We start from the raw sequence: 72,089 nt of genomic DNA on the forward strand, positions 1-72,089 counted from the left end.
TGCAGCGATTTATTCTACTCTTCGAGCCATTTGATGGAGCGTACTGCACATGATGGAGTTCGAGTCAATGTGCATTTATAAGCGGCGAAGTTTCCGTGCTTATGGAATATCTAGCGCTCATCAAGGTAGCATACGCCTGCGGGTGAAATTTCATTCTACGCTTGTGTGTTCCGGAAACGTCAGTTTAATATATCTCAATCGATGGGAGGGAGGAAAATCGACGAACGTGGGGAATCGAACGCTTGTTTTACAACTGCTAACTAGCCTACTCCGAAGACGTCAATAGGGGTTTGATTTTCCTAGCACGAGTAAACACGATCAAACAGACTGCTCCCGTGACGTGTTCGATCGATGACGAGTTTAACTATGGTTTAAAATATCACCTCCACAGATGACGGCCGGGCCGAACCTTGCTAAGAATTGCGCGCCTACGAGAAAAGCCCCTCCAGCAGATGTACCGAGATGCACAGGAAGAACTTGAGGATTTTAAACTTTAGTCAAACGGATGTCGTTATCTGCTCGACGACCTGAATCGGTCGGCTCGGACGGCAGAAGGTGGCCCGGTCCTGGGCGGTGGTCCAGTGGCAGTGATTCCAGTGACAATCGGCGAACGCACCCGACGGCCCTCCTCCGGTCGCTCCGGTGCGGCCCGTCCCGCCCAAACCCTCCGGAACGCTGCGGCTGCGGGAAGGATGGTACTGCAGGCCGTTCGCCGGATACGGTGGCAACGGTTGCTGGTGGTGTTGATGTTGGTGGTGGGATTGCTGCTGATGGTGCTGCTGCTGATGCTGCTGCGGTGGATGGTGGTATTGGTGGTGGTGTGGAGTCGATGGTCCTTGGCCCCGGCCCGACGACGGGTGGGCAACCGAATGGCGGGGTGTTTGGCCACGGCTCGAGGAAGATGTTGTGCCGCGGAAACTGTGATGTCGCCCGAACGTATCCCGATGAACCGTGATCGGCGTTGCCAGCGATGGGTTGTGTACTTCACACCTGCGAACGGGAAAGCCAACGACATCAAACAATCGAAAGTTAGCGTCAGTGTCAAGGGGGGAAATTTATTGGCACAAAGGTTCGTTGATTGGTTGAGAAGGGCGCTTTTTTCCACCTTCATTTATTAATACCCTAGGGTTCGATAATTGACGTTGATCTACGATCGGTAGGACGCGCTGTGGAAGTGAGTGGTTTGGTTCAGGTTACTCTCCACCTGGGAAAACTGGCCCACCATCGAAGGTAACAAAAGAGGGAGCGGGAGAAAACCGGGAAAGAACGATCGGGATAACGTCGATGTGTCAAAAAGTTTTACACTTTTCTCGCTTTACCGAACCGGATGCGGTCGGTCAGCTTCATTGGGGATTACTTTTCCCAACTTAAAAGCGAACGCTCTTGTTTCACGCTGCTTGGCGGATGATTGGTTTTCTTGTGGAAAGTTTTAATAAACTAGAATAATATACGATATCCGCTACGGTATCGGTTCGTGACAGGGAAGCTGATTAAGAAAATTGGCTTTTTATGCACGAGGAATGAAAACTGCTATACAATAAGATAGCATTTTGATGCTCTGAAGAATTTCCATGTTGACTAGAACCGTCCAACACTTGATCAGTCCATTGATGCCTTGCGCGGGGAAGATTTATTACAGGGCAATTATTTTTCCACCTGGTCTAGTAGGCCTGCTGTTTATCGTTAACCCTTAAATGTAAACGTTGTACTGTTGTAGTGAACCGAATCTTAATCTTTACAAACGATGTAAAATACTTACATATGATAGATTATTTGAGCTATTACAACTAATGCTCACAGCTACAGTTGAAAATTGTAAATTCAATGCAAAGATTGAACAGTGGTTTCTTACCAATTTTCTTTAAGAAAAACTGTGTTCCAACCAGATATTCTCATACAATGTTTCACCTTAACAGTTTTATTGTAAAATTTTAGCTTGGTGGAACAAAATGGTAAATTACTTCCATTCGTTCAATATATGAGACGATATTATTTTTATTCATTGCCAACATAAACTTCAGGTCTGTTGCAAAACTGTATTTTTAAATTTTCATTACATTCGTTGTTCAGTACATTTGTTGTTCTCAATATTTGATATTCATTTAGTTTTTTGGCTATGTACGTATCCGAAATTGTTTAAACGCGTTTTCATTTATTTTTTACCACTTTGTTTAGTGTGTCTTACCTTTAAAGGTTAAGAAAGCTTGGTAGGCTAGGCGTCCGATGGGGAGCCTACTAAGCCGAACTACCTTACGCGATCGACGTCTTATACACTGTTGTAAGACAAATCTGTCCGTGCCTGGCCATAAATCTTGCTAATCACGCCGAAGCTCCTTAAAACCTTCAACGATTGGAGCGGTTTTCCTTGTGCTGTACTCGCGTGCCCTACAGACCGTATCGGCGAAAATCTGGCCGAGGAATAATTTAAGTAAATTTATTGTCTTGTTCTGTTGGCGTGGCGCTAACCGAGGTGCGTTCTGTTATTTCCCATCGGTAACGCGTGACAGAACAAGTGCCAAAAGTTTGGCCCGAGCCTAACCAAGTTTGGGAGCTTCGGGCAATTCTCTCGAGCTGTGTTAAATGATTATTGACGGCACTTGCAAACAAAAAAACACACAGACCGGTAGGGTTGAACCGGGGTTTGTAAAAAATACTCCATGAGGGATCGAGAGGAGTTTGGGTATCCGAAACCGGAGGGAAGGCGAAAAAAGGTTGTCCTACTTTCTGTCCAACATAGGTCGACATGGGCCACCGTCATTGAATGGCGTTGGTTTTTGCGACAAACGCTTCGGCAAGAACCCTCCGAGGAACATACCCTTTCAACACCTAGCACACTTCGACAGACGCGCGCGCCTCTAGCGCCATCCTTTGATCCACCGGAATGTCTAGCGCAACCCCTTCGGGAGATCCGGCGCTAGCGGAAAGATATTTTCGCATAATTTCGTCTTCATTAGCCCGGTATTTGGCCCGTGTCAGGGTAAACACAGAGCGTTAGTGTTTGTGTGCCCTACGCTATACCCTGCTCCGAAAAGAGCCGGTTACCCGGAACCTTAGATACTGGCGTCCGGTGGCGTTTACTTGGTTGCTAGAAAATCCTACGGATCCTCCAAAGCCTAGCGGTTTAAACGGACTAACTTTCCTAGAAAAGGTTCGTCGTAATCCAGGTGCTTAGTACCAGTCACCAGATTATCCCTTGTTTCTTCGCCGGACAAATGGATATAATTAGAAGACTGATTTAGATCAGTCCCGGGGCTTGCGGACCCAGATCGCTTGCAGGTTCTTTTGTAGCAAGCTTATCATAATATCTGTTTGCCAGAAGTCTACGCGCGTTCTTGAGGGAAGTTCCTTGAATAGCTGATTAGGCGAGAAGAGGCGAAACAGTCGAACGTCGTTGCTTCTCCAATGTCAATTAGTGCGAGAATGTTTCCCGTTCGTCCCAAAACCCCCGGCATCTAGATCTTGGAATCGAAAATTTGTCACCCGAAGGCAAATGGAACTCCCTTCGGGTGGGCCTAATTGGAACCAATTAAAGTCGAAGGTACGTACCTGGAGTAACACCGGCTCGGTGGGGGATAGTCGGCTGCGTAGGATGCCTGATGGCAGGTATGGTGCATCGGATCGTCGCTGAACATGGGTGATTGGAACGCGAACGATAGGCTCTTGTGAAGCCGGCCGTGCGGTTGCCCGGCGCTTTGGCCACAGAACGCGCCATGGTAGCTGCTGAAGCCACCGCCAGCAACCGTCGCCGGATTATCGAGGGATTGACTGTTGCCCAGAATGTGACCGGTACCGGCTCCGGTATGTCCTGTCCCGCCTCCCACCGTGCCTGCGCCACCTGCGTTACCGGTTGTGCCAGGTCCGAGGCCGCTGGAGGATAGGTTAAGCCCACCGTTCATGAACTGACTCGTCGAGAGGCAGCGCTGTAGACTGGCGGGACCGGCTCCGGCGTAGCTTCCCGAGCCGTGGCAACCGTTGGCGAGGTTGCTCGTGTGCGTACTAGTGCCGTACCAGTGGGGATTGTTGTACCGCTGCGACGAGAAGCTTCGGTCGAGTATGTGCTGACAGTCGCTCGACGACGTCGGTGCCGTACATCGCGATGTGATGGAACTGGTTGTTTGGTGGAAAATCAAATGCCGGATAAGCGCTGGCAATGAGTGGTATCGCCGTATCAGTACCTACCCATTGGTTGAGTATTTCATGTTCCGTCCGTCCGGATAGCCGACGAAGAACAGGATGATGGCGGAGATGGCCGCACTGGCGGCGCAAATGTAGTACCCGGCACGGCCGTACCGGTGCGAGGAGTCGTTCAGGAAGGCGCACAGGGGCACCCCGAACAGCACCGGCAGCGACTCGGCTCCCTTGATGAAACCCCACGCCTTGGAGAAGTACTTGCCGCGGATCCGCTCGATCGCAAGCATCTTCAAGGTGTAACGGTAGCCGCCGAGGCCGAGCCCGTAGGCCCACGCCGAGAAGCATAGGCCCCGGTAGTCGGCGACGGCCGATAAAACTAACAACGATAGTGACACTAACGTAACACAGCCCTGCAGCGAAAGTAAACGAACGACGACGGTGTTTAATGTTGGTTTGGGTGGGAAGACTTTAAAGACTGCAGTTTATTATATGCGTGGTGAATAATGAACAGGTGGGTTTGTAAAGTTTAAAGGATATTAACTAGGGTAATAATTGATTTAAAAGTCAAAACTTACAAAACACAATTTGAAATGAGAATCAATTTTGTGACAAAAAGCATAAATGGTTGTCTTTTATTCGTAAATGTTAACATGAAAATCACCCAATTGTTTTCCTATGTTTTCTTCTTCGAACAAGCAAACAACGACATAACAAATTAAGTTAAATGGCGGTAATTCGACCATCAATTATATTATTTACGTTGCAATAAAGGGTGACAAAATTAATATGCACACGACAATATTTGAATAGCAACAGCTATCAATGAATATTAAATCGCACATGTAGCATCGGGAAAAACGTGTCAGAAAATTCACCGTACGTGGAATCGAATAATCTGAATAATTACGTAAAGCAAATGCAAACATATTATATTTATTTATACATACTTGCAAAAGATAGCGTGCCAATTAGGTATATTAAAGATTCCAACAACATATACACAGGTATAAATCCAAGAAAATTGTTGGTAACACAAAAGGTAGCCGCCCTCTCTTTCACAAAGTTATAAAATCGTACGTTTTGCCTTAAAAACACTCCAGTTTTCCTTTTCCCGGCGCAGAAACAGAAAATACCGAACACTCACCTGACAAACGTACTGACGGGAAATCTGCACCTTGCGGAAGGAAATCTCCAGCGTCTTGTTGATGGACGAACCACTAAACACTATTCCTAAAGCTATCGACAGTCCGAGGAAGGTCTGCAGCAGCACCAGGTCCTGCATGTCGTACCCTTCGCTGAATCCGTGCAGAGACTAAAGCCGGGGTGAAGGAGAAAAACCGGAAAAAAGCGATTAAATAACCATCCGGTAGTGTATCCGTAATCGGCGCGGGATATATTAAAAAGCAGCATAGGAAATGTAGAGAAATGTAGCAAACGGGAATTACTTCACGCTCTTGTGCTGTTCTATTTTTATCTCTTTTCTTGCAACAGGCTTACGGTACCACAACGCGGCATGTTGCTTCGACTAACAGCATCGATGTTGCTTTATGCCTGTGTGTGTCTGTGTGTTTCAATAAATAAAGGTATTAGCTGCAAGTTCTCTTTTTTGCCCATTAGTGGTTCCATCGTTTTCGCCTTACTATCCTATCGTTATCCTGACATTGGTGGTTTTGGTTCCCCAAGCTTCATCGTTGCATCGGAACGGACCGGAGGTTGGTTGGTTTTCACCGGAGTACGAGCGGTGTATCGTGTAATGCGGAATTAATGGATTGCGTTTAGATGTGTGCGTGTGTCGAAGCTGCACTAAACCGGAAATGAAATAGAATTTAATGGAAAACTCGATCCCTGCTTGCACGGCCGGACTGGGAATCGATAGCCCTAGGCCAAAGTGAATCGATTGCGGTGAAATTTAATACAGGAAATTGGAAAACGTATCATCCCGCCGGGCGCTGCTAAATCCACAAACAATTGAGGAAATAAACGATTTGACTGTTAGAAGCTAGATTTCCAGCTTGACTGAAATTGGCAGGCCTAGAGGGTGAACTGATGCGTGCGGCATTGGTCATGCAATTTGGAGTGCGGTTTTACAGACGAATGATTTCCAAGTTCAGTTCAGTTCGATCGGTGGTGATCATAACGACAATTCACCGAAACTATGGCCTGCCAGTTCAGTGGACGCTTGGACGGGTTGATTAATATGTAATGTCGTGTTCACGTTGGTTCTATCATGTGCTTTTATGGTAATTTGTGCGAAATTCACATCAAACACATTTATGCTGATCCATCGTAAATGAATTCGAGAGAAAAGGATGTGTTTTCCGCGATTTCACAGTTAATCGATCGCTTGTCGAGTTCGGCACGGTTCGTGGAATTAAACAAACGCCTCTTGAAAAGCGGCTAACTTGCCATGCACGGCGTTTTACGTAAGCTTTAGCAAATAAACAATCGCTCGAATGGATCGCGTGTGGGTAAAATCAATTTTAACCATTCTTTTCCATCCCACGCAAAGCCAATGATCCCCATCCTGGCCCTCTTTTGGGTTGATTGATATACGCCCACGGGCAGATTCTAGGCTCTGATGTACGGTTACAGAAAGAAGGAGAACGGTAAAGAGAAAAACTGCTGTTAAACCGAAGGATACCCATTTCCCTTTGTGGAAGGTGTCTTTCGTACCACCCCAAGAAGCTCAAAGAAAATGCAGTAACCATTGGGTTGTATTTTTCGCTCTTCCGATACACGTGCTGCGTACATTTGAGTTTTCCGGTTCATAGGTACGGTCGAAAATCGAACGAAGGGGAAACTTCCAAACAAGGCTCGGAAAATCCATCCACTGAAATGCAAACAACGACAGCGCGGAGGCGAAGCCAAACTTACCAGGAAAAATATTGGCGAGTACACGCCGAGTGCTGCAACCGAAGCCGATATTGACAGCATCCGCACCGAGGACGACTTTAGGGGCGTAAAGTCTAGGAACGGTGGCTTCGGTGTGCGGACGTGTGTTTTCTTTTCCTTCACCTGCAATTGGATCCATATCGGAGTAAGGGTGGGAAATCATTAGTTAGTATTTTTTTCATCACAAGGCAACCCAATGGCGGATGAAAAGGTTTGCCAAAGTTTCATTTTGGTTTTATGTGGAGTACTGCATCCTCGGTGCGCAGCGTCTATCACAATTGTACAATTTTAAATTAAATTTTGTCCCCATTTCAAGCTCCAGCAATTCTGGGCAATGGGAAACAGGGAAAAGAAAATCGATGATTCATGTTCGAATATGCCAACTCTCGAGTCTTGAAATGTGTTTCAAATATCTATAGCGAAGAAAAGTACTTTAGAAATTTTGTTCTGTTTGAGCAGTGAGATATTTTTGAATTCTTTCTTTTTTACGATTCTTATTTCGAGAGAAACTAACGGAGGGTGAAATATATTTCAAACAAAGTTATCCTTCACTGTTACTTATCGTTATAGGGAACGGGTCGGAAGGAACAGTTTAGTTATCGCAGAAAAAAAAAAGATAAAGCGGGCCAAACAACTTCGGAAAACCTCGTTAGTTTCCGATGTATTGGTTCTTCTATACTAAATTTTTTTCTTTCTTCTTCTAGGCCTTGGTTAAATGTTTTCTTTCTTATTTATCCAATGCCATTGAAAAGAACTCATTTAAGTACAGTCACTAGATGATTAAATTTCTTTCTGCTCTCTTTCCTTTTCCAATTTGAAAGTTTGAAATCGAATCACGTCGTTAATGTTTCCACTACTCTGTAATAGGAAAAACTTTGCCAACGAAAACATAGCTGCGGAATAGAATTGTTTACTGAAACTGTTTCGGGTAGATTTTGTTAGCTCGAAATTTGAAGATGTTAAGGTTTCCAACTGTGTGTAGTAAAATCTAAGAAAACGGAATAAAATATCTAGTCATTTGGTTGATAGAATTTTCAATTATCATAGATGAATATGCATGAGTTTTAACTGCTTACAATAAAATAAAATGGCAATCATTGAAAATGGAAACGATCGAAATAAAAACTTCATTTCACTTAGTGAAATTATTATTAAGCTTAATGAACAATTTCTTCAACCTTACCGGTATTAAGGCACCATCTATTTATTTGAAAAATTAGATTAGGTTGGGACAATTTGCTAACAGTCTATACATCTGAAAAGTACGCTTATGCTTAATTAACATCTCCAGGACCGAGAATTTATTTTCTGTTGAGAATGTGTGAGTTGCCCTCATTTAGACAACCGACGGAAACGGTACATGCTTATGTCCATGCTGCTAAGAAGCTTGAGAGCATTTTGCTCCCCATTGCTGAAAGTGGCCATCGAGAACTGAACGCTACCCCAGCGCCGAAGAGCTTACCTTTTTCCTTTGGTTTTTCAAGTGGAGTATCGCCCTGCGCTGGGGATGGTAGAGGGAGGCCGGCCGGTACAGCAGTCCCATGAAGAAGCTGAACGACACCAGCCCGGTGACGGCCTGCAAACCCAAACGCCAACCCATTTTCCTGGAAGAGGAACCGAACGGCAGAAAACGGAGAAGAAGTGAGTGCCTGTATATACACTCGGTGGCCAAAATGGATGAAACAATTCGAGACGAGGCGAAAAAGAGACCAAAGCCGAACCATTGTTGGTTGCAGCAAGATACGGAAACGGAAAAATTGAATAACGAATGAAACGGAAAATCGGCTCCGACCCGAAAGGGCTACGGAGGGCCTTTGCCTGAAGGCAACCAAGCTTGATTGATGAAATTATTCATCGAAAGTGTGTTGGTGGCATCGAAAAGCTAGAAATTCAAGCGCCATGAAAACAACGCTGGAATGTAGATATCCGGGAGGAGGATGGTGCAAAAACATGACTTGAGACTCGCCCATGGAAGGGAGAAATCTAATTTCTTGAGCGTTTTGTTCTGCAACCCTTTCACCAGGAGGAAGTCGGCAATGGATAGCTTTTTGGGTAACCTGAAAGGAAAATTTACTCGATGGAATGCCAACCGGAATGGAATAAATTGTGGGATGAGAATATTTGCGGTAAAGTGAGTTGTTTCCAGGGGTTTCACAAAAATTGGCTTCGGTTTGTGTTAGTTTAGTCAAACAAATTGTTGTTGCACCGAGTAAAGGAAGGATGTTTTAAAGCGGTTGTTATTCAACCTAAAGGAAGTGGATAATGGACTCCGTGGAAATTTATACGGTCTCAGGAAACGTTTTATCATAAAAAGGACATGTTTAAGGCTTCAACAGTTGTGCGACTTCGTTGTATTTCGTGTACTGTTCCTTCTCCAGTCAATGTTTTATCCGTCGCAAGACCCTTTTGGCATTCAAATGGTGCATATTTAATTTAGCACGATAACGTACACGGTTACATCATCGGGCAGGTGAAAAAACAAAACACAAGAATACGCAGCCCCCCCCCGGTGCGCCCGACTTACCCGACGCCTTCCTTGAGGATGACGGAAAACAGCGCCACGCCGACACCCTCGCCGGACATCGTGATCATTTCGACAAATTGTCTCCGCCGTTTGAAGTAATGGCCCAGCATAACGGCGGCCGACTCTCGTACCATCGCCGACCCGATGCCCACGATGACGCCTGAAAGGGACAGACAAGAGCGAACAATGAAGAGAAAAAATTAAACGATGACAATGATGCCGACGTCGATGCTTGACGAAGGACCACCCTCCCCCCGGCTTGGTCGGGGTGGGAAAAGGGGGGAAAAGGAATGCGACCTTCGGCAATGGTGGGGCCTTTCAAGTGAACTCCAAACTCTTGCCACGACGCCGATAATGCTGATGGTGCAGAAAAACCGGACCGGAAAATGTGGGTTACGGTGGGAGGAAATAGTTTCCATGCCTCCACGGTTCATGCCGTAGCCTTGAGAGAGCAACCGGCACATGGTATGGAATTACGAAGCCTTGTTGACGAGTGGCAACGGCGGAATGTAGAAGCTCTCCGGCGGTAAAAAAAAACCATGAGCCCATGGTCAACGAGATGGAACCACTGGAGACCGGAAAATATCTGGGTTAATCGTACAGTCGGCCATTCTTTTGGCATGGATGATTTTCGGTCTACTCCCACCAGGCCATCAGGTCGGTCGCCGGAAATGAACCGTGCGAGCGCAATGGTGGTACGGGAGGACTGGGGAGGGAAAGAAACATAATCCATCCAACGGTATCGCGACTCTTGCGGGACTACGGTCCAATTTTTCCATCTCGGTAGAAGCGACGCATTGTCCTCGCTTCGCTTTCAAGGGAAAACCATGGCGTAACGCGTAATAAAACAAATCGAATGCGGTGGGAAAAAAAATGTGAAAAACATACAAAAGACATGCACACCGATCGTATCGGGAAGTCCATAAAGCTTACGCAATCATGCCGGCGCCGTACGGAGGAACTACCCCAGTCTCTTACAGCTTCACCGGAAAGGTGGCAACAACACTGCCACGGTGACCATTACATTCTGTATAGACCAGGACAATGTCGTGCGTCCATGGGTTCACCCAAGGTGTGGTTTTGCTGCGTGTGCTTCGACTCCCGCCCCGAAACACAATAGGTGCCGGTGGCTTCCGGTGGTTCACGATAGGAATTTCTAAAACCTTTAAATGGGTTGGGCGAGCTACTACGAGCCTGTAGAGCGCGCCATCCAATGGACCGCAAAAGTGGACCACAGTAGGACATTGTAGGCTCCCGCTCGGTCGATGAAGTACGATCCAATACTGCCGTTCGGAAGGCCGATGCAGTCCGGGGCACTATCTTGGACGGTTAACGAGATGTGAGAGAGATGAATGAATACCGTTGTTGGTGCAGTTGTTAAGAGTCCTAGTGTTCGTCCGGTGGCTTAGTTATTTACGACCGTAATAGCGTGTCGCCTGATGTCTGGCAGATCCATGGCCTAATAAGAAACCTGCGGTGGCACCGAGGACGTATGGTTATGAAATCGGATTTGTCTCTAACACGCTCGCTACATTTGTTAAATCACGAGGAAGATAAGCATGACGAATGTGGCTTTGGAAAGTTCATAACTCTTGGGCACACCATTAGGGCAGTCGATGAACTTGAGCTTCTTTGAAATTTACTGATTGGGTGAAAACTATTTGTCGGAATTATAATTTACCCAGCTGCCTACATTCTGGCGTTTGGGAATGCAAGGGAGAAAAGGATTAACGAAAAATGAATCAGAAACTAATTCAATGAATTGCTAGAAAACTCAAATGAACTATTTTTGACAGATGAATAAAACAGTAGCAAACTTAAGCTCACTGAGTAGAGTTTACCTTCATCGTACGAAAACATTCCGAATAATTCTTACAGTATTAATTTTTCATTGGAAATAGTGTCAGGTGATAAAATAACCACGTCATTGCACACTTTTGAAACAAAAGAGTTGCACACGCTTGGGATCAAAGAAAGAAAGCGTTTGCCTATTTGTTGTGATTAATTTAAAATTAATCGTTTTCCAAGGATCAGAGAGCGCAACCGTTTCATATAAAATTCATCCACCTATACGCACATGTATCGAAGTCCCGGAACCACTAGGACAAACAACCAGTATATACTGCATGCATAATTAACGTATCATTTGGCATGCATATTCATCGCATTACCCGCTAACAAAGCCCACGACGGGTGGTGCAGGTTGACATAATCCAACTGTCCGCAAATTGGATCACAAAACGGGTCGACATCGGGTGCGCCCAGTGCCTACGCATCGGTATTGCGGTTTATGCTGCACCGAGCGCTGAATTATTCCGACGACTAAAGAATAACAACGCGACCGAATTTTGTTTCCATAAACAACAGGATACCAACGACCGGATGTGGCAGCCAAAAAACAGCGACACAATCTTCAAGAAAAACTTCTCAATGCCACGGGGCATCGTTGCTCGATAAGGATGATTTCTTATGTTTGCTCGTTGTTCGGTATTGTCTCTGTCTCTTTTTCTTTTTTGTTTCGTCCGAGGTTCTTGTTATCCCCGCCAGGCATCGTGTATGGCGTGAGCGTTTGAACATGGTTGGTTGCCCTTTTCGGGACACATTTCCTAGATGCTTGTTTTCAATAACACATATTTCGGGCAGGTTTACGATTACCACAGGATGATCCAAAAATGTGCTTCAACGAAAAATTAATCCTATTTTCGGCCGGTGTAAACTTTTATGGGAAAAGTTTGATAACATTGAGCGCTACATGTAGCGATGGATGTTTTCCTTGGTTTCTTTCGATTTTTTTTTAAACTAGACGTGGGAGGAAAAATGTATAAAGAATGGATGTGTTGGAACAACTTGTAATATCGAGGGGTCGACATGGTGAAAAAAGGCGCGAAAACCTGGACAGTAGCATCGGCCAATAAAAATGTAAATGAAACAGCTTACATCCACCGTCCACCCGCAAGCATCCCATTGTTTCTGGGGAGACATTGGGGGGCTTGTGCTTTCTTGTGCCCATTACTTACCGTAACTGAACGCTACCTGATGCAGCTGGGTGGCGAAGGATGTGAACAGGATGCCGAGGGCGAGCACCAACCCACCCAGCACTGCCGTCAGCCGGGTGGACTTCCGGCGGCAGAGCGCCACGACAATCGTTGCCGAAAAGAGGGACATGGCCCAGCTGGCCGGACCGAGCCAACCTGTGGAAGGGAATGGTGAGAGAAGCAGAAGACAAAAGCGACCGAGAGAAATAAGAAAAGAAAAGTGCGGAAGCTCGGTAAATAGGAGCCGGTAATAGAATTATGAATCATGCTTCTCGAATCTCGCGCCACTGCGTGAAGCGGGACGCACTGCGACAAAGTGCCGACGGGAATTTGGAATTCAAAGTTATGCATTGTGTTTTCTTTTCGGTTTCGGCTCGGGTTTCCGACCATTTAGAGGGTGGGCGTTGGTGGGCACGTGCTTTACAGACATTATGACGAAAGCCTCGCTAATGTGCAGTATCCACCGTATCCCGGGAGCAATTCCCACCCGGTGTGTGTGTGTGTGTACTCAGTGCGGATTTGTATTTATTTATTTATTTATTTATTATTCATCTCAATCGCGGGCCTCAACCACGAGCATTTACCTTTTTCCGCTCGCGAATGGAATGGATTCGTCTAATTCATGGGCTGAATTATGGATTCACTTAACACCCGGTGGCGGGGAGCGAGCGCGAAGGGGGCCAAAGCTTGCCGAGTGGCACGATACTTTTAGCGCCATTATTTATTTGCATAAATTTTGCAGCCAACTAACGAACGGTGAAAAGCCACGCACGTGGCGGGGTGGCAATAGCGAGGAACAGCAAATCCGAACAAGATGCCACCGAGCGATCCGTCCACGTGAGAAAACGGTTAACGGTTTATCTCGGAGCAATTTATGGCACAGTTTTGCTAGCCCTGCTGCGACGAGATGGGACGTGGTGTTTTTGTAACATTGCTTTGGATTGTCAAATTCTCGTGGAACGGTTTCTGCAAGCCTCGGAGAGTTTATGTGATGAATAATTTATTGCAATCACAGTACGTGCCAAAGGAGCGACTTGAGGCTCGAGTAATTGGAATTGTAAATCAATAACATTCATTGCACATGTTGCTTGCTGGATGGGGGTAACACCTACTTGTTATTTATTTATTATCGTCAGTGTGATGGTGTACTGAGGCTTTCACATTTTCAGAAATCTATAAATTGATTATTTTCCTTTTTACCGAATACTTGATAAAGAATACAATTTATCATTAATGTGCCTGCAACGTTTCCCCTCTATAGGTTTCCATTCATTTACTCCACCATCGCATTCACAAAGAACCTGCATGGTGGAGGTTTTCGCTCGGAAAATAGAAATATCACGAATGAAAGCAAGTTGTTTGTGGCAAACATAAAGGATGTTCCAAAACAAAAGGGCACTGTGTGATCAAAAGTAGCTGTTTATAATAAAAAAAAAGTGCCCGAATGGAGCGTGTAGGATGTTTGTGAAAAATATTCTTAAACACAGCGAGAAAGAGAGAGAAGGGAAGATAAGGGCACACAACTAAACAAGAGCGTATGTATTTGCAGCACCCCCTGCGTGGTGTTCTATTGTGAACGAAAAATAGAACGGTTCGAGGTGAATTGAGCGGCCCCTGGAAAAAAAAGGCACATTACTCACCACCACCATGGCATGGCAGCCCGGTTTTTCTTGTTATTTTGCGATGGGTGGAAAATTTCTACCAAACGAGCTGCCTTTCGACAGCTGCCCGGTACGGCAAAGCGGGCCAATTGTGCACCACAACAACGACAAGTTCTCTGTGTCGCTTGCATCGACGCAGTTTGACTGCGGTTCCTACCACCACCCGCTACGATCATGGCCGCCTTCCGTTTCGGTTCGGGCGGGATCAAAGCGGCCCGCTAGCCGGGGAAAGATCGGGTCGACGACAAACGAACACAACTCACAGCGGGGAGCGAAAGCGTCAAGCGTGTTGCATTACACCGAACGGGGTCAAATATGCACACGGGATCATGTAGCGCAGCCTGGAGTGCTGTTTATGTGTGCCGTGGGTAAGCTTTGACCTAGGTATTTATGCGTGCACCATCAGCGACCATCCATTTCCACCCGAGCCGTGCCAGCCAAAGGGAAAAAAGAATACTCCGACCCATACTGTCATCCTTTGAAGCGATCGAAAGGTTCAGCTGCTACCTTGGGATGCTACCTTGTTCTTTTTTTGCAGAGAATGTTGATTTATGAAGGAAGTTGCGATTTGGAACGAACGTTTCCGTCTTGCAGACCCGTAAACCATTGTTATTGTCATTTGGATTTTGTCAAATTGTTGCGATCCATCTTCCAAGGACCGACGACGACGAAGATGCTCTTTTATCTTCAGCCCAACGGTTGGCTTTCCTATCTATTTGCCACAGTTGGAAAGGTTCAAAAGATGAAATCAATGTCGTAAAAACATAAGCACATAGCTGTTAGCCATCGGGGGAGGGGCGCTGGAGGCACGGAAAACAAAAACCAGCAGACAATCCTGATAATACAAACAAATGAAATTGTGATTTATCAAAGCGATGTTTTAGGAGCGTAGCAAAGCTGAAACACAAAGAACATGATGCCCTGAAGGAAACGTAACGTAACGTACATCGATGTAGTCCTGGTCTTTGTTCTTCGTGACCTTTGTTGTTCAAATAAAACTCATTAAAAAAATTGACAAATTGGAAATAATACACCGAAAACCGCCATTTCTAGCCTTAATGAACCAAGACAAATTGTGCTGTGGTTTCACATTCGAGCTGCTTTGCCCTATCAAGAGCTAACAAAGCTCCAAACTCTCCTCACGTCAGCACTTAGGGCACATGGAATCTAAACTCCTACAACAGCAATGAGGTTTTCATCGGAAATGGATTCACTGTATGTGGGAGTTTTCCTTTTGGAAGGGCATCACGGGTTTGAAAGGCTCCAATTCTGCGATCAAGAGTCGCCAAATTGCAATCCAATCCAACTCGTTACTCGCTTAGCATGGTTTTTCTTGGAAATTCTGTACCGCTCACTGGCAGCAGTTAAACGACTTTGGGTGAATTGTTTTCGACGAAGTAGAAAATGGTTTGCGGTTGGACCGTTCATGTCTCAGTCGCTGGTGAAGCGTGTTAACGTTTCGATGGGTTCGTAAATAGAAGGAAACAAGCAAGCCCTCTTGAGTGTTTACCGTTGGCAGTGGGTGAAAAATGCCGCATGGCAGAAGGATTTGCTGGTGGATTCCGTAACCAAGCCAACCATATTTATGGTACTAGAGGGTAAAGTAAAGTAGAGTAGGCTATCAAAGGCAAACAAAAGCATTCCAGTGAACAAAACATAGATTAAGCAGCTAGAATGGAATAAAAAATTCTTTTACATAATAACGCCAAGAATATGTCAACATTTTTTTGTATTTTGAAAAAATAAATAAAAGATTAAACACTATTTCAACAAAATGTGAAAGCTGAACATGTTAAACTGTAATTCAACTTTTTGTTGTTTGCCAAAGTACCATGCGCCTCCATTACACGCGAAGTGATAATGTTGTCGTTGAAAAGCACCGGGCGCCTCCATCGTTACCGAGGGCGCTAGGAAAAACATTTTCACAATGAAAATCCCACAGTGGTCGTTTTCGGAGAAGGGTGAAACATGGGCAAGGGATTTTTGGGCGTTCTAGGCAGCACAAAACAGCTCGCAGGCTCGAAATAATTGTGTGGCGAAATGGATTTCCACATCGGCTTGCGAAAGGCGAAAACCAATTCCCTGCTCGCACATTTGGAACGGGTAGAGGAAACGGCTAGAGTGTTTTTTGTTTGGTTGTTCTTTTCTTCTAAATGTGTTTTGCGCTCACAATCGAATCAACGATTTCTGTATGAATGATGAGGTGCGTGCAGGAGCGTTTGTGTGACACACAAGCACACACCGACGTTTCCGACGGGTTTTGCCAAATGTTTCACTTCTCGAGAAGGGGGGTTCACTTTGGCTAGCCCTAAGCTGGGTGTAATCCAAGCACTTTTATCCTTCTCATACACCCACACGCACGTAAGATGCAAGCGTGTTCCAATCCCGGGAAAATGTTCAGTCTACTTTTTTTTGCTGCCATAAAATGTCACCCAAGGGAAATGAGGGAACGGTATTTCGTTTTAATTCGATACGCTCACCGTACACACACGAACACACAAACAGACACGTGCAACCGACATATGGTGGCCAGTAGCTCTAACAAGGACCAGTTAAAATTCCACCGGGCACGCTCGGGAAGTTGGGTGAGTTATGAGTGTTGTTGTTGGTTTGGCTGATTGCCAACGAACAAGGAATTCGTTAGCGGCACCCAAATGGAGCAACAGCACGGATCCAGCGTGCAAACTGAACAACAACCAAGTGATGAAAATAGCCTCGTTTTGCTGGCGATATTATTTCCGGTTTGGAAAATTATTTCAGGTTAAATTGATAGTAGCACTCGTTAGGAAAGGGGATAATACTCTCCATTAGGTATAAACGATTACTTATGACAGCTTGTTTATCAGGCTCGAAGACATAGTTTTTATTAAAAGTGCTTCTCTTCGCATTATTATTTGGCTAGGAAAGTACCTTATTGTGTTATTAATTGAGTGAGGTGCTGACTAGAATTTTATTTTAATTTTACTCTGTACATTTAATGCTACGAATTTCTTAACATCATGAAATTACTAAAAAATAATAACCTTATGATTTTTTCTTTGCAAATCAAAACGTAGTCAATCTGTCACAAAAATCCTTTTATTTTATTACCAATTAGGGATTTGCTCGTTTGCTTGTCGAGAGTAATATTCGAATTCAAATCCAACGAAAAAGCCACAATCCCGTCCACTTGCCACTTGATGGCTTTATTCTTGCGGAATAAATCAAACCGATTGAAGTTCTTTCGATGAGTTGACGTTCAAACGACATATCATCAATCAACCGAACGACAACTGTTTGTGAGTTGACGCAGATGTAGCTCTTCGCAAGCCCGCAAAACCTCAATCTCTGGAGCCTGTCTGCTAGCAAAACCTGAACGTTACAATTGTTGAGAACAGATTTTCATCGCCAGCATGGGAAACCTTGCCGACGGTTGCCTCTTCCATGGAAGCCTAGCATTTTGCTGGCTCACAAAAAGTCCATCAATTTCCTTCGTGGGCCACTGACTGATCCATGATTGATTGGTGGTAGGGTGACCATGACGATAGGTGGGCGATGTTGAACGATTTGAGCGATTACTAATTGGAAACGCCTATACACAACCGTAAAAGGCGTCAACTGTTTGACGTGTGGCTTTACACTGGCTTCCGATTCGATTAATTTCCCGCAACGTGTTTGAATATTTAATCGTGCGTCTGGTTGGTGTGCTTAGCAGCCTGTCAATGGTGTTACTGTGCGGTATTTGTCGCCATGGTGGTTGATTTGGGTGTAAAACTTCATTGGGCGTTTGACGTGTGATCTAAATCATCGGTTCACCGATGGAAGAATTGTGCCGTAGTTTTTGATGCACAAAATAAGTGCAAAAAGTTATAGATTTCCGGGAAAATGTTCATGAAAAACTTTAAATTTTCTTACACAACATTTTGCGTTGTTTTGCCATTAAAAGGTTTCCCATTTGAAATGAAACGATGCTGTTTTTTCCACCTTTGTTTGAGAAAAGTATATTTTCCCTTGTTTCCGGACGAAGTTTTGGCAGCTGCTACTGAACAACTCCTCCTCCCTAAGGGGCATAACGTCTGTATCCTTAGGTATACGTGCACAGTGCAGAGTGTAAATTGCTGGAAGGTAGCAAAAAGTGTTATTCAATCGAGGAAGCTTTTTCGGTTTGCAAGAGCAAGAGAATGCTACAGAATCAAAAGTTTATACATTCTGCCTGACTGGTTGAGTTTGTGCTAGTTTTATTTTCCTTTCAATCTCCTGTACTTTCTACGTCTTTTTGTAGATGCTGTCCAATACATCCTTAGCACATGCTTGTACGGTTTCCTTTATTTTTCTTCGATCAGAAACAGTCATCTTTGCTGACCAACAATCCAACAGCTTGCGAAGCATTCAACATCAGCACAATGCAATTAATGCCATTTCTGAGCGGCACTGTTTATCTGTAAGAGCTACTCGCAGGCGTCTTTCATTTGAAACTATCTTGTTTTATGATGGCATTCTTTATCATCGACATAAATCTGACCATGTGTGAATAGCTTATGCTTTGAATTAAAGCTGTTGCTTTTGAAAAACATGGTCTGAAAGAAAATGAGAAAAACGCAACGATATAGTTGCTGAGAACTTCATCCAACCTATACACGTCGATGTGGAAAGACATGTGCCACAATAAACATATGTTGAGCTATAAAACCTTATCATTTAACCTTCTCTCAGAAATATTGCTCATACGTTCCATACTTCATTTAAAGGGAAACACATAACAGGGAAGTAAACATGCGGCATAACAACTGAATTACAATAAATGAATCAACTTCTTGCTTCAGGAACGTGGAACCGCAGATTACAAGATTATGGAACACGGCCGGGTAAAACTTCTTCCGGGAAATCAACAATCTGCCCTCGTGAAAAGCACATTAATCTGCAAACAGAGTAATAAAGTTCGTTCTTCCTGATTCCCACTCGTCTATCGCTACTGCTGGATTGCAGGGAGCGACAAAGGAAATTAATGAAGTGCCCGAAACACAGACATACCCGAACAAGTGGCACAGATAAGCTTCACGGCGAAACACAGCGAACAGAAAAACATCACAAAAAAACCTCCTTCTAAGCTAGCGAAAACAAAGACCCTCAGACGTGTCTCAGCGGAGAAGGCTCCGTTTTCTAGGATTATTTTGGCGCAGCGGATGTAATTAGAACTTTTTCAACTAGGATCACACTGCGGAGGATTGTTCGTGCAGCAAGTGGTAGAGCTTTGAAAGTTTCGCCGAGCGCCAGCTTTAATCGCGCCGGACTTGAGTTGGTTTAAGACGCTCAAGAAACGATCCCCGGTAGAAACATTTGGCTGCAGCAATTTATCCCAAATCGATCTTCATTATCTATGAATGTTCTCCGAAAGCGATGCTTATTTTGCCGATACATCTGTCCATCACAGTCACTTCCAGGCTCCGATTCTACTTGACGGCACTTGGAGTCCATTACTAAAAGCAACATAAAGTATGTCACGTAGCGCTGCTTTTAGCATCGTAATGGATACATTTTGACCGAGGGCCTCATGATTAGCTTTCCACCCGACTGGAGCGAGTCGCTCGGGCCACGTGCCCATGTCCCCCATGTCGGCCCACTCTCCACAGTGTCTGGATGCTATAAATTAAGTTATAATATTTATTTATATCTATTTATCACCAAAACACCAGCATGGTACGACGTGGCGACGCGGCAGCACTATCGTCAACACTGATTTATGTCGGTGCTCGTACAAAGCACGTGAGTTTGCTGCTTCCGTACCGTCCATACTGGCAGGCCACCGTCCCTGGCTTGCCGTATGTTGGTGTGAACTGTGTGTGTGTGTTTGGTACGAGTTTCGGAAAAGTTTATTTATTTCGTTCTTTGCTTCATTTTCAACCATTCACAATGTTTAGGTGAATAGTTTGAACTCGAAACAGGGCTCGGGTGTGCAGATGGGCTGCGAGAGTAAAATGTGTGAGGTGATGCCCTTTTTTTTGTACACAGCGGGTAAACTTTTCTAATCTGTGTCATAAAAAAGTGAGTTTTGCAAAGCAGGTTATCATGTTCATGTTTCCTGTGTTTGAGCAACTTGTTTCTGCAATGTTTCCGGAAGAACAGAAGACGTAGAAACGAGTGCAAGACACAGACATAGAGTTGCCAAAAAACAATAACATAATAATCTATTTAGTATTCTGATTCTGTTTTGTGAGCCTTGGACGGGGTAGCTATTTTGAAGGTTGGGATAAAAGAAGTAATTTCCATAACAAACCTCCTGATCCTCCAGGAAAAACCCACGAGATGAATTTTTGTTTATAATTCTTATAAAAAAAAACATATTCAACAATACCAAAGTGTACATTGTAGTCATCTAAATGGAAAATGGTTGTACGAAACATTTTCTTGCCGCTTTCAACCCGTCAGCAACAAACTTGACCATGGACGGTACGGTCAACCCTCGCCGGAACCGGAAAACGTGAAAGTAAATATTTCATTCCCGCTGCGCTTTGAGTAGCTTGACAAAAAAAAATGTTTGAGCTTCGTTTGTGAACCCATCTCTGCGCGCACGTTGGGGTTCATTTGTATTTGCATGTGTTGTTTGTGCGTCTGTTTGTGTAGGAAAAATTTTCGAAACGTTTCTTCCCCATATGTTTACCCATATCGCGGGCCGCGAGCTGCCCAAATGAAGAGAAATAGACTAAAAAAAACAGAGAAAGGAAGGAAAATATGTGTGCGCTCTAACCTGCTTCGGTATTCACCTCGTGACCCAGATGGCGTATCGCGTACAGCAGCAGCAGGCCGTAGGACAGCTGGAAGCCGGTGGTGAGGACATGCGCCAGAAATGCGACACCACAGACGATCCAACCCCAGCCACCGTCCGGATAGAAGTGCTGTCCCGTCGCGAGTCGCGTCGGCCATAAGGTCCGCGGGAGAAAATGTGTGTCCATTTGGATGGGGTGAAACGTGGTGGTTGCGATGGTTGATTTGGTTTCCAGCGAAGAAGCGTCGTACCCGGGGTTGAGAAAATGGGAGGGTGAAGAAAGAACAAACGAAGAATGAAAAATAAAGAGCCAAATCAGTGACAGTCAACCCGGCCGTGGGACATTGCGAACATCTGCGCGTGTGTGTCTGTCACACACCATACGGTGATTTTCAGCAGACTGTCAACCTTCGTTTGTCGAGTTTGGATTTTCCCACTCCGAAGAAGCGTCCAGGGCATATCGCTTTTCAGCGAGTAGCTCATCCTTACCTGCCTGATTGCGGTCGTGTCGACGCCGGCCCGGCGCAGCGCGGGCACATTCCGATGCAGGGAGTGAAGTTCACGTTCCAGCAGTGCCGGGTAGGCCGAATCCTCCTCTTCCAGCAATCGATTTCGGTCGTATCCTGCGAAAATAAACGAGCACAACACGATTAAATAAACAAAGAACCGAAAAAAAGACAGAGCAGATGAATCTCCCATTCGCCCTCCCAAGCATCATCTATCCAGGCCCTTTCCTGTTTTCCATCGAGATATGAACGGAAAATGACACGTGGAAAGTTCCATCGAAAGCGCTGGCAAAATGGCCCGGAGTGTAACAGAAGGCGGGAATGTGCTGGGGCCGGGAAGGTGGGAGGGTTTCAAATTTCGATCAAAAATTCATTTACCATGTAGATACATTTCGATCGTTTTCGGCTGTTGGCGAAAAGATTAAAGCGCAAATCTGGCGGGATGTTGTGGAAGTGTGCGTGCCATCGGCGTGCCGCGAAACGTGCCCATTACTTTTCGCACGATCTTTCAATATCCCGTTCCGATGCGGCGGCATGAAAAACCCGAACCGGGCCAGATTGCTCGGGGGATTTTGATAAAGTTTTCATACGCGTTCGATTCGTTTCGGAATTTAAACGATGAAATGGAGTAAAATTTGTGTTTCAGGTATTGACGTTATGTAGCTGGCTTAAAGGTAAAGTATGATGCGTAATTATTAACTATTTAATGTCGGTTTTAACATTGTACTTTTTTCAGGTGTAGTTCCAGTTTTATTCGTTCCTCTTTCCATTACGTGGAGCATAATAAATTTTCTTCAGGCAAAACAAAACATACGATGTCGCCTATAGGGATCGACTTTGTGTATCATAACTCGCCATCGTAACACGCACGATTGACAAATTAATCAATCACGCCCTGTTGATGTGCAAATGAGCATCTCTGCGGTCACAAATAATAGTAAAATGAAACGGATTGGATGATTGCAAAATAAACCGATAATGAAATGAAATACCATCTCCCTGGCACGGCACGACTCAAGCCCAACTTTGCGGTTTCGCAAAAAACAAGCTGTCCTTGGTTAGTTAAATAATTTCACAAATTTTCCCCCGCTCATAAATCATAAACTTTAAAACGTGATGTGAGCGATAAAGTGGAACATAAATGAGCAGTTTATGAAACAATGTGGGAAACCGGCACATTCACCGTTTCAATTCCGGCAGAAGTTGTGAAGCGTAAACGTGGTAGTGAAATGCATAAATGATGAGTGAGAGTGAAGGGGGTTTAAACTACTTTCTACCACCATCATGCTGGTAGAAGTGAAGAAAAATGTGCACCGGAGCTAACTGTGCGCCGGTTTACCACATGCCAGGTTTACTCTTTGAAGCGAGTTCTGTGCTTGAGCGCCGTTGGTTCTCGTAAAAAAGTTATATGTTATTTTAGACATCTAAAGTCACAAAAGGTGGTTCCCAGCAAACGTGCAAAGTTCGTGGGAGGTGGATGTAATGAGTTTTTCTGGCGCACGGTTTTGCGGTCGTAATCAAAGGTAATTTTCATACCAAAAACGCTTGTTTTATGTACACATTTGAAGGGCGCATAAAACATACGAATACATAAAATATGTTTGAGTTTGTTTTGCGGGTTCTTTTTTTTACATTTCGTAGTGTACGGGGTTTGTAATGTTTTTTCACCTGCTAAAACTGTGTGTGGCGAGGGTAAATGGGAAGTGTTGGATAGTTTTTTGTCATGTTCCCACATGCTTAGGTACTTTGTTTACTATATTCGTTATTCATACTGTCCAAAACCTTGAACTTACTCTACGGTTAAACACATTTGATAATTATAATCCATCTAGAGAAATGGTTGCATCGCTGCTCAAACAATTGCACCATTCCGATTATCATGCTCAATGTGTGCCATCGTTTCGCCCTTCGGAACTAAGCTCCATTTCCGCTAAGACTAATTAATCATTTTCCGTTACAGTTCCTCGCAGCAATATCCTTGTGATTTGCATGAAAATACTCAACAATGCACCCGCTTCCTTTCGCACCGCGTTCCTGCTCGACTCGAAAAGCGTGACTTCGAAGCGAACGATGGCACATAATTGAGCGCTTTGTTATGAACTCAAACATCAACCGGTGCCGCCGACTAGCCGGACGGAGGAGACAGGAAGGGGGGATATTGTGGTCGGGTTTTATGGGTCGTTGGGTGGAACAGTTTTCCCCCAGCCACACCCACCTCAACGCTATCGCAGAGCGTACATCACGGGGAGACTTATTGCGCACAGACAATGCCATTTTGCCGGTGCATTCGTTTTCGCGAATGTGGTGTGAAATATGCCCACGGGGACACACTTTCACCACATTCCAGGGTACGTGCATGCTGTCGTCCGGGAGGAGCGCGATGGCGCCGAGCACTGAATCCAGCGACGTTGGTTGATGGAAGTGCGAACTCGAGTCGACGCTTCTCGGGGACGTTATCGTCGTCGCATAAATTTAATCCTTTCCGGTATTTACGACGGAGTTCACTCTGACACACCACACTTTGCGAATCGTGGGAAGCGATAGTGTCGGGATTAGAGTGAAATAGAAAATTTCACGAGAAAAAACCGGACGAAGCAATAGTTTCAGCAAAGGTTTGTGGCCACCGAAAGCTAATGAAATATTAGCATTGGGTTGTTCTCAGTTCAGCAAAAAGTTTTACCAAAAAGAAGCTTTTTCAACAGCGATACTGGAAACCTGGACTAGAATAAAAAGGAAAGTCGTTTGCGAGCACGAGTGTATAACTATCGTCGCCATCTAAACGGTAATTGTTTTAATGAACGTCCCACTACACCCTCGTTTAAACTAAACTACTATCATTATCGCAGACACTATTTTACTTTATGGTGTTAGTTTTGCTGAAATAGGGTTTAATTTAGGTTTGTTGCGTGTTCTTTTCGTCTGAGACCCCTAATGGAAGGTGAAAGTGATTGTTGTCCTACCATTCACATAAATCGCTTTGAGTGTCCTGATAAAACCATTCCGCTTCGCATACAGCTTACAACGTATGAGATAGTGTTCTATAATTTCATATTTCATATTTCATTTCATATTTCATTTATTTTACAATGTTTGCCACGCGGGCTATACAAGGATTCTTATGTCTATACTTAAACTAAAAACAACAAGACAAATCACGAGAGGAGGAGAGGGATAGATTACACCAGAGAGCTGTTAAGACGCGAACGAAAGGAGGGGATGGAGACGTTGTAGTCAAACAGGTGGCTAACACTATTGAAGGAAGACATGGCGCGGATAAAAGGATCATTCTGGGAGAAACGCGTACGGCGCGTGGGAATAAGGAGAGGAGGCCTTTCCCGAAGGTTATGAGAAGGGACATATAGAGGGATATGAGAGAGGAGTTCCGGAGCGTCAGTGGAGTGTAGGAGAAGTTGGGCGATGAAAATAGCCTGAGCGTTCCGGTGGCGAGTCTGAATCGTGGATAGCCCCAACAATTGACACCGCGACTCGTAAGGCGGGAGGGAGGAGGCATTGTAGCCGAGAAGACGCCTCACCGCCAGGCGCGTGAAGCGTCTTTGAACCCCCTCCAACCTTCCCAAGGCGGTGACACCTGTTGGGGTCCATACAACGGAAGCATACTCGAGGATCGGTCTGACCCTGCAACAGTACAGCGCTGTTAGGCTGCGCGGGTCCCGCACCTCCGATGCCATGCGAGAAATGAGCCCCAACATACGGTTGGCCTTGGATACCACCTTGTCGATCTGCAACAGAAGGACAAGGCGGCGTCAAGCCACACCCCCAGGTCCTCGACAACCGACACCCGCGACAAAGCAACGCTACTAATACAGTAGTCGTAGTGGGTCACCCCAGCGGAGCGACTGAAGGATATGACACAACACTTGGGTGTGCAGAGAGTCAATCCATTCGCGGAACACCAGTCGGAGAAGCGTTGGAGGGATTCTTGAAGGAGTAAGAAGTCGGAAGGAGAGGATATGGGGCGGAATAATTTGACATCGTCAGCATACAGTAAGTGCCCGTTGGGGGGCAGTACACTGACACAGTCATTAAGGAACAGAGAGAACAGGAGAGGGCTAAGGATGCTACCCTGCGGAACACCCGATACACCGAAGTACGGATCCGAGAGAACCCCCCTCACCCGCACAGAGTAAGATCGGCCGCTAAGGAACGATCTGATCCAGGAGTAAAGAGGCCCCCCCAACCCCAACCGCTCGAGTTTAGCCAGCAGCAAGTCATGCGGTAGGCTGTCAAATGCGGCCTTCAGATCGGTGTAAATGACGTCAACCTGACGCCCAGAGTCCAGATTGGGGTAAACCTCGGACAGTAAGGTCATCAAATTGGTCACAGTCGAGCGGTGAGGCATGAAACCGTGTTGATTCGGAGAAATATACGGGCGCACGCAGGGGAGGATGGAGGAGTGTAGGATGGATTCGAGGACTTTGGAAGTGGCACAGAGGAGGGAGATGCCTCGATAGTTGGCGGGGGAAGAGAGGCATCCTTTCTTGTGGATCGGGACAACCCAGGCCGATTTCCACAGCCCAGGAACCTCTCCTTCGAGGAGGGAGCGCGAAAAAAGACGCGCCAGGATAGGAGCTAGGGAAGCCCCGCATCCGCGTAGAACAGACGCAGGAATGCCATCAGGGCCAGGAGAGAAGGAAGGCTTTAACCTAGCTAGTGCACCACAAACATCACCCTCGCTGATCTCCACCAGGTCGCAAGTGAGGACGTCAAGGGGGGTATGAGCAAGGCCCGCGGTGCCAGGGGCAGCCGACTGAGCCGGGTCAACGAAAACGCTCGAGAAGTGCTTTGCGAAAAGTTGGCAGACGCCATGAGGAGTGGAAGCGGTCTCTCCATTGAGAGACATGGAATGGGGAATGCGGGAGGAACCGCGCCGGGCGTTCATCAATCGCCAAAAAGATCTTGGATTAGTAGACAGTCGAGACTGAATACGTAGAACGTGTGCCTGGTATCGAGCCCGATTGTAGCCTCTGTAGGCAGAGGCTGCGAGCTTATAGATATGCCTCCAGAAAGGAGAGCGATACCGACCATACATACGAATTGCGCGTTTCATGTCTGCCTTCAACACACGGAGATGCCTGTCTGACCAAACGGGGTTAGGAGGAGGGCGAGCAGGAGGACAACATGAGGGGAACATTGAACATAATACATTAGTGAACTTAAGACTAGCCGCGTTACACGAATCCTCCATATCTAGCACCGACCAGTCGTATTCGGCAATTAATCTAGTTAGCTTCACATAGTCCATTTTTTTTAAGTTTAACCTCTGCTGCCGCGACGTGTCTCTAACACCCTCCGGGGGCTGATCCCTCGAAACCATAATCGTCAGGGTGAGCTCGAGAGGAGGATGGTAATGATCAGCAGGCACAAGCGTTAGCGGCGCAATGGATACCTGTGAGCACGAATCAAGTGCGGCAGAATTTATGAAGACTAGATCAAGCTGCCGATTAAGCGAGTTGACGACCCCTGATATCTGACACATATCATTAAGCGCCATGCCATCGGCGAAGGAGATGGCGGCCAAAGGAACTCCCGTAGTGTGAGCTGGGACGAAGTAATAAGGCGACGCTGGGGGTTCAGGGCGCCACGACAATCCGGGAAGATTGAAGTCCCCGAAGAGCATTACTTCGTCTCCGGGTCCCATCCGCTCCGATATACAAGAAACACTCTCCAACACATCTTCCAGAAATGGCAACGATGAGCTACGATCCGGGGGCACGTAGCACACACCGATGTAGATCGAGGACTGTACACATTGCACACGAACCCACATGAGCTCCAACGACAGGAATGTGTGCGGCATACGGGACGACACCAGCTGGCTAGCGCAAGCGACGAGGACACCACCGCCACGGGAGTGGGTGCTGTTGAGAGCACTTCGATCGCAGCGGTAGACCACGAAGTTGTCCTCGAAACACAACGAAGAAGGCAACGAGTCGTCCAACCAAGTCTCCGTAGCGATGATGACGTCATACAGCGAGCCGGAGACTGCCAGACGAAAGTCGCTTGTTTTGGTGCGTAACCCTCTCACGTTCTGGTAAAATACCCGCAACGAGGAGCGAGCCAGCGGAGCGACCAAAGCAGAAGAGGTGAGCAGGACAGCGGCATCGGGCGAGCCCGTAGCAACAGGCGAGCGAGATCCGACGGACGGCAGGCCGGCGGATGAAGAGCGGATGGATGCAGGAGCGCAGGAAACAGCCAGCGAACTCGAAAGCAGGAACTGAGCAGGAGCGTGCGATACGGCGAGCGTGCAGATGTGAACAGGAGCAGGAACGATGGAAGTCGTAGTGATTACGACAGTTGGGGCAATGCCGGCAGACGAGTGGACGGCATCGAGTGGCGTGTGGACCCCAAGCTATGCGCCTGTGCTAAACGGAGATGCAGGACTATCAGCCAACCGGCCGTCTTTACGCATCTGCTTTCTGGGAGAGGCCGGTGTACGCGGCAGAACCGCCATCAAATCAGCCGGTGGTGTGGTAAGCGTCAAATCCTCATCCGGAGTGCAAACCGGGGTCCGTACGCTAGGCACGTGCCGCGTCCTATCATCAATAAACTCACGGAAAATCAACGCAGGCGGCCAAGTGCTCGGTGACAGGGCAACACTCTGCATAGATGCAGGCAGCCCAACTTTGAAAGACACAAAGTTGAGGGTGTTGCAGTCGGTGTCACGTTTCACCAGTTTGCGCACAATTACATCCTCTTCATTGAGGGAGAGGCGGCTGCAGGCCATGGCGGAGATTTCCTCTTCAGTAACAGACGGTACCAACCGGGTGATGAAGAGCCAGAACTTCGGTGAATTTATTGGGATGCATTTAGGATCCTGTGCATCAGATAGAGATTTGGGGTGAATATACATACGCCTCTCTACGTTATGGATAAAAGAAAACCATATGGATTAGGCTGCTAGTCTCACCTCCGCAACAGGTTTTGAGATTTCCATAACATCAAAACATTTCTAACTTTCCTTTGAACACAAGCCAATTACTATATGGCGTTTGATGTCGAATCCTACAATTGAAAGTTCTTTCGAATTAAACCATAAAAACCGGATGCAAACGAGCGACCGGTTTTATAACCTTTCGCTAATATGACTTTTTCAATATCCTGCGGGTTCCGTCGAAAATGTTGTTTCTAAGACAAGCCGATTTAGCATTCTATTATGCTTTGCAAAACATTTCTTACGAGATTGGAATGGAGTGAGGTTGAGCAAAGGAATAGCTTAAAATAAAAATGGTATATTCTAAAAAATTGAACAGTAATGCGATATCTTCGCTTCGCTGTAGTCGTTGCCTTCTTAAGAAATGGATGCTATAACAAGTACAACGATCTAGCGTACGCCCAGGCAAGGCAACCATTTTACTTACCCGGATAGGTGCCGTTTCCGGTTCCGGCGGATGCTGCTGTCGTCGCCACGCCTCCAGCCGTGTGCAGATGTCCGGAGCTGGCAGCCATGTGGTGATTCCGCTCGAGCGTACCGCCATTCCGGTGCGTCCGGGTAAGCGTGCCTCCGCCGATCGAGCCCGACCCGAGCGTTCCCGTTCCGCTGGCGAGATGCGGATGGGACCGGTTCAGCGTCGAGTTGGCGGAAGCGAGCTGCGAGAAGCGACATCGCTGACATCCGTTCCGCACCGGCGGTGGCAGCGGCGGGGGAGCGGGCGGCGGTGACGCTGACAGTCCCGGTGAGTCCTGGTTCGGGTCGTCCAGCTCGTCATCGTCGTCGTGCAGCGGATCGTCGGAACCGTCGCCGAGGGGTTTACTGTCGCCGACGAGCCCCAACATGGCCTCATCCACCTGCGACTCCTGGTGCTGCTGGGAACGTGTCGGTGGTGGTGGTGGTGGTGGTTGTGTCGGAGGTGACGGTATCTGCACGCCAACGGCGACGGTCGATGGGGTGCGGGAGTGTTGCTGAGGTTCCTGGTGCTGCTGGACTATGCTGCCACTCGTGCCTCGGCAGCGCGGCAGTGAGGAGTAGGAGAACGAGGGATGGGGCACCGGTTGCTGTGCGGCAGTGCTGTCGGCTGCGAACGAAACACTGGGCGGATTTCGGATCGACGAGCGGCGCCGGTTCAATGTCGACGGAGCCGAGGAGTGGAGCGCCCGGGAGGTGGAGTAGAAGTATCCCAAAGCACTCGACGACAAACAGGTGCAGGTGAGGTTGATATTATTGTTGCAGTAGTAGCAGTTGCTCTTCTTCTGCGGGAACTGGCCAGCGACGGTTGGTAGTAGTGTTGGTGGTTGTGATGGTTGTAGTTTCAGTTGGGACTGTTCTGGTGGGTAGTTCTGATGTGCCTGTTGTTGTTGTTGTTGCTGCTGTCTGTAGCTATAGTGTCATGGAAGTGTCATCGACTGCTGAGGGAACGAGCTGCCAGGACCTTGACGGCCGGCGTACGGATAGGACGAGGACAACAACGACGCCGACGATTGCTGCGGAAGGTTCGGGTAGCTGCGGTACATGCACTGTGTTCCACCCAAATGACCTAGAGGTGCCGTCGCACACGGGTAGTTCGGATACATCTTCAACCTCGTTTGACGTGGACCACAACGGCTTGCACGGTTGCTAGGTGACGAAAGCCTGCCCTACTGAGACTTCCCTACGAACGGTTGCTACGATCCGGACCGAGGCGCGCGCACACACGAGATTTGACAGCTGACCAGGAGGTTGGTTCGCGTTACCCTGAATATTTCGCAGGTGCCGCTCTCGAGATGCACGATCTCCAAAAGACGAGGCGTTAAACTGGACCGCTGTTGTATCACAGACAGACACCTCCCGCAGCTGTACACAACTTGCTGGTGGTACCCTTCGTCAACTCCATGTCCCGCTGCTGGTGATCGCACCTATGAGTCCGTCCGACATACGGTCGGTTGTCGTTCGTTCGATGTGGGAAAGTGACGCTACACACTACGCGCGTTGTACACTACACGGCGCACACTACACGGACCGACATCCGCGGACGAATACCATTTGCCGATTCGCTGACACCGGAGATAATAGTACCACTTTGCCACGCGATACCATTTGCATAATGTGATCAGCAGTACTGTACACCTCACTGTCGTGAGTTAATTTCGGACTGCACTGCGTCTGCACTGACACCAATAACGATCCGACGCGTGCCTTCCATCGTTGCACACTTGACGACTGACTGGACTACGACGGAACTTGACGATGGGAGATACTTTAGGACTGCAATAGTTTTGGCACTAAATTCCGAGAGAGAAACTTTGGTTCCCTAACATTTCCTACTAATTTCCAGCTTTAGCGTATGTCCTCAGTAAGAGGCACCACTTTTCCTTTCTTTTGCACGCGCTGTAAAAACGAAAGAGAGAGAGAGGCAAAATAGTGTCATCTGAAAATCAGCTGTGTGACGATTTAGGTTGAAGATCATCCCACTGAGCTGCGGTTCTACGCGACAAGATGGCGGCGCAAATAAGATACACACGGTGGCGTTCGACTCCAGATGCAGCAACGTTTGCGCAACGCCCCGAACCGAAGAAGCAATCTAGTAATTTATGGGAGAATAAATTTCGCTTAATGCGACAGCGACAACGGGAGAACATGGGATTTTGATAATTTAATACACGACGCAGTTCAACTCCGCGGGGCGAAGGGCCGAACGGACGGTTTTTTTTTTGGGGCGAAATAATATCATCCAGAAGACTGAAGAAGCAACGTGGTAAGAAATATCTCCCCATTGGCCAGCGAACATTCGATGAAACAAAAACCGAAACCAAACTCGCAGGAGGTTCGCTGACGCCGCAGGGTGTCACGAGTTTCGTCCTCGTCCGAATGGTGTCTCTTGCGCTCGAGTGCGAACTGCGTGTGTGTCTCCCGCGATTCCTTCCCCTTTTTATGTTCGATCGCGAAATTCGATCGTATTCGCAAGTGTCGCCCTGCTTTGCTTGCGCACCCGTTAATTTTTAGCGCGTCCCGCGATGGATATGTCTTTATCAGGGCTTGCACTAATTTAACGGTGACGTACGAGATACGTTTCCATTTATCAACCCGGGACTCCGGGGGCCACGGCCGATCGATCGTTCCGCAAAAGGCGAACAGGCAATTACGGCGCTACGCCCGGGCGTGTCGTGCGAGAAGTAATAATCATTAAGGACATAACTTTTGGAACGTTATAATCGTTTTTTGAATCGTGGTAAGCCTCCTGGACCGTTTGGCGTTGCCGTATTTCCCGCCGGGAGGGGGTATACGGCAACAAACGGCTTAACAAAGGCGCGCGAATGCAGGCTTAACGATTTGTTTTAATGGCCAGTTCAATTTGTAATTTATCTCCCGTGTGCAATATGCCGTCAAAAACAGTGCTTCGGATCGAAAATCGGAAACAGCACCAGAAAAGATTAAAAGAGAACCATGTAAGATAGCATTACTTTTTCGATCGTTAAACATCAATGGACTGATAAAGCCATGTTTAAAGGATCAACTTGTTTTTCGATCCTCCAACCACCGACCATTTCGGAAATGGATCAAGTGGAGAATGGAAGGGCAATCGATTGCCAGTTCGGATTCAATTTTCATCCCGACAGCGTCGGTTCGGGACGATAAAGTTTCGGTCAAAGTAAAGTTAGCCCTGTTTCCGGATGACCGGAAGGTAACGTCACCCGCACATGGGTCGATAAAATCTTTAACACTCTGCTTGGACAGCTCGACAACGAGGATGGGGCACGGGAAAGTAGCTCAAGCGAGCAATTTGCTGAGGTTAATGTGACGCTCTCGAACGGATTTCACACCCAAATTCTGTTGAATACCCTTCGAGAATTTAATAATCCACTTCCAGTGCGCAATTCTGGAATGGAGCAAACCCACGCAGTGGAGGTGATGGCACAAAGTTTTAGTGAAATTCCTGAATGGGTAAGTTTTCCGGTGGAGCAGTTCACTGTATCCTGTAACTTTGTCCCGCTGCCGTGGGAAAGTGCCTCCAAAATATTTCGCAATATTATTGGACCCATTATCTTTCCACTACAGTTGATCGCAATGGTTACACAGTAGCCCGCGGGGTCATTGGGCCACTAATGTAACGTACTCTGTTCGCCAACTTGTCCTTTGCACTCTGAGGATCAACCGGCCTTATCTGTCCTTTGCCGTTTGTAATGTTGTATCACTCCATTAGGCAAACGTTATTAATGCAGAGCACTATCGACAGGTTTGGGATTTTTGCTCCAGCCTAGGGGGAAGCCATTTTCCTCCAACATTATTTTCACCCAGTGCCACCGACGCTGTTCTGGTGCGGGGTGAAAGGGAAAATTTCAAGTTAGAACATTGAATTCCCGCCTGTCAAGAATTGAAATTTAATATCCAATTTACACCAGGCGGCTGTGAAGCTTTCCTTTTTTCGAGATTCCAAAGATGGTGGAATACTTTCTGCGAAGGGAAAGGCAACGAAAAGATTCCAGCTTCAACTTTTGGTCGCAACGAGTCGGAACATCGGAACAGGCTTTTCCCCCAAACTGACATCTATTGGGGGTGACCTGAAAGGAGAACACTCTGTGATTATCTTTCTCGATGGTTTTCGTTGGAAAGGTTATTAATTTTCTAATTATAATTTTTACTTCACACCAGAGCTCTTCGATGTTCCATTCCGAAGCGTTGGCGTTTGGCAGAAAAATATCCCATGGGACGGGGATGGAATTTTCCCGCAACTTATCGGCTCATTCAACGGTTGCGGTTTGCTGGCTCAGAACGTGAAATTCAGTCCGCGCCACACACATACATACACATTTCCGCGTGGTTCGATATCCTGATTGGCCCGGAAAGGGGTCTTTAAGCCAACATTTCCCGAACATCCCGTGCCCGCGCTCGCATCAGACGACGGGAAACTTAATGCGCCTTAATGGTCCAATTATCTTTATGATTTACGGAGACGATGTGTTTCCGGCGTAATTGCGTTACGATGGAAAACAATACGACCGGCCGATCGGCAGCGAACGGGAGATCCGTGTCAAGTGCGGACACGGGGAGCAGGTGACGGTCGGTTAATCGTCCCTGTCACACGATGTTTGGGCAAGTTTTGTTGTCGAAAATATTTCGATTATAATCGCTTCAGCAAAGCAACGGCGCGACGTTGTAGTTTTTCACCAGCAAGAGTAAAAGAGAAAACTCCGAGGGGAAACGATAAGGCTGTCCAAAGTTGAGGAAGGATATGACAAGCACATTACAGTTTTTTGTTCCCATCTCAAAATCCACTCCTTTATGTACCCTTCTGTATTCATGCATTTTCCAGCAGGGACAAAAACTAACTTCACTAACGAGCTTAACTCAAAAGGTGCACTGTAGGGTAGGGAATTCAGCACGGACACAGTTACGAACAAAGCTCCACGTTAGCCACTGAGCGGACGAAAAAGATGAGAAACTTTTTCCCTGAGCCCCTGGTTAACACTAATTTTTACCAACTGCCACTGTTAGTCGTAGTGTCTGTGTTTTTATTTTACTTTTACTCTCTTCTAAGGTGGCTTTTGTTTTTGGTCGTGTAAAATTCCTTTTATCCCCCCTGCTTGCGATGTTCCTTTTTGTCCTACATTCTACTATGTTTATAATCAGACACCCAAAGGATGAAAGCATCCAGCTGCCCAGAGTAAAGGAGGCTATATTAGCGTCGTAATTTTTCATTAATTTACATTTTTGCAACATAGTTTCTAGTGAAGTCTAACAGTTCTCTGCCGAACGAAGAATGCTTGCATCAAAGTCTGTAAGCTAGAAGTTGAAGCTTGTTGTTAGCAGAACTTTAAACCAAGCAGGGATAGTTTTGTAATTTCATCTACGTGAACACTTACGGGCAATTCATTTAATTATGTGCCAGCGCACCTAAATCACCTGGCTCGTCTCGTAACACGCCGAGAGGAATTTAGTGTCACAAATTTTACAACCGACATAAACCTAAACCGTTGCAGCTGAACATGTAAAGCTGCGAGCTTACTTTGAGACGTTTCGTAATTTTCCTTACATGAACCACTCGACAAACGAAGGTGAATCCCTCCGAAACAGCGTTTTTCGCACGAGTCTGACACTAAGCTCGGCTGAGATTCCAAGTAGTTGGCAAATCTTCCGGCAAAAGGTGAAATAAATTAGGACGTGCTTGACGACGACGATGGCGACGACGACGACAACGACGACGAGGTCTAGCAGTTTCATTTTCACTTCGCTTGCTAGTGCGACACGAGCACACGAGGGCACTGGTTTCGCTCGCCGTGATGGAATGTTATTCGAAACGTTCCCCTTTCCCACACCGGCACACCGACGGTGGGTGGAAAATTGAAATGAATCAAGAGCCCTTCTTTACCGGCTCGGTTGAGGTGGATTAATTGAAAAGTCTTACTTCCAACCGGCGCGTGTGTGTGCCTGCTATTCTGAGGGTCTTTCACACGTTCGCTTGCCTCGGCAGAACCTCACTTCAGGAAAAACGAAATCACTTGGCCCACCTGAAAATCTATAAAGGGGTTTTCCTTTGTCCCGCCAGGTTGCGGTTCCCGATGTGCTGCAAATTCGGTAGGGTACGATTAAATTCTGCTCCATTCGCTCCGCTCGACAAACGCTTCAGCCTGAAGAGCTTTTCGCGTGTGGGCAAAGACTTAAGTTTGATTTATTAATGACATAACTTTCTGCGCTGTTAAGGGGGACGGGTTTGGAAGGACACCCATTTTGACTGGGTGTAGGGCGTGCTGAGTGTTTCACTTTTCGTTTATGGAATGTCACGCTTTTAAGTGTGTCGAGGTGGAAAACATCCCAGAGTAGTAGTGAAAGTATCTTATCTTTGGTTTGGACAAGTCGAAAAAAACCCTATAACTAACTATAAGTACATGCTGAGAGAAATCATGTAGAAATCTAAGAACAAAGCACCACGCAAGCGTGGAAACCACCAAGCCCTTCAGGTGACAGCATCGAACTGCAACTTCGTTCCATTTAGGCGGAAAAAATGAAAAAAACCTCTCCTCCAATTGCGCTTGGGTATGCAACTTTTGTGCTGATCCTGTAAAAAACGAATGCCTGGCGTCGTCGATCGTAAAAAGGCACTCACATGCAATAATGGGACTGGAGAGATGCTCTGCCATCCCCGGGGGAGAAAAGCCGACGGCGGCGGCGGCAGGTTACAAGTCATAAAGGCAACACACACCGTCGAGACATTGACATATATTATAATTTTTCACCACATTAAATCACAGTTGTCGTCGTATTATACTGTCCCATCCCATCGGAAGGACACGCCAAGGACTGCTCATTGGCTCGTGCTGCCTTCCACGAAGCATAAAACCTTGCGCTTACATGGTTTTCCCTTCGAATGTGCTGAATTTCCCTTTCGACAGGGGGGACCAATGTAAAAAAGGAGTGAAAAAAGATACTCTTATTCAACCATTAGTGCCATCAAAACCCTGAAGGAGGTCATAAAAATATTCTTTTGCCGCAAGCTGCTTGCGAAACCGAAACAAAATCCTCCACAAATTGTGCACTGTAACGAAAAAAAAGAACGAACCTGGCCTGGAAGAGACAACGGAAAGCGAAAAACTGATCCACTTCAACCACCGGAAAAACTGGTGACGAATGGTTTGCGTTCGTCGTCGGGACCGGGTTTGGTGCACCGTTTTGTAAATGGAAATACAAAATTGCCTCGTCGGACTGCCGACCTTCCACCGCCCGGAGACGGAGAAAAGGATCGTGAAGGGCTTTTCTTTTGTTTAGTGATTAAATTTATATCCAACCCCACCACGTCAGTCGTTTGCTGCGTCGGGAAAACGGCATTTCAAGCCTTCGTCAGATGTGCATGGTTGGAAACGGGATACGTTTGCCTCGGTACCCGATTTTATTTCCATTTTGCAGCACGCTCGGAAACGTCCCGACTGTCACTCATCTTAAGCCGCTGCATGAAGTGTCTCTTGCGCCGGATAAGATTGGAATAATACAGAAAAACTTACATCCTAGTGGCTCGCCCAAGGGGAATGGTAAAGCTCAAAGATAAGAAAATTCCATGACAGCGAACCTAGGTGGAAAAAATACGAATACGACGACAGTTTGTTGGAGCAAGTTTTCGACAGGCTTACGCCATTTTCAACGCTAATTTGATTTGCTAATCGCTTTCTACGGGTTAATGTCTTTAGAAGAATCTGGTTCCTGGTTTGTCAAAGATTGATCCTTCTGCTTGGGAGCCATCGTCGCCCGTGGAAAAGCATCCATCTTTTCAAACTACTGCACGCCCGGGAAGATGATTGTCATTTCTCATCTCTCCCAACGGCAACGGCCACTTAAACGATTATTGTTACGCAACTAGTTTCTATAAACCCAATTAACACTAATCGCTTCGGGAGAATCGATTCAGGCAAGCTTAAGATTGCTCGGTGGAAAACGGAAAGTTTGCAACGGCTTCCATGATGGTGAGGCGCAAAGAAGATAGCGATGAAAATGATAATCTTTGTCAGCCGTTATGCCATGGCGTTAGTTTAGAAGCCTTCGGGGGAAAACTGGAGGGAAAGTTTAATTACTGTTTTATAAGCGATCATTTATTCTTTTTTATTCATCGACTGAATAGTTTGTTATTACTTTTTTAGATTTTAATATAACCATTATGGATGGAATAGAATATAGTAACAGTAAAAATTGGAAACTAAAAAACTCAACTTTAAAACAAATCATGTTAATAAACACTGTAATTTCACACCACAAAAAAGTGTTTGGAACATACAACAAACAGCAGCCCCTTCAACATAAAAAAGGAAAAATCCTTGACCTACCAAAACAACCTACTTTACGGTATTAATTTGTGGGCTTTTGTAGGCTTTTCCTTTTTTCCCACCGTAATCTCAATCTTACGGAAAACTTTTTCATGTACCATTAAAACTTGAACAACTTCCACCTGCACACAACCCGGGTCGTCGGTTTGGTTTCAATTTGTGGATGGTGAAGAGTCCTGCTTGCTAAAAACCAACCTAAAAAGTACAACGTGTTACTTTAACCTTCGCCATCGAAGCTCTACCTGGCTCAAGGACTTGGTTGGGTGTGGATAAATTGAATTTTTAACATAATCTCCATTCTTATTACTTCCGGGACTCGTCCCAAGTTCGGCACTTTGACTTTGGACCTAGTGGATTTTTTTGGCTCCCTAAGGAGAGAAGCTACTGAAAAAAGAGGTTATACTGAGGTGAGGTTTATGCAAAGGTAAGTTTCTAGTACTCATTTCAACACCATCGTTACAGAAAAAGGTAAAGATGGTTGAGTATTGATTGGTTTGTTTGTTTTTATCACAATACAAGGAGATACAAAAAACCTAAGTTAAAAAAAACCCACGGATGGGCGTAACCCACGAATGCACTTAAAACTTCGTCAATTATCATGCATTTTCAAGTATCTCGCAAAGAATTGGTTAGGACTTGCAACAATTTATCAACAAATAATTCTGTGCGGCGAGAGAAAACTAAAAATCCATTACTTCCAATGTTGGCGATGTAATCGAACAAAGGAACGGTGCTGTATTCAACAACGTTGGTAAACCTTTTGGCCGTTATCGATTTTGCTTACTCTTGTTTTATACCGCTTTTGTAGCTTCTTTTATCAATCACCATCTTTTCGTGATGTAAAATGAAATTGGAGGAGATTGGTGCGGACGAGCTCAGGAAGTTGCTTCTGGTTTTGGTCGACCACCTGCCGGCAAGCGACGGCGTATTTAATTAGACGATGAATTTTTTATTTCCCTTCCCTAAAGTTTGCTGAAAGTATTCCGCTAATGAAGTTATTATCGAACGGTCGCGAACACGCCCTGGTTAATAATGCGATGTCCGCGGTTCGTGCACAATAAAAATTGTGGTGAGGGAAGAGAGGAAGTATGGAAGCACGGTGGGATGATCGGGGATGCAGGAAACAAATAAATGTTGGGATTCGTGAGATTTTCACGTAAACCGCATCCCACAAAGGCCCTATTTGGGATTCCAATCAAGCGAACCGTTTATCTTAATGCGAGTCGGTGGCTTTCATGGAAAGGAAAAGGACGGGATGATTACGCGAAGGTTCTGATCCTTTATTGCGCTCGATAAGATTGAATTAAAAGAAATTTTTATACGGTTATCGTCTTGGATAACGTTATTGATTATTACCGTAACGTAAAGACAATGCGCGTTTAACCTCGAATTTTAAAAAGGTGTTAAACGCTTTAATTTAGGGCTCAATTTTGTTATTTAAAAAGTTTTACATAAGAAATATGTCTACAATTACGCACATTACACAAATAATTGTAACATTGTAATTTTTATTCCAACGATTTCCTAGTCTTATTTATTCATAATGAGTTTCACAATAGTTGAACAACTTGCCAATCAACTGCAACCATAGGGCGAAAGCTATTAAGACCATGAACCGATAGTAGTTAAAACTGAAACGTTCGTATATTTTCGCCACGTTTCCGGTAATTTTATTTCAGCTTAACAAGTACGAGATGGATGGCCGTTGATTGAAATGCCGGCAACATATTTATCGGCCCCCAAAATCAAGCATGCCCTCCCCCTGTGACTTAATGATGTTGCGAGAGGATAACAATGTTTCGACGCGGAATTTAAAGCTGTCCGAAATTCGATCAACCAATCACCAGGCAAGAAGCTACAAGCCGGCGGCCCAGAGGAGGAGCCCGATAATTTGCAAAGTGCTCGTAAAACGATCCATCGCCACTGGGATCATGGCACGCAGAGCATGCAGGGCAACAAAATTGCATCTCATCCGACACGCAGTGCAGAAGTGTAGAAAAGCAGAAAACTGCAACACTTAACAAGCGTTTAATTAAACTAATTCGGAATGATTTCATTTTAGATGTCCAGTTTTGGAGCGAACGTCCAATGGTCGGGACGTTCGAACGATCGATCGAATCGATAAAACGTTGCTTGAAAATCGACTCCAATTGATGGGCCGTTCGCTCAGCAGGAGCTCGAAGGAGAATCATTTCGGCAATGCATCACGATCTCGATTGCTACAATTGAATGAGTTTGCAGCTATGCGTGTAGGAATGCAAAATGGAGCAATGCGGAATGCAATTGCTCCGATGCAGAAAAGCACAGGAGCAAAGAAGCATAAAAGAGGGATGAACCGAACGATAAAATTCTTTTCATTAAGCATAACTCTTGCAACATAATGATATGCAAATAAAATGCACTTTTATGTAGCACAGAATGATCGCTGTGTTTGAAATGAATAAACTGATTTATCATTTTGTGAAGTACGTTGTTGAATGCGAATTCGCACGTTATAAGCTTCCGTTACAATGGAAATGTATATAAATTTATAAAAACGAAGAACCACAGTCCAGTGTTGGACCATCGAACACGAGGGGCCAGTTGAGCAAACAAAGAATGCAATTTTAATGCATTTTTCAATGGCATTTCCCATTCCTGAATCGTTTTTGTTCGCGCCGGCTCCTGGGAGTTGTTTAAGAATTCAGCACGCAAAACTACGCCACTGTGGAGTGTAGCAAAGGCTACCGGCAAATTGGCGATCGGAAATGATCCTGCCAAATGGCTACGCCGAAGAGAGACGGTGGAAAGATGCAAGGTAACGAAAAAAAGAGGAGAAAAACTTGAACAGCTCCACGGGGAGTCACAAAAATACGTGGAATGCAACTTATCCCCACACAATAAAGGTGCAAATTGCTGCCCGGAAACTTTTCCAACAAATACGATCATTTCACTAACATTCCTCTCGCAGCGTAGCGCTTCGCTGTGGCCGGACGGTGCCGCGGAAATGGACCACAAAAGTGACAAGGGAATTCTGAGAAGCACTCGCATGCACACAAAAAAAAACGCCCGTCTATTGAAACAACTTCCTGACCGCGCAGCGGGAGCGCAAACGTTGGCAAGGTCACGCTTATTGCGTTTTCCGGTTCATTGCCGGAAGCAGCAAGTGGTCACGACTGGTATCAGTGTGAAAATTGCACTTGTTTTTTTGGCATCAGTTGCACACTGGGTGAAACTAGTTTTCACTCGTGGCTGAAAGGTACAAACTTTATACCGGTTGAAATTAATTTTTAGTTCCAGTTTTGGAACAAATTTGAAATTCTTATTATTCTTGTATTTTATTAAAAACATGTCGATTATTTAAACATACTGTCGTTTTATATTTTTATCCTTTAAAACAGTATATTCTCTCTACGATTGAGCAGTTAAAGAAGACTAGTTTTACGATCCTCCGTCCAATTCAATCCGATTGGAAAAGCACAGCACTCCTTTTAATCTGGGACTACAATAAAGCTATGCAGTGGTCCCAAATGACTCACCCTATAACATAAACTGATTTCACTTTTATGTTTCCCCTTATCCAGAGAACGATACCGGGTGGAGACGAAAATGATCCAACAGGTCGGAGTCAAAGTCCGGATGCCCGGATGCCATCCGTTCATTCGTAGCCGGTTTCATTGCCATCCTGGGGAGGTGAAATTTCGTAAAAAAAAGCCTGAATGACAAAAGCAAAAAAAACCAACCAGAGGAAGGAAACTACACGCTCGAGCAACGCTATCGAGGAAATTATCCGTTTAATGATCCATTTCGAAACTGCAAAGCTGGCAATACGGACCAACGCTTCTAACTCGGGCGCCGAAGCAGTTTTTCGCATGCTACAATTGAACACCAGACTAGGCGAAGCCGACACGTCGACATCGACGGAAGGAAAGATTTTATCGACCGGACCGAAGTTTTATCCACGTGATAAGTGCACGACACTCGAAGCTGAAGGGAGGAAAAAACACGGTATCGGGGAGGGCACATCAATGAAGATACGAATGTTTCAATCGATGCGCCAGCATGTTGGTTTGCTAAGCCGATTTTAATAGTGGGAAGATTTCTTGCTAGGCTTTCGAGCATATTTGAAAAGGAAACATGATTCAGGATAAACATAAAGGATGCTTGAAGAAAAACACTTTGTATTGAGGGAAGAACGTTCACCTATGCGGTGGAAACAACGGTCCAACGTGTTTTTCCAGTAGAACAACGCTACTAAAAAGTTAATTAGCTTTGACTTCTCTTAGAAGGAGGGTGTAATAAAAATCAATGTTGGTAAGCCGTGCCACTTTCCAGCTGATTGAATAATTGACTGTGGAAAGCACACGTCAACATGCAAGAAATTAAAAACCCATCGCCCGAGTTCTGCTGATAGCAAACCGGAATTTTGCCCTCATTTCCTACAGGACATGCATCATACACCCCAAACGCAAGTATAAAGACCCTGCCAACAGTGCATAGAACCCTTTCGTTACGAGGAAAAGCTAACAACCGAACGACGGTTACATACGGGGCGTAACTGAACTGGGGTTCACAACATAAAATAGGTTGCCTTTCGTCAAAAAGGGTCGTGTTACATAAAATCGGGCGTAAAAAGTCGACGTAACAACGGTGAAGCACCGCGTGCATGCAGCAACTACCGTTCGAACTTTGAGCTGTGACCCAGGAAAAGGCCAGTATGCCTTTTCAGCACCGGAGGGGCCGTTGGTTGTCTGTTTGCAACGCGTTTTCCCCGATGAATTCGCATCATGTGGCAGCTTTTTGTACCTCCAGAGAGTACGCTTCGGTTCTGCTTCCGGAATAAAAACATCGTTTTTCACTTTTCTCCGCTTGGATTGAGTGAAGCGGTTGAGCCGTGCTGCGGTCGTTTGCCGGAAGTGGAAAACATTTTTCATCCACTCGCAATATATTTGGAGGCTACCGTAATTAATTAAGCAGTACGTTTTGTTTTTCAATCAAACTTTAAAAAACGAATTAATTATACACCATGAATGTTACCTAGTATTACCTAACCTATCTTTTTGATTTATGTACTAATAGTAGCCCAAATGAAAAATCTTTACTAAACTTTGTTTTCCCGAAAATCCCCCCCCGGGAAGGGCACACGATTTTGCCAAACTTAGGCCAAATCTGTGCCACAGACAAATTCATTAATTTATGGAGCATCTTCATCAGCGACCCAGTCCGTCAGCAGAAAGCCTCGTGACAGGAGGCTGACGGACGGATCTGATACTCAGTCCCTCGGGGTCTAAAGGACGCGTCGCAGCGTTCCAGCGATAAGTCACTTCCGTCGTTACTCATAATCAAATTTGTTTGTGCTTTGCTCGTAATCGCCGGTTGTTTACGGCGTATCTTTTCTCCTCCGTTGTGCGCTTTGACAGGGGTTGGGAAATTAATTTCCTCACTGTTTGGGATGCTCTTTGGCAAACAGTACCGGTATTCTGTCGTAGGGCGTATTTTCTCCACCGCTTCCGCCAGGGGATATACATTTCACAGCGTCACAGTGGAACGAACGATCAAAGCCGGCCCGAAAATAAACAGATATCGAATGAAACGGCCAAATGTGCAGCTTTGTGCGACATTTTATTGATCCTGATTAAACCACCCTTGAGCTACATTTAACGATATAGCACAATAAAATATCCAGTTTATGCGAGCCAAACGTAATGAACGCGGCGGTGCCAGTTGGTCAATATCGTTCATATGAATGTTCCAAATTTAAAATCCCCCCTCTTTTCCGTTATTTTTCTCCCTTTCTTTCTCTTCAAAATTCATTAAAAGGCAGGCAGGTCCATTCCTATGAAAATTTGATCTTAAATTTTAACGAACGATGAAATGTAACCGGTTCGGCGCAGACCAAAACCGTTTCGTACCAAATGGAATGAATTTCGGTGCGGAATTTGAACGATGCACGGGATTAATAAAACCAGATTGTACAGTTTCCGTGTGCTTTTAAATTTTTAACATCAAAATTGCATCTTAACAAGGGATCGTTTTCGGTGCAAACACGACGAAGAAATTCCCCGAGCGAGCGAGCCTGTTTGGGTAGTTTTCTTTTGTGTTTTTTTCTTCGACCCTGACTTGATGTCCACCTGACGAGTTTTGATGATCCGATGAACGGCAGCGGATGGTAGCCCTCTCTCTCTTTCTCCTGCTTTGCGTCGTGATATGCGGAGGTGCAATAATAAACGCAATTTGGCGGATCCGCAGCATCGGCGCAATAAAAATAATACCTTCTTCAAAAACGAAAAAAAACACACACACACAGGAAACCGTGCACTGGGAAACCTCCAATATGCAGCACCTTCTATCCCCGGCTCGAATGGAACCTTTTACAGCACCGATGATTGCACTAAACCAGCTCAGGAAAACACGTTTCCATTATAAATTTTATTAGTCCGTGTTGTGGCGATACGATCGCGTAATGACTGACTTATCGTAACCCTCCTGCAAACCTTGTCGCTTTCGCTAAGCGCTAAGGCGTTGAATCGATTGAAAAATTCCTACCGGAAGGGGCTCTGGAGAAGTCACTGACACTCTGGCGGCCCGGCTCCATCACGCGCACGATGGATGAAACGAAAGGCAAGGATTAAAAGAATCCAAAATCGTACTTCCCTGGACGAAAGCATCAGGTCCACCTGTTCGCGCTAAAAGTGAAGAGAAAATTGACGTGAGCCGAGATTTTTTTCATTTTAATACACCTTGTTATGGTCCTCCGGAACATTCCTCGCCCGGTAAGATGTGCGTGATCGCGTTGGGTGGTTTTATTACCGCGCACGGTGAAATTATTTCAAGACGAGCGTGTTTTTGTGCCACAAAACGTGCAGATGGAATACGTTTCTTCCCCAGTTTTTTTTTCCTTTTACCGCGCATGCTTGAGGTCAAAGTGCTCCGATGTTTGTCCGTTGCGATTTAATAGCTTTCAAGATTCAGGCGGGACGAGTGCCTTTCAGTGGGAAACAAAATCTCACGCGTGGAATGCACCCCCGGTGCAGGAAAATGCAGCGCATCTCCCGTACAACTCGCAACCCCCAAAGGTGAGGGTAATTTTTGTATCCCCATTACCCCGCCCAAACGTGGACGGGCGATGTGCATTTAACGGTTTATTAAGTTTTGCGCCGCCCGAGACTTATCGTGATCGGTCATCGATCGGTTTTGGCACGATCGATCGACGCCTCTGCGCGCATGATCCGGCGCGATCGTATCGCCGCCGTAGAATTACATACCCACCTGAGCATTAAACGGCGATCACCATTATCATGATCATCATCATCATCAGCAGCGTAAGCATAAGCGGCACATCGTAAATGCAGTTTTTCTGGTGGCCTCCCGTCGGGCCAGAGGTTAAAAATTGACCGCTGGCGTAGGATGTGCGCTTGAATAAAGAACTCATTGAAAGTAATCAAAAGTGATGCTGTAGCTGGCAGCACATCGCAAAAATTGCAAATTGAAACAATGCTGTAGCAGGACGGCTATTAACTTCGCAATTACTGGAACGTTTCTCGAAGTAAATTAAGCTGTGATGACAATATTACACACCTGTTTTTGACTGTTCACGAAAACGATTAATTTAACACCTTAATTAAAATAAATAGAATTAATACATAAATGGAAAATTTCTCAAACGCAGGTAGCATCACTCTGCGCAAAGTGGTTTTCACCTACGAAAAAAGTTCCGTAAGCTCTCACCCTCCCGTAGCTATTTGATGTTCTGACCGGTGGGAGTGGTCTCGAGTAAAAACCCTCGGCTGAAAACTTCACCATCCAATGGCAGTAAAATGATGGTGAAAATTTCGACACCTTCAAAAGCTTCCAACCCTCACCCCACCTTCCCCTAATGCCTCGTCCACGGTGGTCCCAAGCGCTTCTGGTTACGGTTGTTCGGGGAATTGTAAATGAACGAAACTCGACGATCAAGCATACATACATCCCGCCCAGATCCTGTAGTTTCTCGAGCTCCCAGCGGGGGGTAATGTTTCTACCAAGTGGAATGTAGGCGAAAAAGTGTGAAACTTCAAACAACCCCATACCATCCCATCCCCTGGTTAAGGGGGAACCATCGGGGGGAACGGGTGTGGGGAGGAATATAAATTCCACCGTAAAGTTGGTCCTTACCGGCACTGAAAACTGTCACCAGCAAACCAATATTTGTGTGGGCTGAAAAATTCGCAAAAGTGTAACCCGTGGTCCGGTAGTTCCGGAAGGCAGCGTCGTCAGAGGGTTCGACTGCAAGGATTCTCCGAAAGTGCCGCAGTGCGATTGAATTTTATGTTTCGGAGTGGAGATTTCTGGTTCTCTGCTAGTGCTTCCCCTGTCCTTACGGAGTTGGTGGTTCCTACCGAGCCTTCATTAGTCGATCGTAAAGTTAGTCGAGTTGAAAGGACATTATTGGAGTCTGCTCTTTCGTCGGCGACCGTTGAAACCCTTTAAAAGCTCATTTCGATGCATATTGGAACCGTTCAAAATTGAATCCCGCGTAGCATTGGTTTATCGCTGTCCGGAAAAATACTGCAAACGTTAAAGGAATTTCATCTCAAACTCATTAACGTACGATCTTTCGGCAAAGGGTTGGGCATGAAAAAAGGCCCCATTTACGATCCACTGTACGATTTGATTTTTCCACTTCCCCGACTAGGAAAAAAGAAGGATAGTACCTCCACAAAACTGCTTGCCATTCCCATCACCTTGAGGGTACGCAATGGGTTTTTTTCCCCGTTTTTACTCCCACCGGAACAACGCGAAATTGAAATTCTCAACGTAAATCGTGCGGAATAAATTCTTGCAGATACCATTTATTCGCCAAGGTAGGACGAAAAAGGAAAAACACCCACTGAGCACCCTCGCGCTCACTAAAGTTACTGCCGCAGTTTGTAGAGATAGATTCGGTTAGTCGTTTCATAAATTCCATCCCTAAACGCGCGTTTATGACCCTCACACAAACCGACCGGCGCGTGTGGAAAACGGTGCAGTAAGTCACGTCGGTCGGTGAGTCGGTCGGTCGGAAAATACGGACCAAGATACGGCGCAGCACCAGCGTTCGCTCAGCTGCTTCACCGCTAGATAATGAATCTTTTGGATTTTCCATTCCCCCCTTATTCTGTTTGCGTCCAGAAGTAACATCGCCGTTCGCTTTAATTCGTCCCATCATTTGCTGCGGCGCACAGGTTTTTCCGCTGCGTGTTCGTTGGATAGGTTGATCGCGATTTTCCCACCATTCCAACCAACCAACCAACAGTAAATACGCTCAACGGCGCGCGAAATGCGGTGCGATGAAAATTAATTATTTGTAAATGGCACAGGCTAAATGGTGACGGCGCTCTAGAACGCCCCATCGGTTCGTACAATCGGCGGCATGGAAATGGTGGTTTTGAGTGTAATGGATTTGTCAATCCCTTCCCGCCAGTGGGCCTTCCTTCTCCGCCGCCACCTTCCAGTTCTTTACCATGATTGATGAGTGCAGTGGCAGCTTGAGAGGAAAGTTTTTAGTGACTGTGAAATGCTTTGATTAGTGTCTTTAATGACGCGGGAAGAATGGGAAATTATGAACATAACGATGGAATTGCGGTTCGCGCAGAAGCACATTTGGATGTTGCCAGCAAATTGAAAAAAAAAACAAAAGGAAGGTTGCCGCTTGAAGCTGGCAAGGAAAGTGGTTTTTGCATGTAAGTTTTTCATGTAATTAAATAAACTTTGTTCGTTTCGTAATTAACAATGTTGCTGAGAATAGATTTGATAAATATGCTTAGGAAATTTGCATTGAGATAGGATTTTTGGACGATAGGAAAATTAACGCCACATCAACAACATAAAACATGATTGATGAATCCGAAAATTTTCGTCCATTTGCCTTGGATTGGTGGGTAGAAAATGAATCTACACGATTTCATCTCACGTTCAATCTATAAATAATATTTTGCACCTTATTGCAACCTTTGCTCCTTTTTGGAGTCTTCGTCAGCGACGCCGCTTCTAATTTAGCTCGCCATTAGTGGGTATTAAAACCTCGTAGCCGGTGGCTCGCTGCCCCGCTCGTCCGGTGGCGTCCAGTGGTTCCGGATTGGCAATAAATCAACACTATGTAAGCCGTAGAAAAGTCAACACAGTAGAAAACCGTCGTTCTACAAACAACTCGCTGCTTCTGTGGACGGTTTTCTTTTACATTTTTCCCCTTTCCGCCTTCAAGAGCGCGATGTGCAAACAGATGTGAAGTCTGAAGGAGCCGGAAGAGAAGCCAATGGGAAGGAAGTGTCCTTTTCCCACCCATCCTTTGCAATCCACTTGACAAACATAGCTTTCGGCTCGTAAACGAGGTGCTGATGGGATGTTTACTTTTAAAGTTCCTCCTTCCGAAGGACATCCGAAGGCCGTTGAAAAGTGTTAACTGGCCGTGTTAGATGGCCGGGCCATCTGCTTGCCATGTATGAGTGCAAATTCATTTACGAACAATATTCACATTCCACTCTGACGGTGTTCAACACAATAATGCATGATTTTTTGTTTCGCTTCCCGGGGAGCTTTATTGCCTGCCGCTATTGCACAGCGTTAATCTTGAAATGCAAACGAAGGAGCTTTAAATTAGCCCACCCTTCGCGGCTCCGTCCTACCAACGAAAGGAGATCCATGGGCCCACAGCGATCCTTGATCGTAAATCTCATCCCTTGCCGGAACGTTGCTAGAACTGAAGCATAACGAAAGTGCGCACAGGGACACTTGAATGATACCATCGTTCACGTATGGCCTCGTCCTCTGGAACGGTCGCCTGCTACATCTGTTTGCCGTAGCGCTCGTTGTGTAAACCACCCACAGAGTGTTGTTGTTGTCACACGGAACGCAACGGCAAACAGGGAGCTCCGATGAAAGCGGAAAAAATGCGACTGTGTCACCACAAAGCTTGGATGGTGCCGGATGTTGTAAGGAGGGTAAAAAGTGAACGTACAACATTTAAATATTGATGAAGTATGTTCCATCCGCGGAAGCTGTTCGCCGGAGCGTAATGCTGGCAGTGAACGGTTGGTTAACAAGAAAAGCGGACACATGCTTGTAGCGCCATCGGTGCAAGCTCCTGTGGTAATCGTGTTGACATAGGACTTCCCCGGAAACTTCTTCGTTCCTTTACAACGGTGGCTACGGGGAGGCCGAAGGACTAGAAGGAAAAAATAAACGGAAACGGTAAACTTTACCCCACCCACCCGGAACCCGCGGGGTAGTGTTGTTTGAGTAGAATTAAGGTATCTGTGGGACTGTGGGTTGGCATCCTTCCGGGAGTTTCCTCTCGCCGCCAAAATGCGACCGGTTGAAGAGGAATAAACATCGTTTGATGATGGGGTAGTTATTTACCGTTGCAATCATTACACACCAGTACAAGGTCCTTTCCGGTGAAAAAAAAAGTGTTGGGGTTTGGCAGATGGAAAGAAAAAAGAGCTCAAATATGAGTGGAATATAGGTTGCAAAAGTCAGTGAGACAGCGAGTGCCTAAAAGGATGTGTAATTAAAGTGAGTTTATTTCGGAGTTGATTCAATTCCAAAGCCCGTAGGCAAACGACCCGTTTGGCGAATTTCTTTTTTGGTTGTAAATTTAATTAGTTCAACATCAACAGAACCGAACAAAAAAAAAGGTTCTCCTATGGAAGTTTTTTGTTTTAATAAAACATGTCTTAATTACTATTGAGAAGCACTCAAGCAAAAGGTTTTAGCAGCATCTGCCTACATTCTCATTATCAATAAAACAATTGCATTTACAGTGATGAGCTTGTACTGCTATCGCTACATTAAATGTCCTTGTGTTTAGCAAAAGTACATGCTTAACATGGGCTATTATTTTGCACGAAAAATGATACTACAATTGCCTGCCTGCCCCATAAAACCATATGCGACGCGTTAGTGAAGGAACCTCCTCCGTAAAGCCACCCTCGTGCTCGTGCATTTTTTGTCTATTAACCTTCTTCTCGTACTCTCGACTCCTAAGCATTAGCTTGCGATGCACGTTTGGCAGCACCATTTGATTGTGCCTTGAGGGCACTTGGTTAGTCGATTTTATGTCCCCATAAGCCGTCTTTCCAGCCAAAGCAAAGTGAGGGCGCACGGAAACTAACGTCTGCCGAATGTAGCGCCGTCCTTCCTAATTTTTCTTCCACCCATCCTATCCTGCGTGACCTTCTCCATCGGTCGTATCGGTCATTCATGCAGAGAGTAAACCGCCACGATGGTCTCGAGATTCGATGTTTTGTGATGCCTTTTGGGTTAGGAAAGCGCGTACAAGAGTCGCGCCTGGTACTCGAAGTGTATTTTTCGGAAAAGCAATCAAACTGTTGAAAAGTTACATCCAACGCAGTATCGATTGGTATTGAAGAATGGAAGTAAAATTACAATATTCTTCTCATCGATTGACCCACAGTCAGTCACGTTCCGAAGTCAGTTCGAGTAAGAGCGATGAAAACGAAAAACATTTAAAAAAAACAGGCTCACCATCGATCCCTGTTTTGGACATTAACATTCTGTGCACCGAAGGGCCCATCGCCAGCGGAAGATAAATTTACCTTGCCAAACTCCTCCACACACCAGCAGACGCAGACATCAAATTTACGAACTTTCGGTATTTTGCCCTATTTCACGTCACGGATCTCGCTTTCCTCCATCTATTTGCTGTTTTTTTTTAGCCCCAGTTTCGTTTCTTCTGTGTTATACAACCGGATATCGAACCCGTCGAACCATTTCCGAAATTTTGATCCACTTTCGGCGATTTCGTGCAGTACCTAAATGGCGTAGAACGAGGACAGCGTGAGCAGAGTATCGGAAACCTGTGGACTCACCTCGACCGTACAAGGTCGCCCCGGACAGTGGACACTCTGGCCCTTGGTGGGGCATTTATTAGCAAACGGTCTGGCACGCCACTTAATTTGGCGAACGCGAAGTTCCCGGGCGCATCGGGTGTAAATATTTACCGGTGTGAATTTTACGACCGTTCAACCGGAGGCGGGACCTTTAAGCACAGTCGCGCTGGATAGACGCTCCCCTCTCATCGGTTGGGTTCACTTTTTTTTCAATAACTCTTCTTCGTCGCCCCGTTGCCGTTGTAATTTCAAATCCACCAAACCATTCGTACCGGCTCACCCTCGCACAAGATTTATGGCGTCGTTAAAAAATAACAGAGCTGATACAATTTCTCCAAACGCCTTTTCCGCCGAAGAGACCATGCCTGAAATCGAACGAAATACACACAAACGCGTAGAGCACACTTCCTGATCGTAGCGCGACGCAGGGGAGGTAGTATACCACACTGAATTGGACACTTGATATCTCTCTGGACCGTCTGGATCGATTCGGAAGCATCGGAACTGTGTCACACCTTCCGCAACCACTTGACCGAGAGTAAAGTACCGAAAATGGGCGCCACGCGAGACCATCTATGAATTGAAGCGCTTTCCACCACACTACCAGGTTTCGGTAGCACAGCATGCTATTCCATTTTCAGCACCGAGGGACACTCAACCCCTTTCACACGACACATATATGCGCGGTCATCTCCCCATATGCACCGGATAGATAATCCTTTTCGTCGTTGTCGTCGTAGTAGCTGTGGATTTATCTTTTATAACGCACTGTGATCTGTATACTTCCGATTTTTCCAGTTTTCTCTTATAAAACAACAAGGATTAGACTGTTAGAACTCGCTGCACTAGACGGAAACACAATTGAACACTTAAAAACGTGAACGCTGGTGATGATGAATGCCGCACTCGACGTTCAACCGTTCGCAAGCCTTGACTACTGAGATTGGAAAACAGTGAACATAAAAGCCACCCGAAATTTGGTATTGTTTTCGCTCACTTTCAGCGTCCCCAAACAGGGCGGGAGATTGTTTGGTCAGCGCGGGGGAAAAACAAACCGAAACTCCAGGACGGCAAGCGCTCCACACACATCGAACCACAACGGCAGCAGCAAACCCCGAAGCGTGCGCTTTCCGTGCGCTCGGCCGCGAAACAACTGTGCGCCAATCTGCTCGACGGTTCCGATAGGACTGGCGAGCCCGTCCAGCCGCACAGCTGCTCGCAGCGCCGACGAACGAACCGAACGCCAGTGCGGCCAGGACGCGCCAAGCAGCCGAGAAGCCGAAACTCGCCCCCGGATCTCGCTCGGATGGTCCAATACTATGCGCACAGCTCACCACCGTGAGGCGCTGGATCGAAGTGAGATGTGAGAAATGGAAGCCGGCGAGATGGGATTCACTCGCGCTTCTTGCAGCATCTCCCCAGGAAAAATGGGGGGGCTCGTTTCGCATCATCTGGCAGCATCTCGTGGTTCATCCGCAGCGTGCAGTGATAGATGCGCTCGCCAGACAGTTACATGCCCTGCTCCCGGCTGTCAAAGATGCACACGATGTAATTGCTGAGAACTTTTCCTTCGGCAAAAAAGGGGGGGGCATCATTTCGCACGCAACAACTGAGGGTCGATTGGAAGGCCGGTTGCGAAGGTCATGCTTGTTGCCTCCAGCACCAACACCTTTGTATCACTACTCACTCCACCCCCCTAACACCGCCTATCCCCACTGCAAGGTAAACACTTAGCTGCTTATTTCCAGCCGGCAGTCGCCCGATCTGTGGGTGTGGGAAATGATGGAAATTAATGAGATCTTTGCGTTTGGCAGCGGGCCCACACTTCCGGTGAGCATTGCGAGCGCCTCCGGTGTGTGTGTGTATAACGGGCAGTTGTTGCACCCCGGAAGCTATCGACGTGTTCATATGATGCTGGGGCAAACAATCTCAGCATGATATCATTAAATGCGGTCCGTGGTGAGGGTTTGCTTTTCATTCGTGCAGGTGCGCTACAAACACTCTATCTGATGGTTCAATGCGTGTGTGAAGGAAGAAGCAACGAACCAAACAATTGAAGTATTCCCTTGAACTGACAACCATAAATGAAGTTTGTAATAAATATGGATTATTTTAAATAATACCATGATTGTATTCGACATATTTTGGGCGCCCAACCACACACTGAGGCGTTGTCGGTGTAATCATAAATAAGTGACGCATAAAATCGATCATGAAATTGATAAAAAACGAAAATTAAAGCAATGAAGCACCATACTGCAACATAAAAATCACTCGCACACCTGTCTATCGCTTTAAAAGCAAAACCATGTCGAAGTTTGTTGATTCTCTTTTTATATTATGCCTCTTCTTATCCGGCGTTTGGGCGTCGATTATCGTATTTCAGTTTTATTTTCAAATAGACAACAACACCGAAAGCAGATCGAAGCGATACAATATCAAACTTGCAGCATCAATTTGTCCATCGATAGCCAACCCAGGCGGCCCACGCGAGCCAATCGTGTTCGAATTTCCCACGTTCCACCTGTCACAAAACGGAAGGCTGAACACACACACGCACAAAGCCCGCGAGCCGGAACGGAGCAATCCACTCGTGAGGTGCCTCAATTAACGCACCGACCGCTTTTGATGCCACTTCAGCACAAATCCATCTGACAAGCCGTATTGTGCACATGGCGGAAAAGGCCCAATATAAAAACCCACCGTGCGTGCGAATGCTGCATCAGACATCGATCCGTCTGGCGTCCGGACACCGTTCGTTAATTTTTACGAACACCTCCGGCAGGACACCTCCGCAGCATAAACACGTCCTCCCATCCTTTCCATCGCAGGTTGAGCGCAACCCGCGCCATCGATAACAAAACAACAGAATATTCGTCGTACGGTGAAGTCATCGGACTCGTTACGTGAGGGAATGTCGTATTTGGGTGGATTTTATTTGCTTTTTTTTCCTACGTCCAACTTTATCGTCCACCTTCATGAGCGCTTCGTTACGGCGTGAAGTCGTTTCTCGCATTCGAAACGATGTCCGGCGCTTGCTGGACCTCGAAAATAATTTGAATATTAACGGGAGTGCTGGTGTGTGTGTGTGTGTTTTTTTTGGCTATTCGAAGGCCAACCTGTGGGAGTGGGCCGTCTTAATCAGGGGTTGGCAAAGTCAGGGGCGCGTGTTCAATAAAGACCACGAAGTTATAGGATCCAATCCGCGATTTTATCGTTGTATTGATCCTTGACTTACTATTGAAATATTTCTAAATATTTTTGTTCAGAATATTTTAGTTCATGTGCTGGAGGTTTCATAAAAGTCTGTTGGTTAAACTCAAAACGTATCACAACCTCTGGTTTTAGTCAACGTTGTAGGACAGACGGAATTTCATGAGTTTTATCTTTATTAGTGGATCGTTGGACGCAATATTGCCAGTGAGAAAATCGTAAACGGTATCTATTATACAACGGACAACGTGGAATATGTGACTTATGAGTCGAGAATTTCTTTGTACTAACCTTTTAAATGATTGTGATCAAATTATATTGGCACCTTCTTGGCGTAAATCAAATGATAAAAGCTAATGTCGGAAAAGTGTATCTAACGCTCAAGAAGACATGTCATGACACAAACAATCAATTTCAACTGTAGTTGTTTATTTCCTCCTACATGATGCATCACTTCCAGAGAGGTACAGAAAATGAAGAAAAAGCCGGTGACAAACAGCTCATCACAGCAGGAAGCGGATGGAACACGATCGGTAGCGTTTTTCGCCCGCGAGCACTTAACGGTGGAACCGTATTGGGACGATTTGTCACCCGGTTCCTCGTGTTCGTTGGTTTAAATATATTTTTCCTGCGTCATCGCCAGGCCCAGATATCGTGGGCGCCACGGATTTGCGCGTCTTGGAAAGTGAGAAAGAAAAACAATCTTTTCTAGTGCGCGAAGAAAAACATAAATTCCCTTTCCATAAACATGTCAGAAACATATTATTATGATTTCATCTGCCACGGTCACGGTCTCCAAACGGTCCGTGCGCTCGCACAGCCAATTAGAGACGGCCTAATCCGGCCCTGCCGTCGACGTTAATCGAGCTAATCGCCTTCCATGATCCTCCCTTTGCAGCCTCCGAAAGCCACCCCCCAGCTTCCCACGCTCCTAGAAAACCATCCCCTCGCAGGAAGTTCACGCTTGAGGGAAAAAATGAACACATTTACACTAATTTGTTTACACATTCGCGGTGTCACGGCGTCACGTTTTGGGACACTACACCATTTCCACCAGTTGACACCTTGTACGATCGGGGCGCCAAAGTGGAAATGAAATGGGGAAAAAGTGTTTCCTCCCCCCAAAATGGTGGTTTCCTACGGTGACAGTGTTTTTTTTCCATGCGCATGCTTTGCTCGAATTCGATCGTACATCACCGTTTTCCACCCGATCGAAGCGTCCCATCGTTGGACATTACAAATCGGTTGGCCCCGGAGATGGTGACGGAGCGTCACGGCGTTTGGCAGTGGGGTGGAAAAATCGTCACGCGGCAGCCGGTAGCGCTCCATCGGTGCAATTAAACACATCCGCCGTTGATTAATGACCAGAAAAGTTTACCATGACTCGTCGCGCGCCACGAGACGCCTCGCCAGATTGCGCTTGCATTCTTTCGCCGTTTTTTCCCCCACCGACTGGAAGACCGATCTGGCAGTGTTGCACATGGAGCCACCATAAACAAGAGAAGGAACTGGTGGCTCATTTGCGAAGCACTCGGCAAAGGCAATCTGTCGCCGGGACGGATGGGTTCATTTGCATTAGAGACTGGCAGGCCGCGAAAACGGTGGCCCATATCCTGTCTCAGTGTCCAGATCGATTCGAATCCATTCACTCTCTCACTCATTCGCTTGCTGGCAGCATGCCAATGGGAGCCGACGTGATCAACGGGAGCACTCGAGGATGGCGAAAATTGGAAAAGACACACCGGACTCCGAAAGAACCGGCCGAATAAATAAACAGAGATCCCAAGCGTACCGCAAATCAGTGCAATTACATGCGGATGACGGTTGGGTGCTTGTATGACCATGCGGCCTCACCTCCTTCTTCTTCCCATCCCACCCTTCGGCGTTCCACTTCGATTGATTGAGTTTAATTGAACTAGTTCATTAAATGGAAATTGATTTAAAGATTGTCCTTAATCTTCCGTTTGAGTTGCCTCCCCACGGATCGTAACGCTTTTTTCCCAGGGTGGGGATGTGGGCATGTGGTTGGTGAGGATGCATGCATGTGTGTGTGACTTTTTCCCTCCCTGTCGCGTTTCACTCTGAGGACTCACTCGGATTTCACAAGATCGCTGCACAGCGATAACATTCGTTTTTCGGACCCACTTACCGAAGTCGAATGAAAATGGAAAAACATCATGAAATGTTACCACTCGCGCATTTCCACCCGACAAGGGAAGTGAAACTTTGTGTGGATTACACGTTTCAACAAGGCTATAGATTATTCGGTCCATTGGAGCGTGATGAAGTATGTTTGCTACTGAAGAGGTGTTCTCATCTGGATGCAGTAGAATGTGTTAGCATCAATTAGGGAGATAGGCAAGGTGATAGCTTCATTTTAATGGCGATGAGTTTTTTTAAGGAATGAATAAGTCAATAATTTCGTTCAGAATTTTTAACTCACGAAGAAATTCTCTTACACCATAAACAATACATTAGAAAATTAGCTGCACAATAGACACCAAAAGAAAATTTCTGGAATAGAGATGTCATGGTTTCCTTCAAATTTTATTTTTAACAAACCTTTGTGAAAATAAATTCATTTGATGATTTTTTTTTCGATTTTGGTGGAACATGATATTGAACTCCTATAAGAAAACCTCTTGATAATGTGGTTTCGATAAATAAATTGTGAGCAATGAAGAGTTGGAATATTCAGCCGATCTTTTCTAGGAGCAAATTGTTTCATATCCAATTGTATCTGAATTTCATCAATCCTGAAGAAGAAGTAGTATTAATATTACAACATAATTTAATTAACTTCTTCATTAAGTAACCTTATAATCAAAGTTTATTCTTGCTTATTGGCTAGCGCTTAAGCTCAGTCAGTCAAATCTAGTGTCTCACTTTTCATATCGTTTCTAGCTAAACAAATATCCAGTGTGTCCGCATCGTTGGATGACACAGTTTCCGTGGAAAAGTCTTTGATTACAGGTGGTTCAACGTTCGGTTTGGATTTTCGCTAACAATCTCTCCACCCTCAACGAAAATTGGGCTGCATGTTGGAGCTCTTTTGGGGGCGATAGGCGGCAACGGCCTGCTAACCATCTGGCCACGTAAAGCTGTAGGACCGAATTCAATTTTCTGCATCATTTACACCCGCAGCGTAAGCCCTTTTCCCCTATCGCAAGACGCCTTCGGAAAAACCCTCGTACGAATGACCGGACTGCTCAAAGGCCATCGTTCTTCGGGCTGGTGTGACCGTTCAGACGAACCAAGGAAGGACTGCATGCGTGCCGAAGATTCCAAGGGCGCGCACCTTTCAGCGACGCACTTTTCACCGCACGGAATGTCACCGGAAAACTCGTAGCCTTCGTAGCAGGGGGCGGAGACGGAACGTCAGGGAGCGGCTGTAATATAAATCTGTCGCTTAATTGGATTATTCAAATTGGTTCATCCAATCGCGCGTCGAAGCGAACGAGCTTTTTCCTCCTCCCTCCCCCGACTGCTGGCCGCTTCCTTCTGTTGCGAGGCAACAGCTTCTGCTTTACGATTCGACAGGTCCGACAATTATGCTGCCCACCACCAGGACAAACCAACATAATCCCGGCTTCAGGCTGGTTTCCCTACCGGAGTGGTAAATGGAGCTTCCTTGCCAGAGACACCGTCGTCAGTCCTGAAGCAGGAGGGGGTGAAGAAAATTATCGCAACTTCGTGCCTCTCTTCCGTGCGGTCATTCAGGACGTGGTTGTCCTAGCGGGGATTTCTTGGCCTCGGCAGAAAATCTCGCAGTGCCGTGCCGAGGCTCGCTTCCCCGCGGTGTAATCTCCGCCGCGTCGGTGTCAATGTTAAATAATTCAATTAAATTTTAATCAGTGCCACACGGCCACTTTCGACGTTCGGTGTTCAATGTTTGACATTTGTTCGATCGGGATCAACCATCGGGGGCATTAGCGTGTGCAGAAAGAACTAGCAATATGTAATTAAAAAGCAAAATCTTTCTTCGAAAAAGAATTAAAAAAATATCAATCCCGAGGTTGTCGTACTCAGTTTCAATATTTTTATCGTGAAAGAAATGTGTGAATTCTATCCATTCTACCCAAATGATCTCTGCATTTTAACCAATCGCATTTTTTTTTTATTGAAATATTTGTAAAACAATATTTTCAACTGACCATGCTGAGTTTTCATGCAAGCAAAACACAGTTCTAAGTAAAGTAAGTTTTTTTAAATAGTTGAAACAACAAACAATATTTGTTTCAAATAAAACAAATGTAAAAGACACAATTTGACATGTATTGTTGTAATTGAATATTTAAGAAACCTTTTAACGTGTGTAACATAATTCAATCATGTAAAACCGTGAGGACGGTCGGTTGTTTAAAAAGAAAATTGTGTTTCTAGATTGAATACAAAACTATTCACGTACCTCAACTTGATCACTTTGATCACCGTTCTAAGTTGCGTTGTGCATATGAATACCTACCCGATAAGTTTTAATAGTCCGCCCATCAGATCGATATCCAATAAAGCGGACCAATTAAACTGGTCCATCATTTTCTCGTTACCAGCGCAAAGCATGGCAGGCCGTTCGATCAGTAAACCTTCCGTTGGGCTGACGGATAGGAACGAGCTACTGCGAGGCAGTGTCGGTTGTCTAACGTATTAATTACTTGACGTTCCCTGTTTACTTCCATCAAAGATCAACAATTTTCCACACCACCCATGCATGCTCTGGGCCGAGATTGGAGAAGGTTTACGGCGCGCAAAAAGTCAACACACGTTGCCCATTTCGCCGAGCGTAAGTGTGTCTTGATGTGTGCCGAGCCGTGTGAAACTTTTCCTTATGTGTTCCTAACACCCCCACACCGCGCACCCGACAAGAGAAGAAGGGGAAACAGTCGATTCGATTACGAAGATAATAATGAGAATTGGTAACATGAAACTTTGGCTTCCCTGAACAGCATACGGCGTATTAAGGGCGCACGGTGTTCCATCGCCATGTCGTAAAGAAAAACGACCCCGTCCAAATCCATTCCCTTCCGAGGGACGAGGCGAAAGTTCGCGGGATTGCCCGCTTAATGCTACCTTGCCCTCCACCCCCAAACAGCTCGTCAGCTGGAGTCAACTCATCATCAAGATTATGACGCTTCCGTCACACGTCCCTTCCTCCACGCCCTTCTTGCACCTCGATGTAATGCAGTGTGTAATATCGCCGGAGGCGATTTATCCTTCTCCAAAACACAAGCAAAAAGCACCAGAAAAATCCTGGTAAAACTAAACGAACCGGCGAAAGATCCAAACAACGGCAGCAAAAGGGCTAACTTCATGTTCACCTACCGACCATGTTCGCCTGGCTTTTTGTGTGCCCCGAAACCTTTCCCCGGCGGCGCTGGCGGGTAAAGCACGGCAATGGGGTGGCCTTGCGGAAGATAATTTATGAAAAAACTTTTATCCCACACATCCCGAGCCACATCAGCCCGTGTATCACATCATTCATCACGCTCGTACCCTTTGATGAGCCCGAGCCCGGGGTTGAAAACAAAGAGGGCCAAATCTGCTCGCTTCGGTGAACCGAACCCCGGAACGATGGTTCTTTTGAAAACTGGAATGGTTTAGGTTGGGGAAAATGGTGAAGAAAAAAATATTTTCCCATTTTTCACACCGCCTTGTAGTTGCCGAGGGTTAATTATTTACAAATCACCCGATGCGATAGTTCTTTTTGCAAGTGACATAAGATTATCCTTTTCAAACTTTCAAACATTTTTATCCATGAGTAAACTAAATTGCAACTATAAAATACGCAATTACAGGAAAACTTGTCTCGTTTCCCACACAAAACATTCCAGTGCAAAGAAAATTAGTTCTTTGCGTGCTTTGTAAATAAACCTTTCTTTAACTGGTGTTTGAAACCATGAGTACATCCAATTTGCTCGCATCTTACATACGTTACTGCCTTTACGATATGTTTGTCGGTGCTTCCACCTTTTTGGAAACCTTCCCCGTCTCCCCCACCGCACCAATGCAACATTGTGCATGTGCACGCAGGTCGGCGGCAGATTGCATGTGCAGCTCGCGTGTGTCACTCGCTAACGGGCCTGTCGTGCACGATAAGCATAATAACTTCATAAATCGCTGCTTAAAAACTTCACGTACACACAAATAACACGCTAACGATGCTTGCGACGCCACCCGAACCCGGCTGGATGGCCCATGTTCCCCTATCGCTGCAAGGATTTTCTTCCTTCAATACAAAGTGCAACGGGTGAGAGTGGGGAGGGGGGAAGGAAAATTGGCCTCCGGGTGCGCCTGTCATGGCATGTCGGGGCCACTTTGGCTGGACGTGGCAAATAGAGGGCCCAATTACTCGCCTCGACCGCTTTGCGCGCCCAACTCACCGCCGCCGGTGGTGGATAAAACATGCATGGCAAAGGCTTTTCCAAGCAACGGCCATTTTTTTCTCCCGGTTTTGTCACCAGGCTTTGGTTGAATGTCCACAAAGTCCCGCGCTCGGACAAACAACAACCACAAAACGCCAGGGAGATCGAGGGCGGGAAGGCGAAAACCGGTGGTTTGCGGTGTGTTTTTCTTGGACGAAACAAACGGAAGCGATCTCTGGCGGCTCGAGGGACCTTGTGCTCACAGTGGGTGTGACAGTTCGTAGGTTAAATGTAACTTAAGAAAGAAAAATGAAAATTAATTTAAAAAAAAAACATATTTTCTTCTAAAACTTTGTTTCTAAGATCCCAGAAGGGAAAACACTTTATTTTAATTTCAAACCCGTTTTGCGAAATAGAAAAATTCCGATTTTTTGCCACTGTCCACTCTCCTTTCGATAGCCGCCATCTGTCCACATGTCGCATTACTTTCACCCTTGATCATGCCCCTTCCGCACATCCCCTTCACCTTAGGTATCGGTGTCGGAATGGTCGCCAATCTCGTGCCTCGCAGCTGCAACTGGTGTTACACACGCCCCGGCTCCCGGCAGCGATTATCAGATAATTGGTCGCGCATTTCTAGTCAAACACGCGACCTGAGACGCCACCACCAGAACCAACACCACGTGTTGGCCCCGTACCGGACAAAATAAAAAAAATCTGAAAAAAAACCACAAGAAACGGTTCGAGCCAGCTGGCATGCGGGTTGGTTTTCCGTGCCCCGACTATCCGGAGATGAAGAATGTCCCGTACAAATTCGCCTACTGCACGGCTACGTGTTTTATGCTTCTTCCACCTTACACCCGGCACTGCGGAAGCCTACGGTAGGAATGTTGGACCAAGAATCTCACGCTAGGTAGAAAGGATGAAGGGGCCTCCTTGAGGTGCACGTTAAGGGAGAAAAAACCACAAGACGTACTCGCATCCCAGAGAATGCGTTTGCCAACACACTCATGGGTACGGGATGTCTTTTCCCTTCATCTTACACTCGTCACCGTAATCGAGAGCTACAATCAGATTTGCGCAAGGAACGCGACGTGACGAGTGCCGCTTAGGGAAGGAAAACAAAATATGCCCGACACCAGATCGGAGGCACGAGATAGTTGTGGTATGGCCTGTGAAAGCTTACCGGTTCCTCATTTAGTATGATATGCTCATTCGCCTGGTGGTTTATTGTCACCGTGCCGTGATGGTGAAACATGTTTTTTTTCTCCCCCAGCAACCGGTTTGAACTACACATGTTTTCAACATATTTCTCTTTCACAGGAGAGAAGGACTCAGGAAAACATCTTTATCAATATCCATTTCAAAAATGTTATCTTAAATGTTGCGTTCAGAAAGTATTTACCTGCAGAAAGAAATGGTATACGTTGGTTGAACATACACTAGTACCATTCAATTTATGAATTTAAAAAAAAGATAAGACAAAACTAGGAGGCATTACATTTCTTTTCCTTGTTCCGTAATTTCAAAACAGCCGTTCTGAGGATGTTTTTCAAGGAACGATTTTAATGTAGTACGAAAAATCCGTTAAAATAAAAATGGTAATTTTTTAAAGTAAATTGTCCGGTATGCGCATACTATATCCTAAGGGTACGATTGGTAGCCATTTATTTTTACAAGTCATTATCCTCACCGGAATTGCATGAGAAAGAACGAAATAGGAGGGTGACTGGAAAAAATGCAATCCGCTAACCAAATACATCCCCGTCGACAGCAAGGTAAACAGAGAAAATGTGCCCCCGAAATATCTGTTAACAAGATTAACAGCAGCTGAAGAGGAGCTGAAATGGAAGCGCGAGCGGACGGTCGCCCAGGGCAATCCACTCGTTAAGGCACCCCATCTCCTCCCTGTGCCTGGCCAGCCGATAGTTTTCCATCAGCAGCTTCTCTTCCGGCGTGCGACGTGCTTTTTTTCCACCGACGGAGAGAAATTACGCTCTTATCACGGCATCCAGATCACAATTAGCCCAATAATCATCGACATGACAACTGGTTCACTTTTCTGACGTGGGCCCCTCCGTTTACAAGGAAAATTAATGTAAATTGTCCGGCGAAAATGGCTGTCGTCCACAGGTTGGCCCCGGGAGTGAAGCGAACCTGTCCGCGGCACATCGGAAGAAAGTCAGGTGGCCCAGCAGCTCAGAGACCCCGGTCGCCCGGTGGAAGAGATGGTTCGAAAGGGTGGTTAATTGGATACAAAACAAAAAATCTGCATCCCCTTTGGCACGACGAAATGGGTGCATGCACGACGCGATAAATAAATGGAAAAAATATAGATGGTTGAAGAAAAAAAACCCGCCACAAGCAGCACTGATTCCACTGACCGCGACGACGGCAATCCCAGCGAGCGCGTAACTGGTTCATAAGTTTATGAGCGTGTTTTATGTCACGAGTGTTTACATAGAACTTATTTATAGCGTGTCGCGTCTGTGGCCAGAAGTCGCGTAAATGGCACGGTATCCATTAGGACCAAGTGGTGGCCGGCTTGGTGAGGCAAGGTGCAAGTAGGGTATGGGAAGACCGAGGCCGGGATGTCTACTTCAATGGACTTGAGAAAGCATCATCGCAGTAGTCGTCCGTTTGTGCATTCAATGCAAGGAAGAAAGATCAAAAGTAGAGTGCAAAAAACCTGATGATGTATTTTAATCTTTCTTTGATTAAGGGTAGTGGCAGATTTCGTGTTTTACAAATTAGTTACCTGTATCGAATAATTTGATTATCATTAGCAGAAGGTTTCACTTTTATCTGAATAGAAAATCAGTAATTATTTTGCACTGAAACTCCGATAACACAAAATAGAAAAAACGCAACAAGCTAATATGTTAGTTATTAACTGTTTTGATCTACTTATCTTCATTACGAACATTTTATGATTTGTGGATTGTAACAGTTTTGATCAAACTATTTTGTTTAGAAATTGGTGTAGTGTTCCCCTTTAATTCATAATTTGTTCTACTTTTAATTTTTGTTTATAGTTCAAACCATGTAGATTAACACAATTCGAGCTATTTTTTATTGTTTTACATTAATATTCTATAGAAAGGTAAAAATCTGTGTACATTCTTGTCTAAGGTATGCATTCATTGTGTTCTTATAAAATTTCATGTTATTCTTTCAATTATGCGTAGTCATACAATTTTTAATCTACGAATTTTGTTACATTTAGCGACACGGTGTGTTATTTAAACCAATTATTCACTGATAATTTTCAACCGTTCACAGACAGTTTAAAAGTATGCATTTCATTCACTTGCCTTTATTTACACTCGTGCTCCACTCATTCACTAAATACCATCCGAACGGTCCATTCTGTCTGCTCTGTTGTTCGATTCACCTTTACGAGCGAATTCGCTCCCCGGGCGTTCCATTTCAATTCGCGCAGCATCACGTCTCGGGTCGCGGTCTGTTTCGTCGCGAACTCGCGGCACGAGCTGAGCGCATTGAACCCGCAGAAAGAAACAACGGACGGCGGTGGCGACGGCGATATCAAACGTGTTGGTGTTGAATGTTGGGAAAGCTTGGGGGAGTGGGATGTAGGAGGGGATTGGTTGGCCCGCCCGGAGGAGGAGCAGACAACAGTGTCGATCGTCTCATTATACGTTCTTCAACACGCCAAAGGGCGCACGAACAGGTGCGACAGATCAGCCCGGAGGTGGCACAAGTGGCGTTCTTCCCCGACAACTTCTTCCACTGTCTGCTCGTTCGTTTTTCGAGAACTGCAAGGAAAATTTTAAATAATCAGTGATCTCCTTTCTTGTCTGCTCCATTGTATGTCGCGCAAGTTGCACTTCGCTATCGAACCGGCATTGTGTTGTCGATGGGAATTGGAGGCAGGTGGAAGCTGAGGTTTGGCGCAAACCCCAAAACAAACAATTCCCATCACTTGTTGGGAGTTTCCGGTGGGCGCACCGGTATGGAGGACGGTTTTCCACTTCATTACCTACTGCCGAACGGCACCGTTGGGAGTTTGACAGCCTCATGGCGTACGAAGGATGCTCGATTTTTGTGTTTATATAGTATCTCTTTCGTCTTTCGTCTGTGGAAGCATTTACTTTAATGGAACATCTTTTGAAACGTGTTTACAAACTGTAAAATTTGATTGGATGAACTGTTTCCATGCAAATTGACTGCCCGAAAATGTGAATGCAAATTATTTCGTCCAACATGACTCAATACACGTCATTTTAAGTATTATAAAAATCATCTTGATGAGATATAACTTAAGATAACACGTACAGTTCAGGTCGAGCAAAAGAAGTGATACTAATTGAAAATATCTCAAGCTTATGCTATTTTTTTAGCTTCAAGCTTCAATTTTCAAATCTATTGTTGAGAAAAGGTAAACGAATTGTTCGCAAATTTGCTAATGATTAATAAAACAAAACCTCCCTCGACGTACAAATTTGTACCGCACTGTCGACAGACTTCATTCAACATTCGCTCCTTCGACAGCCTCAGGATAGACTCAACAATGGGTCGCTTCAGTCACTCTTGAATATGGAAATCGTCCCACATTATGCTGATGTCAGAAAGTACCCTGCTGTATCCTTTCCTCCCCTATTAACCGACTCGCTGCAACATTGCACACGCCACAGTATGGGGTCATAAGGCAAAGAGTAAAAAAGCACGGTTCCGTCTCCTCCGAGACGTCTGACAGCGGGGTTCTTTCTTATGTTTTGGTCCAAGTGCACCCGAACCTTCGTGACCAATCTCTCTCACCCACTCACATTATGAATACATTATGCAGCGCATTGAGATTGCGGATCGGATATGCAAAAATTTATAATCGAACACATGCACTCGCATCACCACTCAAGCCTGTACCAGTAAGGGTTTCGCGTTTGTGTTGCTAGTTTTCTAGCACCATCCGTTGGGGTGGGGGTTCGATTTGGCTGGGGACAGAGAAAGTACACGGTGGCCAATTCGAGGGACTCAATTGGATTCATGTCCGTCTCGTGTCGGTTGTGTGCTACTGTTGTTGCCGTATATGGACTATCAGGAAAATCTCGATGGAAGCTAATTGATAATTGTTTTAATGATGCTGGAGAAAAATTGAATGTCGCAGCTTAAGGTTTGGGAAACTTTCATGAATTTCTTTCGAACGTGGTTGACACAAGAAAAATTGGCCAAAGCTTGTTATTGGCAAAGCATTTATAAATTAAATTTCATTAATAGCAAAAATATTCATCCTATGAAATGAAGTGATTTAATATCCCGTGGCAAAGAGGGCAAACTTTCACACATCATTCTCACACTTGGCAACGAACCATATTCAAACATCTTACCAGATAACTTAAGCAGTTCTCTGGAGCTGTCATAAATTATTTCCTGCATCAACCTTCGCACCATGAGAGCACGCCACGTTCGCCTATGGAAGTGTCACGATGACGAGCGCCATGTCAACTATTTTGCAGTGTGTGCGTGTGTGTATTTGCTCCTTCCGTCTCCTTGAAAGGTAAAATTAATTTTGTCAGCCTGCATTCGAGCGGAAAACCTCCTGTTTCGTAGCTACCCAGCCACTTCCGGTCCAACAGAGAAGACCGCCTGCTTGGACTGACTGACTGGTTCACAATCCGGTATACTATACCCGAAACCGGAGTTTATCTTCCGGTGACTGCACCCCGAAGAAGGGCTTGCTGTTGGCTCCAAACGGCAACTGCAGTCAACCGCACACCTACGCGGTTTCCGATTTCCGGACCATTTCTTCTCCACCCACCCGCTTTCGGTGATAGCGCTGGCGCGATGGATCGTAATTTGCATTTCAATTAGCATATTCAAGCTTGCGGTTTTCCTCCAAACGGACCCTGGTTACGCCACTTCCGTCCTGGGTTAAGCGGGAAACTGGGACAATGTGGAACTGTGCTGCAGTTTTTGGGTTTGGCGGGAGATGAGGAGGTCAAGAGCGTTGTGACGTTGGGGCCACGTTTCGAACGGAAAAATGGGAACTTCCTTACCACACACCCAAAACGGAGGGGTAACAATGAAACGTGGTGGTCGATGGTGGGAATACAAACAAATTACATTTCCTTCCGGGTCGGAAGCACCTACCACGACCTCCCGATCCACCTCGTCATTCGGTGCAGAATGGTTGTGCAACGAAATGCAATCGCCTTTCTTCGGTGACGATGGATCGAAAATGTTGGAGAAGTTCTTGTCGTGCAGAGAAACCTTCAGTTGCGCGTGGGAAAGCGACATCGCGAACAGCTCCGACTTATGAGACTGTTCCTTGTGAACGTTGGGCGTTCCGTCCTGGGTTGATAATTAACTCGGTTTACGCAAGTTTTCGAAGTAATTTATGCCGCAAACAGGGAACGGGCATTTATCACGCAGATTCGAGTGCCCTGCACAAGGACTAATGGTGTTTAGCCAAATGACAAGTAGGGCGAAACAAGACAAGCTCAGAGCACTCGAAAGGCATACGCTATAGTGTGATGTCTCTTGCCGCGTAACTGATGTGGGTAAATAATTATTCTGCTGAAGTCTGTAGAACGGTAGAGAGCTATTAAGAAACGGTTGATTTGTTGAGGCAGAATGGTGACGTATGCGGACGACATATTTTTAATTTACATCGTTGAATATATGTGAAAAATGTTCTTGATATCGCAACAAATATGAAAAACGACAATCCAAACAATTACTTATGACACAGTAAATGAATGTATGTTGCAGTACATTAAAAACCACATTTAACGATCATTAATTGTAATTTAAGCACAAACAAAATAAATCAATACCTTTTAAATTGCAATTAACAATGTCAGGCAATTCATAACGTGTTTAATTATCAATGCTGGAAAGATACAATGGGAAATGTCCCGGTCACTTGATAATCTCAACAGCCCATTTAAGCATCATAAATTTAATTATCCGTTCGTGGTGTTATAGAAGATACGAAAATACATTTTCGATTGTTGACGGTATTGTTCAATGGAATATATTTTAATTTATCCTGAAATCATAAACATAAAATCAATCATGCCTATTACGTACCAGGATCAAACAATGAACCTTTCATAGCCACTCGATATTGATAAAGAGCAATCATGTTTCTCATTTTCCCATGGATAGATTTGCTCACTTGGCTTGGACGGGAACGTCACGTAACCTTATTCTATCATTGCGTCAACAAGCGCCAATTAGTTATCTGATATTTGAATTCAAATGGTACTCTAACAATATAGGCAAAATAATGACGAATGCAATTTACGTTCCAACGTTCAAGCTTCCCTGACACAAACTGTCCAACGTTTGCCTCCTTTTCCTATCAGATGGTGTTTATTCACGGCTTTTGGCAAAGATAAATCTTTCAAATTATCCCGAACCCATGTTCAGGTGCGATTGGAAGGGACAGCGCCGGCAAAGCCAGGCTCACAAATCATCGATAGATGCTCGATGCCATGCTCGTTGGCCTGGTTTTCGGTTAGTATTGCCCCATTCCAAGGATAGACGGCCAAACCAAACGACCCTTTGAAGCGAAGTGAGGCACAAAAAGCTTCCACCAACGTGCCCAAGCCGTGTCGGGAGCTTTGGACTAGGCAATGAGGTTTTTTTTTGTTCTCGTCCTTCGTTTCATCCCGACCCTTCTGGGTGTCGGGACGCAGAGGCGGGTTTAATCGGACGAATCGAACGAAGGCGACCTCTTGAACCTTGCCGGGTAAAATAACACGATCCAGTAAATGTTAATCAAATCAGGCGGGCGTGCTTTTGTTTCAATTTGTTTTCTCTTTTCTCGGTTCATATCTTGCCATCCACTCTGTGGTAAATCCAATCCCGACGACCAAATCTCGGTCGGTGGAAAATCGATTAAGTTGGATCAACTTTTGCCCGCAGAAGGCAAAATTCTTTTCACAGTATTTGGAGGCGTGAATTTTTGGTGCCTTTTTTCCCTTTGTTCTGTTTCGCTAGAATAAATTGAAACTGACAGCGGTTTTTTCTGTGTGTTAGGTTGAAACATAAGTATGATTGTCTTGTAGCTACTCTATTAGGATTGCGCGAGTTTGATGGCTTTTTACGTTGCATAAAACTTGTTAGCGGGAAAGAGGAGCATTTCGTTCTAAGGCATGCAGTTTATTGCTTTATTGTACAGTTCATCTTAAAACCATTTTCTTTCTTCAAGTAAAGACGTATTGATCATAAAAATTGGTTGATTAAATTTATTTTTTCTTTAAATATGCATCCAAACAACACTCCTTTTTTCTACTACTTGCAGAAGAAAAACACATTGCTGTATGAAAGTTAAAAATATTGTTACAGCAAAAAGCATGTCATCTGCCTTTCCAACATGTGCGTGAAGTATATCTTCACTTTTAATCGTTTTAATATTCCTTCCAGCACTTGAATCAATTCACACACTCCAAAGGACTTTACTCAGCGTTCAGCATCACTTTGTGCCCCAGGATCGATGCCAAGATGCGGAGAAAGTAGGGACAAACAAAATCGATCGCCCCATAAATCGTCTGCCTTCTCGGTCAGTAGGTTTGGGGCCAGCGCTTTGACCGAAGAAGATGGTGGCGTACTATTTTCATAACGGAGTGGTTGGAAATTTAGCCCGCAAGCAAAAAGGGGCCATCCTAACGACATCCGGTGGGCCCGGGGTAGACTCTTCAATGATGTGTCCTCAGTACGGGGGTGGAAGTGGACCTTCGAGCGGTCCGACGTCCCAAAGGCAAGTGCCGAAGAAAAGAACGAACACGACGAGTGAAAGGAACAATATTAGTAGAGAGCCCTAGAGTGAATTGATACCTATTCAACCAGAAGCTCAACGGACCGTCCATCTAGTCACGTTCCGGCAGGACAAATTTAAAGTATATATAATGTGCAACCCACCCCACTCTTCTTCGCACGACGATTGCCGCCGGAGTGGTGCGGTTCGATACACTTTCACTTCATTTGACCGGGTACGAGTGAAATCCTTTTCCATTCCGTTCCATTTGCTTCGGTCACGTTCGATGGTCGGTTGTCGAGAAATCACTGACCTGGCTGAAGAGAAAAATCAAGATGTTTCAATGCTAACGCGTCCTGAGAAGGATGTGTCAGCAGGAGAGTTTTCGTCGTTCGCCATTGGATGATGGATGACCGATTTGGTTTAATGAGAACATAAAAAATACAACACAAATAATTTTTGAATTTTGAAAAGATTTCAATTATGTTTTACACAATTTCTACTTGATTGAATATGGAATAAATATGTCAACGTAAATTGGGCTGAAAATGAGCAGACAAGCGTAAAACCTTCATGCTTTGTCTAATTCTGACATTCATGATCAGAAGGGTTTTCATCTAGTGGCACCACGACATGGAAGGTGCGTATTGAAGAAGATTCAGTCTTTAAACATAACAATAACACCACCATATCACAAAAAAGTGTATGCTATTGTGCGTTCCGACTATGAAAAATTCAAATATTTCCCCATAAACCTATATTGTGGCAAAAGGCTGGCATTAAATCGGCTTAAAGGATATCCGGCCTGCGGGCGCCGAATTTTACAGTCGACTAACCGTAACAACATCTTCCGCCGGCTTCCTGGCATGCTGGTAAAAACCAACTAATCTCCTTTACGCTTTTGCCCCCCCGCACCGAAAAGATTGATCGGCACGGGAAGAAATCATTTTAATAGCTTTATTTCTACGATCATTATCGTCCTAGTAAGCCGTGTAAAATCTGTTCCAGCTCCCTTTTCAACCTTTGTCTAGGTAATGGTGTCCGTGGCTGGAAGGTCCTGGTGTCCTTTTGCCGCCAGTTGTGATACTTGCTCTATCATTCTCATTATTCACCACATTCGCTCTCTATCTTTCGTTTGGCGCCGTCTCCTTCAAGAGATCCATCGGATGGCGAAAATGTTTTTATTTTGCGCACAGTTTCTCTTTTTGCTGCTTTGCCCACCACACAATTAACTTTACAACAACATCCGAAACTCGTTCGCGCGAGAATGGGAGAGTCGTTTATTTCGTTGATTTTTCCGGTTCTCGTTAAACGGCCGTTTTCATCGGGGCACAGCATTGGAACCGCAATAACTGGCAACGCTGTTTTCCGGGGCTTTCCTTTTCCGAGCCTTTATTATCGGTCCATTGTGTTGTATTTGGTCGCTTTCAGCTCAGGCGTAGGTACCATTTTTTTTATGTCTACGGGATTTTCCTTCTGCTGCTTGGTTTTAATCCAAATTGAATCAATTTCCATAACCCTTTTTTGTGGCGGCACTCATAGCCGTGGGGCCTTGCCCGTTGGATTGGGCGTAAAATGATGATATATTTTTTCATTGGCATAAATAATCAGAATCTCATGCCCATTTTCCCAAATCACAAAGAAATGAGAAAGTAAATTTTCATGAATCAATTGTGCTCATCATAAGTGTTTAGGGTACCATATCATTTCTATGAGGTAATTTGCATGCCTCGTTAAATACGACTATTTGAAGAAGGTTTTATAAAACCTACAGCAAACGTTTTAAAACTATTCAAAATTTCTTGTTTAATTATTGTTCGTTAAAAAAAACAAGGTAGTGTTACGTCGACATCATAAAAGGAAAAAAAGCAGATCCTGGAGGATGTCACCTTTCGCCACAATGTGTCCCTATTACCTAGTATCCACTTAACTAAACTTTTCAAAGAGAACTGTCTCCCAAACGAGGTCAAAGTTTCACATGCTAACGGATCCGTTTAAAGTTTGTAATTACACCCTCTGCGTTGAACACGGGCGCAAAGGAAAATGCTACCCTAAGACATGTAGGGAAATCGTGAACCCTTAGTAAAGCTGCTCAACTCCTCCCGAACTGGCTCTCTCCTTGAAGAACGCTAGCCCGAACATTGTCATCAATGAAATGTGATTTCAACACTCGTTGGAAAGTTAGACCGTATCCATCGTCCTTCGGGTCCATTTTTGTCCTACATCGAAGCAGGAACGTTTCCAATGTCCCATCTTTCAGATGCTACCCTCCGATAGGAAGAGCGGAGGCTAGTTTAGAAGAACAAATTAAAACATAATTCTAGAAGTAATTACATTTCTTCCGTGTACACCCCAATCTCCCGATGTTCCTATCTCGTTGAAAACATTCGATCGAGATGTCCTTTCGAATGGTAAGGGCACAGAATAAACTCTGAAGCACAGGGATCACTTTTCCGTTTCCCTTTTCTCTGTCCAATATCAGATTGAATCTCTTTTTGGGGAAGCATGCTCGTTTCAATGTTCGACTCGTTTTTCTAGTCCAATCTAATGAACTCATTTTCTGTCTATTGCTACCCATGATTCGCCTCGATAATGAGGAGCCAATTTTGCTTCATTTATTTTTTTCTATTTGAGACTACTAATTACTGGTTTAACTATTCAGTAAAAACTCATCTTTATTTCTTAACCGGTAAATTTTACCTAACAAAAACCGTTGATTTAAGTTTGCGCCAGAGACATTGTGCTTTGACGGTATTGCTACTTTTCGAAAGTATGTGTCGTCTTTCACTCCAAATAGGAAATATTATTCTTCTTTGTTCTCAAATGGCAATACATTTATTAACCATATAAATCCTTGGAGAGGAATTGAAACCCGCTTTCAGACAAGCAACGCGTCTCCATCGTTCAGACATTCTCGATCCGTTCAACTTTCTCCTTGATCAAACAACGAATCTGGGATTACAGTCGAAGTGAATTTACCATTTGCATTCGTTCTTGATTCGGTTCTCTTGCGGCTTGCACACGAAAATTGCACTCTGTCGAGCGAGTACACCAAAGCACTCGCGGCGAGAATCAATCTCAATCATTGGAAGAAAGTTTGCGCCAACAGCGAATAGGAGATTTTCAATCGATCATGAAACGATGTTTGAAAGGATTTTCAACCATTTTCTTGTGGGCACGGTGGAAATTTCCAACGATGACGGGAGGTGGAAAAAATTTTCTCTAGATGTGAAATGTAAATCACAGAACTCGATAATGCTAGAGCAAACGTCGTACGCCTCAAGAACGATCTACTTGTGATTTGAATCGGAAACAGTTACGTGCAAGAAGACGCGCGAAATTTCATGAAAAAAAAATAATCCAATTTGAATAACGAAACGAAAAAAATTCAAACGTATAAGCTTCCGTTTTAGCATAAGTGGCAACTACATTTTCATGAAACAAATGGAATGGCAACGGACTCAACTAAACACACGCGAATATTTGTAATCACCGATTGAATATTATATTTGCATACTTTAAATTCAGTTTTTGAATAATGATTTTCAAAACCCGTTTTTAAAGGCACAAGGATTCTTTATTATCATTCCTTTAGTACATGTTGGATGGGATATTCTATCTCGCGCCTCCAGGCTTGGTCGTATCATCGAGTTCTCGTATCATCATTCTAGTGTAGGACAAAGATCGGTAGTCGTTTTTTAAATAATACCAATTC

General features: G+C 45.4%; 1 protein-coding gene across 1 annotated transcript; it reads right to left on the bottom strand.

The window, feature by feature from the left end:
- Positions 1-497: 497 nt before the first annotated feature.
- LOC131265752 (uncharacterized) lies at positions 498-29,285 on the bottom strand. Its single transcript, XM_058268058.1, has 11 exons — positions 28,871-29,285; positions 21,475-21,608; positions 20,968-21,115; positions 12,565-12,738; positions 9,548-9,707; positions 8,486-8,627; positions 7,006-7,146; positions 5,276-5,443; positions 4,180-4,541; positions 3,547-4,107; positions 498-990 (listed from the first exon to the last, which is right to left on the bottom strand). The coding sequence occupies exons 1-11, from the start codon at positions 29,283-29,285 to the stop codon at positions 498-500; spliced, it is 2,898 nt and encodes a 965-aa protein (XP_058124041.1).
- Positions 29,286-72,089: the final 42,804 nt, after the last annotated feature.

The sequence above is a fragment of the Anopheles coustani genome, chromosome 2 (assembly GCF_943734705.1).
Source record: "Anopheles coustani chromosome 2, idAnoCousDA_361_x.2, whole genome shotgun sequence".
In the NCBI taxonomy this organism is placed as follows: Eukaryota; Metazoa; Arthropoda; class Insecta; order Diptera; family Culicidae; genus Anopheles; species Anopheles coustani.

Excerpts from the sequence above, each read along its gene's own strand:
- LOC131265752 (XM_058268058.1), bottom strand. The coding sequence starts at position 29,285 with ATGTTGGGGCTCGTCGGCGACAGTAAACCCCTCGGCGACGGTTCCGAC. Across the intron at positions 21,116-21,474 it reads ACACGACCGCAATCAGGCAG|CACTTCTATCCGGACGGTGG; the intron begins GTAAGGATGAGC and ends GCGACGGGACAG. Across the intron at positions 991-3,546 it reads CCGAGCCGGTGTTACTCCAG|GTGTGAAGTACACAACCCAT; the intron begins GTACGTACCTTC and ends TCCCGTTCGCAG.